Raw genomic sequence first — 72,089 nt, 5'->3', positions numbered from 1 at the left:
GCTTTGTCCAAGATTTCGTCCAGAACTGGCCCAAATACATAGTGACCCTGGAAAGGAATACTGCAAAGTTTAGACTTTGAGGTAATATCGCCTCCCCAGGATTTAAGCCACAAAGCCCTTCTAGCTGAATTAGTGAGAACCGCTGATTTAGCGGCGACTCGTACTAATTCTGCGGAGACGTCCGCAAGGAATCAAGTTGCCTTCTGGAGAAGAGGGAGAGAATTAAGAATCTCTTCTCTAGGTGTACCTTGTACCAGGTGATTCTCCAATGTATGCAGCCAGAGGAACAAGGATCTGGCTACACATGTTGAGGCCACGTTAGATCTCAGTAAATTAGTTGAAGTGTCCCAAGATTTCCTCAATAAGCTCTCAGTCTTGCGATCCATAGGATCTTTCAGCTGGGAGGAATCTTCAAAGGGTAGGGCCGTTTTTTTGGTCACCCTTGACACTTGAACATCAACCTTGGGCATTTCAAAAAGAGAACAGTCTCCCTCAAGGGGAAAACGGTTCTTGAACTCTGATGGGACGTTTAACCCTTTCTCTGGAAGACCCCACTCGTGGAGGATAAGGCTTTCAATATTTTCGTGTATGGGGAATCCCTTCACAGACTTAGGTTTTAAACCCCCGAACATGTCATCCTGTACTCCTGTACAGAATGGCCCTCCACCTCCTCTTCCACCCCCATGGTGCCCCTCACCATAGACACTAATTCCTCCAAATCCTCGTAGGAAAAGAGATATTTTTATTGTCTGATTTGGGAGCAGAAGTAGAGGCAGAACTCTCATTCTCCCAAATGTCCTCTGAATCTGAAGTATGTAATTCTCCCGAGTCAGAGTCAGAGACTACCGGGGCTGTCTTCCTTTTCTTAGGAGGGGGAGGCTGCGGTGTCGGAGGCTGGGAAAAGGCCGCCATGGAGGACTGAACCTCCTGCCTGATGAGAGTTCTGATGCGGTCCATAAGTGAGGGCTGTTCAGTACGCAGAACATCATCTGTGCATGGCTGGCAGAGCTTCTTTTTATATGCGGAGGGAAGCTTAGACGAACATGCAGCACACTTGCGGCTGGGCACCTTCCTAGGGGCAGAGACCTTGTCTCCCTAAAAAGAGAAAGTCGGACTAAGTCACTTAAATTCAAAAAATGGACAGCAAGGGACATCATCCCACTACTTACAGCAGGGGGGTGAGCACTGGGCTCTGCAGAAGCAGAGTGAAGGGCTTTGTCGCCATCCATATGGTCAGAGGTCCTGACTACAAAGGGTCACAGACAGGAGGTCTTACCTGGAGGCTTTGCTAGCCAGGAATAAATAGCATACCGAGGCTCCCAGCGAGATTGGTGGGGCTCCTCCTCCTCGTTAGGGTCCGTTTGGGGGGGTCAGAGACGCCCGTCCATGTTGCCGCTGGATGTCCTTGGTCAGGACGCTGATCGGCGTGCGCGGGAGCTGCGGTGTATGGCGCCGGGGAAAAACCGGAAGTTCCGGTGCGCGCGCCAGCACCAGCAGCAGAGTGGAGGAAGGAGGATGCCGGGGAGCTGCAGGAGGACCCCGGAGCACCGCACCGCCCTGCTTTGCCTCCCGAAAGAGGCGCGGGTAGGGCGGGTGAAGGTCTCAAGTCGCGTGGTGGTCGCGTGGTGGTCACGGAGATGGGAGCAGTCTGAAGGAGGAAGAGAGCGGAGCCCCCGACCTCGACTGCCTGGCTAGAAAGGTAACAGTGCTCCCGATCGCCGGCCATGGCAGCACTATCAAAGGAACCTCTTCATGCCCGTAGGGGACAGGAAAAACACTGGTGGTTGCAGGAAGGGGAGGGGTATTTAACCTCTTTGTTTCCTGTCCCCTATTAGGGCGGGGAGACATCCTCCGATACTGCTGTCGTGGAAGGTGACTGGAGAAATGATAGTTCTAATAGCTCTTTGTAATCTTCTCTTGGATGACTGCCATCTTGCAAGACATTGTTGAGGTAGTCCACTATTTTCACACGTTGTTCTAGAAAACCTTGAATGGGATTTTCTTCATCTAACATCGTGAAATAGGACTTCTTACCAACTTAATTCGACTGATTTTGGAACTTTCAGAAAATCTGGATTCCAGGACAACTTGATGGGATGTTACAACAGTTACCAAACACTCCTTTCAAGATTAATTCATGGGTGTGGTGGCGGCGGCAAGCCAACCACAACAATGGTCTCCCAAATTCAGTTTCAATTCTGATACATGCTCCTTGGATCATTCCTGTATTAGAAGCAGTTGTATCGAAAGATATACCAATGATAAGGTCACGTAGCGTGAATCGGTCCACCTCCTGAATAACAACTTCAGCCATTAGCTCACCAGTACCTTTCTGGGCAACAGGTACGCCAAGCAAATGCTCAAAATCTTTTCCAGTTTCAAGAACAGCAGCTCTATCTTCTAAAGTTTTGACACTCCCTCAGGCAACAATTCACTATCCCAATGTAAGATTAAATGAGGAGGATTTTCAAACAGTGACTTTTCCATGTTCTCAGCCATTTGTCTTCTGTTAATCGCCCGAGCTCGGAAAACGGTAGATGGAGATATGGAAATTCATGAAACATCGTGACCAAGGCATTTTGCAGTTGCAATAAATGAAGTACTTGCTTGTTGAATGGAGAGTTGTTCACACACTCATGGCTACATGGAATCGAGATCAAGAGGTTTTAATCTACGACCTGCACAAGATTTTTTCACTAGTGGTGCAGAAAATTTGTCCTCTTTGTGAATTGATGATGATGGAGATGAGATGGAGTGTTCCACTGTTCATTTTGGCTAGTTCTTTATAATGTTTCTCCTTGTATGCCTCCTTTTTTTGCATTTATTTTCTTCTTTTTAATTTGTGAGGCAAGAACCTTATCTACACCACTCATTGATAAACTCATATAATCCTCTCTTTGTGACATAAGGAATGCTTTATCGTCTTCTAGTATGCTATTCATGGAGATCACATTTTGCCTGGCAATATCAAATAGCTCAACAAGATCACCTTTCCAAATCTGCCACTTCATATTTACTTTGTCAATGTTTCTTGATTTCTCTTTACCCAGATGTTGATATTCCTTGTATAACTTCTGTATACGAGTTCGGATATTCTCCTCTGTCATGACAGGGATACTTGCTTTCTTCCACACTTCCTTTAGTTGAATACTTGTGGATTTAGCAGCACACAAGAGTGTTTCTTTCATTTCCTTGTGATGGTAAATAAAAACTAAAAGCACGTGTTCCTTGGAAGGGAGTTGAGCTCCCAAAAATTCACCACCAGGCACCTTTTCAAGTAACCAAATTCCCTTTCTAGTACTCTTTCAGTTAAACTACCCGCAAAACATAATACAAAACACAACATACACATTAGTGTGATGTCGATGATACATTTTCATGAATTTCGGTACTTTCAGATAAAAGTGATCAAAGTGTGCAACCTCTAAATATTAATTGATTTAGCTAAAAATTTTTACATGGATCTTTTAGATGACTTAGACCAAGGATTCAAGCAAAGTCATATGAAAATCATAACTTCGGAAAAATGAAACACCCTAATATATATGTATATATACAATGGTGTTCAAAAGTCCTGCATAGGCGTGAAGAAAACTATATGTTTCATACGTCTGCATCTCTACAGTGAAACTGGTGGAACATATATGTTTTTGTAATCCCTCATTGTATGCCATACTCATTTTTGAATGTCCCAAGTGTATAAATTGTTATGGTATGCGCATTTTTGATAATTTTTTTTACAGCAGTACCATACCTACACCAGTACAGTGTGTAGAATGGTGAACAGGTTTCTAAGTTCATTAACTTCCAATGCACGTTCACACAGACTTAAATTTTACTTTTTAAGATTTATTATTTTTTATTTAATTCAGAGTCCTGAAAAGGGCTTTTTTAGTGCATCTTTAGCTTCTAATACTTTATTGGCCAGCTTATGCTCTTGAGCACCAGCTTGCATCTCTGTGGCATTGAGTGGACAAGCTTCTGCAGATGTTCACGAGTGATGATATGGTTCCAGGCCTGTATCAGAGCCTCAATCAACTCACTCTTGGTCCTTGGCTGTTTTCTAGATATCTCTAATGATACCTTGTGCCACAAATTTTTTATTGGATTGAGGTCCGGAGACTGAGCTGGCCAGTCAATAGTAGCCACCTTGTTCTTTTTTTTCGATTCCGTTACTGTCTTAGCTCTGTGACAAGGAGCATTATTATCCTGGAAGATATAATCCCCTGAAAACAGGTGTTGAGCAGAAGGCAGCATTTTCTTATTAAGGATGTCTATGCATTTTTTTGCATTAACCATACCCTCCAAAATATGAAGCCTTCCAACACCATTGGCTGCCATACAGCCCCAGACCATTGCTTTCATAGGATGTTTCACAGAGAAGCTCAAACACTCTGGCTTGTACTCTTCATGTGTTAACCTTCTCACATAAGACTTGCCATCATTTCCTAAAATGCAAAAAGTGCTTTCATCACTAAATAGCACTTTTTCCCACTCCTCCTTTCTCCATTTTAAATATTTCAGTGCCCACGAGCCTCCACTGACAAAAATCTGAAGGCTCCCATCATAAAACTCTACAGTATGATTCACTAGATAGACCAACAGATAAAACAAACAAACAAAGCAGCAGATATGATGCAATGTAATGCAATGTGATTGGCTGCCATATCCAGGTTATGATTGGTCACAAGAACCTCATCTGTGATTGACTAATTTTGGATCTGAAGCTGTACAATATTTAGTTGTGCTTTCAATTCCCATATTTTTGCAATAATTTCAGGCAAAACTGCTTCAAAAGCTAAAAATATTACAGGGAGAGAATGCAAAATTGTATTCTGAACAAAACCATATATAATATGTCATATTAGCATCGAAGATATTCGACAGAAAACGTTTAAAACTTGAAAAATCAATTTATCCTATGCAGGACTTTTGAACACCACTGTATGTATATATATATATATATATATATATATATATATATATATACACACACACACACACACACACACAGTATGTGTGTGTGTGTGTGTGTGTGTGTATATATATGCACACACACACACACACACACACACACACAGTATATATATATATATATATATATATATATATATATATATATATATTTATTTATTTATATATATATATTTATTTATTTATTTATTTTTTCATCTTTTAAAAACTAGAAAAGGGAAAATGGTCAGATGGAAAAGTTTGGGCACCCATGGTTAGTACCTAGTAGCACCCCCTTTTTTGAAAGTGTCACAGCTTGTAAACACTTTTTGTAGCCAGCCAAGAATCTCACTTCTTGTTTCAGGAATTTTCATCCATTCTTCCTTGGAAAATTCTTCCAGTTCTGTGAGATTCCTGGGTTGTCTTAGATGAATGCTATTTTGATTATACAAAACAAAAAACACCTGGAGTGAGTAGTCCAAGAGAAAATGTACTTAAAAAGTATTTAGCGTTATTAAAATTACAAAAAGGCACAAAGTAGACAGAATTGTATCATGACTAATGTTTTTACAGAGAGGGATCAATGACAAAAAATGTGGGTCTTACAGAAAAATGATAATTTACCAGTAATTTGATTTTCCAGATCCATGGCAGCATCGTTACGTGAGAGATGGTTCCCACCCCCAGGAACAGGAAACCTGCAGCAGAGATAAAAGAAGGGGGCGGCACCTCTCTCCTCTGTTTTCAGAGTATACAAGGTAACCGCTTTATTAGTTCAGATATGTGTATATTATGTTCATTTTCCAAAAGGACATATTTACTGATTAACAAATTATATTATATGTATATATATATTTTTTTTTTGTGTGCATCACACAACCATCACCAAGATAGGGCGGGAATTAATGCGGTGCCATCATGGATCTGGAAAATTAAATTACCGGTAAATTATCATTTTTTCCCCTTCCCCATGACAGTACCATTACGTGAGAGGAAGAAATAGAAAAGACTCCTAGGGTGGGACAACAGCAGATAACACCTTTCTCCCAAAGGCAAGATTTGATAGCCCCAGATCTAGCCTATAGTGGCAGAAGAAAGTAGAAGGTGAAGACCATACTGCTGTATTGCAGATCTGTTCTACAGGTGCATTTGCCCTTTCCACCCAGGATGTGGCGATGGCCCTTGTAGCGTGGGCCGTTACACCCATTGGAGGAGCTTGCCCTGAAGTGGAGTAAGAAAGTGAGATAGTCATACGAAGCCACCGTGCGATAGTTGATTTTGATGCCTTTTTTCCCGTTTGGAAGGAGACAAAAAGGGCTGACGACTGTCACCATGGTTTTGATAGTTCTAGATATTAAAGTAGGCAACGTCTGACATCTAGATAATGGAAGGTTTCTTTTCCCTGGGATTTTGGATTGGTACAAAAAGAGGGCAGAATTATCTCCTGGTCCCTCTGAAATTTTGAATTGAACTTTGGTAGGGGGGTTTACAGAGATAGCTTATATTATTATTATTATAGCTTGTAGTTCACTAATACATCGAGCTGACGTAAGGGCAACTAGGAGAACTGTCTTTAGAATCAGAGACTTTACTGAGATGGAAGTAAGAGGCTCAAAAGGAGGAGAGGTTAGGGCATTCAATATTAAAGTTAGATCCCAGGGAGCTACATTTGGTCGAGATTTAAATGGTCTGGCCGTAAAGGAGGCTCGGATAAACCTATACACCCAGGGGTGATCAGCCAATTTTTGATCAAACAAGGCACCTAGCGCAGAAGCTTGCACCTTTAGGGTGCTGGTAGATAATCCTCTTTCTAATCCTTTTTGGAGAAATTCTAGAACCTTGGTTATTGGGACTTTTTGAATTGCATTAGACAGCAACTTTTTGATATTTATCCATTGTGATTTTCTTTCTGCTAGAGAGCAGAGTGGAAACTAATGGGTTTGAGAATCCTTTCGCTAGTAGGAGTCCCCTTTCAAGTTCCAGGCAGTGAGATGTAGTCTGTGCACCTGAGGATGTGTTACTGGACCCTGGTGTAGGAGATTCGGGATATCTGGAAGGATCCAAAGGTCCGAGATGGACATGTGTCTGAGCCAGGTGAACCATGCCCTCTTTGGCCAGAAGGGCACGACAAGAATTACTTGTGTCCCGTCCTCCCGAATTTTCTTCAGGACTATAGGGATTAGCGGGACCAGGGGAAACGAGTAAGCAAGTTGAAATTTCCATTGGTGCAACAGTGCATCCACTCCTTCTGGGTTCTCCCTTGGATTTAGGGAGTAGAACCTTTTTACTTTTCGATTTTGTTTTGTGGCAAACAGATCCACTTGTGGAGTACCCCAGATGGCAAAGATTTCTCCAAATAATTCCTGATTTAAGGACCACTCTCCCTGGTGTAACACGTGACGGCTTAAGAAATCCTCCACAAGGTTGTCCGCCCCTTTCAAGTGTGTGCTTGATAAGGACAATGATAATGATTTTCTGCCTATATGAACAGCCTCTTGGCTTCTTCCATTAGAGACCTTGACCTTGTTCCCCCTTGTCAGTTTATGAATGAGACTCTCGTGCTGTTGTCGGACAACACTACTAAATGTTTTCCTATGATGTCCTCTCCTGCTTGAAGAATTGCCTGTCTTACTGCAGTTAATTCTTTCAGGTTGGAGGATGCTGCTTCCATTGAGGGACCCCATAGGCCCTGTAGAACTTGGTCTGTTAGATACTCACCCCAGCCTAACGGACCCGCATCCGTGGTTAGTACCAATGGGTTTTGGACTGACCACGGTATGCCCATTTTTAGAGTTTTGGTTTTCAGCCACCACTTTAGAGAGTCCTGCACTTGAGGCAATTAAGATAATCTTTCAATTTAAATTGTAGGGTTCTTTTGCCTGTTCGGACAGGATCTGCCACTGAAATTCTCTCGTATCTATTTGTGCCCATTGAACCGCTGGGATTGTTGCCATTAGCATCCCCAGAAGGGACCGGGCCTCTCTCAACAAGATGAACTGACCAGCTTGCGTCTGTTTTATCTTTTGTTTTATGGCCCAGATTTTCCTGTCCGGAAGGACACAATTTTGTCTGACCGAATTTAACCACTTCATGACCTTGGGGTTTTTCGTTTTTCCGTGTTCGTTTTTTGCTCCCCTTCTTCCCATAGCCATAACTTTTTTATTTTTCCGTCAATATGGCCATGTGAGGGCTTATTTTTTTGCGGGACAAGTTGTACTTTTGAACAACATCATTGGTTTTAGCATGTCGTGTACTAGAAAACGGGAAAAAATTTCCAAGTGCGGTGAAATTGCAAAAAAAGTGCAATCACACACTTGTTTTTTGATTGGCTTTCTTATTAGGTTCACTAAATGCTAAAACTGACCTGCCATTATGATTCTCCAGGTCAGTACGAGTTCATAGACATCAAACATGTCTATGTTCTCTTTTATCTAAGTGGTGAAAAAAATTCCAAACTTTGCTAAAAAAAAAATAAAACAATTGTGCCATTTTCCGATACCGTAGCGTCTCCATTTTTTATGATCTGGGGTCGGGTGAAGGCTTATTTTTTGCACGCTGAGCTGGCGTTTTTAATGATAGCATTTTGGTGCAGATACATTCTTTTGATCGCCCGTTATTGCATTTTAATGCAATGTCGCGGCGACCAAAAAAACCGTAATTCTGGCGTTTCAAATTTTTTTCTCGCTACACCATTTAGCTTCAGGTTAATCCTTTTTTTTATTGATAGATTGGGCGATTCTTAATGCGGCGATACTAAATATGTGTAGGTTTGATTTTTTTTTATTGATTTATGTTGAATGGGGCGAAAGGGGGGTGATTTAAACTTATTTTTATTTTTTTCACTTTTTTTTACTTTTGCCATGCTTCAATAGCCTCCATGGGAGGCTAGAAGTTGGCACAACTCGATCGGCTCTGCTACATAGCAGCGATCATCAGATAGCTGCTATGCAGCAGAAATGCAGGTGTGCTATGAGCACCGACCACAGGGTGGCGCTCACAGCAGGCCGGCATCAGTAACCATAGAGGTCTCAAGGACCTCTATGGTTACTATACAGAAGCATCGCTGACCCCCGATCATGTGACGGGGTCAGCGATGCGCTCATTTTCGGCGCCCGGCCGGAAGCGCCGGTTAAATGCCGCTGTCAGCGTTTGACAGGGGCATTTAACTAGTTAATAGCGGCGGGTGAATCGCGATTTCACCCGCCGCTATTGCGGGCACGTGTCAGCTGTTCAAAACAGCTGACATGTCCCGGCTTTGATGCAGGCTCACCGCCGGAGCCCTGCATCAAAGAGGGGGATCAGACCTCGGATGTACTATCCCGTCCGAGGTCAGAAAGAGGTTAATTGGATCCCGAGAAACTCCTGTATCTGAACTGGGACCATTCTCGATTTTTTTAAATTTATTATCCAGCCCAGCCTGGTCAGCACTTCCCATCCTCTTGTGACTGCTCTTATGCAGTCTTCCTTGCTGTCTACTATAATGAGAAAGTTGTCTAAATAAGGTACGAGTAGAATATTTTCTTTCCTCACGAAGGATGCTATTTCAGAGATTATCTTCGTGAAGATTAGAGGGGCCACCGACACTATGTTTTGCTCTTTTACCGTGATTTTTACCTCATCCCTAATAATGGACTTTATGCTTTGGAGTAAAGATGGTGACTCCTCGGTCACAGTTTTGTCTATGCATGAGTGACAAATCCGTTTCTCATATGCTCTAGGGAGGGCTTTATTACACAGTGCACATACTTTATTTTTCTGTTTAGACTGTGGCTTTCTTTCCCTGAATAACATGACACAGAAAGACACTATTACCAACATGTTTTGCCTTACAAAGGCACTCACCCACCAGAGCTTTAGTACCATGGTAGCTTGTGGGTTGCCTTTCACTGGCATAGGCGATTCCACCATGGGGTCTGTCATATTGCTTTAGAGGCTGTTGCCGCCGCTGTCTTGCGCACTGCCCCTTTAAATATTATTAGGTGAGAGCGGTGTGTGCGCCTCTGAATCAACTTCCCCCGGAAGTGTCAGCACACCGCTCTCCCTCGGCATGTGACGTCCCTTCCGGAGTAACCTAGAAGTTGTCCCATTCGGCACCAGCATCGTGATGGACACGCCTCCTACCCTGGCTCAGCCTCCAGCCAGGTGCGGTCGCCGGGGAGTCCAGCGGCAGGATGAGGCGCGATATATGGCAGCCCCGAGACCGGAATGGCGTCACCGCACCCAGCTGCCCCACGCCACAGACCTTGGTCTCAGGACCAGAAATCAACAGAGGGGGATCCCTCCGGAGGTATAGCGATACCACAGGCTTTCACCTGCAGGAACAGGAAACCAAACTGAGGAGAGAGGTGCCGCCCCCTTCTTTTATCTCTGCTGCAGGTTTCCGGTTCCTGGGGGTGGGAGCCATCTCTCACGTAACGGTGCGGTCATGGGGAAGGGAAAAAAAATATATGTACTGAGGTGGGTACAGCATTCATTACAACATTACATACGTAAAAGTGCTAGTGCTGCAGTAAACAGGTACGCTATTTAACTGGCATGATTTAATAACAGTATGCAACTCCAGAATAAACAGGATGAAAAAAGTGCCACGTGCCAATATAGTGCCACACTGCTATCTATTTCATAAATATAATGATGCTCTTACACATTAGTCCCTCCTTAGGACATGCCACATGTAGCCCCAACGCGCATTTCGAGATGGCTTTTTCGGGGGTCGTCTTAGATGAATGCTATTTTGAGGTCTAGCCACAGATTTTCAATGATATTCAGATCAGGGGACTGTGAGGGTCATTGTAAAATCTTCATTTTGTGCCTTTTGAAGCAGTCTATTGTGGTTTTCTGACGTGTTTAGGATTAAAGATGAGTGAACCTTTCAAGGCTCGGTTAGGCAAGTGTCCCGATGTTTGCCGAGCATACCTGAACCCATTCAATTCAATGAGAAGCTAAACCAAACACACAGACACCACCTTACGGGGGGGGGGGCCAACAAGCTTCACAAACCGCTCAGATTAGGGGCAGACACCAGGAAAAGTATCATCAATTGACACAGGAGTACAAATAGCATAATTGCGCAACATAGATGCATGGGACATGGTTTGGACCAGCATTTCTAGCTGAAATATTGATCAGTAACAGGTGTAGAAGTGACTGGTGTAGGCCTGGTGCTCGGAGAGGCCTGCCAAATTCAGGCAACACAATGAAGGAGACCCAACTAGGAGTCCAAACATTTCACAAAATTAGGGGCAATTAACAGGAAAAGTGGCAGCAATTGACTCAAAGTAGAAATTTCATGACATCAGCAGGAGTCAGCCATGCACCATGCATGAGGAATCAGGGTCTGGGCCAGCATTTACAGCTTTGAATTTAAGTTTCAATTAAGATGAGGTGGATGAGGAACCGGTGTAAGCCTGCTTTGCTGGGAGCCCTAATACCTCATGCAACAGATCAAACAGCTTTTTTGCACAGTCACACTCAAGTGGCACAAATATCAGCTTCATAGACTACTATTGTTAGAAACATTTAAGCATCGTAACATAGGTAGTTGACTAAAAGTAAATGCAAGCCTGGCGGTATAGGAGTCCTACTGCTACAGGCAACATACATGAAGGAGACCCAACTTGGAGTCCAAACACTTTGAAAAGTTTGTGGCACACACCAGTAAAGTGGCATCTATTTCCCCAAAGTAGAAATAGTATATTGGGCCTCTCAGACCCCTTCCACTACATGCAACCCACCAGATGGAGACAAAACTTGGAGTCTCCACATTTCAAAACATTATTGTGACATCAGTTAAGTGGCATCAATTTCCTTAGAGTAGAAGTAGTATAATGGAGCTGACATCCCTTTCATTACAGGCAACCCACCAGATGGAGACCCAACTTGGAGTCTCCACATTTCAAAAAATGTGTTGGAACTTCAGTAGTTGTAGCAACAGCAGGCACAGAAGCCATGACAAACAAGTCACAGACTGCACTAACACGAGATCAATGCAGCACACTAAAAACTACACCATTGCCTAGTTGGCCCAGTCTGCGACTAGGGTGCAAAAGTCATTGGAGATCCATGACTTGTTCATTTTGACGAAATATAGGTGATCTACACTTTCAGGGGACAGCCGGATGCGCTTATCCGTCAGGACACCACCAGCAGTGTTGAAGACTTGTTCTGAGAGAACACTGGCTGCTGGGCATGACAAAACCTCCAAGGCAAGACAGGCAAGCTCAGGCCACTCTTCCATTTTTGAAAACCAAGATGGAAAAGGGTTCAAATAACTTCTCATAGCATTGATATGGAGTATGAGATACTCCTGCACCATCCTCTCCTGTCGTTCATGAGTCAGTCTTGTACTCTGGTCTGCTGATGCACGGGCTGGTGTAAAAAAATGTGTGAAATGACTCACAGAAATTTGTTCGCCTTTCCTGGGGTTGGAAGGCTATAACTGCTATGCACAGTCTGCCTCACTGCTGTCTGGAGTGGAACACCACTCTTAAGATTGTCTACAAGCATGTTTCGATAGTTCAGCATGTGTGTGTCCCTTTACTGGGGGAGGGGGGATGGTCATCTGGCAAAATTTACTCGTTAGGTGGATCTAACAGTGGCAACTCAGTAGTCAGCACTATTTCTAATCCTAACAATTCGAATATCATGTTGCAGATAGTGCAGCAAGAAGGCCATTTGTTGGGCACTTCCATGAAATTCAAGTCCTTGGTGTGTTGGTGGCGGGGAAACACTCAAGCTTGCTTTCTCCTTCCCCCCCGCCAGCGATGACCATCAGAAGGGGAATAATTATCATCTTCATTTAGTGACTGTTGCATGCCAATCACCTCTTCCATTTGTTCCTTGTCTCTTGCAACTTCCCTAACAGTTTGTTTGGTACAATGAGCCCTCTTGATAGCTGTAATCCACCCTCCTATGGCACTCGCCTGTGCGATGACAGTCCCGAACTGACCTCTACCTCTGGGACAAACTCCTCCTCCTGCAGACTATTCAAAGTGTGCTCCAGCATGTAGATGACCGGAATACTTATTTTAATGACGACATTGTCAGAGCTAACAATCTTAGTGGCCATTTCAAAACTGTGCAGAAGGGTGCAGAGGTCCTTCATCTCATATCCTCAAGTGTGATATGCACTACGATGGCCTAGGCTACGCAAAAGGACATATTGCACCAGGGTTCATTTCCGCTGCCACAGACTTTTAAACATATGAAGAGTGGAATTCCGCTGTGTCAGCACATTGCACATCAAATGGTTAATCGGTAGGCTGAAAGACCTCTGTAGCGATGCAAGTCAATGACCTTCAGGGTGCAAGGACACAGCAACCATTCTTTTTGCAGTAGCGCATCCAGGCCTGGATAGTGGTGGAGAAATTGCTGTACCAACAGGTTGAGGACGTAAGCCATGCAAGGCACGTATGTGAGGCTACCCCAACATAGGGACGCCACCAGGTTTGCATCATTATCACACACAGCCTTCTCTAGTTCCAGGTTCAGTGGAGACAGCCATTGCTCAAACTCTGCCTCTATAGCTGTCTACAACTCTTGAGCTGTGACTGCAATCTCCAAGGCAAATTAAATTTAAACACTGCCTGACTGCAGTGAGCTATGGCTGCACAGTATGGAGGTGGAGGGAATTCTCTCTGCATTGTTGCAACACGTCTCATTAAGGGAGAGGTTGACGGTGCAGGTGGAGGGCCTAAAGGAGGTGAGGAGGCAGAAGCAGTGGAGGAGGTGTTAGATACAGAGGTTTTGTCCTGCAAGCCTTGGGGATTCCAAGAATTGAGGAGCAGCCCCTTGCCCGATTGTCCTCACATACACCAGTCATCCAGTGCCCAGTCAGCAAGGATGTAACACCCCTGCCCATGTCGTCCAGGTGTCAATGCACTCTGGCAGATTTTTTTCAAGGAATGGGTGATGTTTTCTGCGGCATTCTGGTGTAAAGCAGGCACAGCTTTCATAGAAAAGAATTGGCGACTGAGTAACTGGCACTTGGGAACTGCAATGGTCATCAGCTTTCGGAAACCCTCTGAATCCACTAGGCGGAAAGGCAGCATTTCTGTGGCCAACAGATTCGAAATGGTGGTGTTCAAGCTCTGAGCTTTGGCATGTGTAGGAGAAAACATTATTTTACGTGACCACAACTGTGGGACCAAGGGCTGGCTACTGTGCTGAGAGAGGGTGGAGTAGGGTGAATACAACAAACTGATGGACTAAGTGCAGTGCAGGAAGAGATGTTATGGTTGATTGAGAAAGATGTGGTGTGCTTGGTGAAACTAAAACATCAGTCATCTCCACTTCTGTAACAGCTGAGAGGCCCTCACTCACCGTGACTGTAAGGGGTCAACAAGTGGAGGTTCAGGGACAGGAGGCCTGTGAGAGAACACTTGCCTTGGTGACAGAGGAGGAAGAAGCAGAAGTGTTTGATGGGACGGCCTCCGGTTGGCGAGGCCTGCCAGTCTGCATTTTTTGAGCAGTGATATTCCCAGACTAACGCATGTTGATCGAGCATGTGCTGGTTCATGCATGTAGTAGTCAAATTATTGCCTCTACCGAGTCATTTTGTTGCAAAGTTGACACAACGTGCGTTGGGTCATCCTTTGCAGTCTGAAAAAAGGAGCAGGCTAAGCAACCCTTGCCACCCCTGCAGGCTCGCCACCTTTGCTGTAACCAAAGATGTGGCTGAGGATGCAGTGTTTGTCGTTGTTGCAAGCCGCAAAGTAACCTACTCGTCTTCCTCCTCCACCTCCTCTGCTGAGCTACTCAGCTGCATGGCTCTGGGCTCACACTAAGTGGGATCAACAACTTCATAGTCATGCTCTATGTACTCCTGCTCCTTGACCTGAGAGTCACCCTCCTCCTCCTCTTACTGCCCTGACAGCACAGTCCATGTGCACCTCAGATACCTGAGTCTCATCAGGATCACCTACACCCCCGGGGTGTTAACGTCTGGTGACTAGGGTCGGAATTCTGCTCGGACCCTACTTTGTCCGGCCCCTGATCAACCCGGAAAAAATAAAATTAATAGGGAAATCAGTGCAGATGCTTTCCTCCTCTGAAGTCTGTGAAGCTAGGATGCATGGCGTGCTCGAGTACTATGTTCGATACACCGTGGCTGCAGGCAAACTGGAAATTCCTGCATGTGTTGCTGTTGTCGAATAGCCGTGATACATGCAGTCACAACTTGTCGAACATAGTAATCGAGCACACTGAAGATATCCTAGCATCTTCAAATGATAAGAGTAACACATTATCAGAGCACGCTTGCTCATCACTACTGCTCTCGTGTCAGACCACAAGAACACTCCTCTCTACCTGCAGATTTCCACAATTTTTAAAGATCTAGGTTTTCCACTAGTGGATAATTTTCCTCACTGTAGAATGATAAAACAATAAACTGTTTGGAAATAACCTTATAACAATTGCTCCCTTAAGATCATTGCTGATGTCTTTCTTCCTCCTCACACATGCCTAAACGTACAATACCAGCAAATTCCCAAAACTTCTGCTTCTATGGACATGGTCAATCTTTCTGATGAACAACTGATGAAGGGCATTAGATTGCCAACATCTGGAGGCTACACTTTACTCTCTTACTGCATCCATAGGAGTTCTTAATTTTTCCACACACTTCTGCATTTTGACCTAGTTAGTTGTTAAAAAAAAAAAATACATGGTCTAATTTGTCAAGTGTTGCAGTTCATCTGAGTTTGTATCTTTGGACTCTAAGTACCAAATGTATTTATTTTTATAAAATTATGTCTTGATACAAAAAAAAAAAAAAAAAAAAGATTTGAAAGAAGCGTGCGTAATTAATTTTTCTTATAACTGAATTTTTAAAACCCAATCTACCACTACTGCTATGAATAAAGGAAAAAAAGTTTTCTAAAATAATGTAAATCACACTGTTCTGCCATCTGGTTTCTATTTCTCTCCACCTGCCATGTAATTCGACATTCTAAGCATTAAAGAGAATTTCTGTGTTAATCTAACATTTCATTAACAAAGCAGACCCCACCCCAGATTGATGTCTTCCAGATGGAGAATTACGTGACAGACAGAAAAGAATGAGATTATAGGAGGATGTAACTGATTTTCTAAAGCACAGTAACCCATATTAATCTAAGCCTGATAGGCACGCAAAAAATTCTACAGTAGAACAAAGCTGGAAAAATGTCACATTTTATTCAACAAGGATTGGCCAAAAATGGAAACATTCACATACAAAATTGTACAATCTAGAAAGATCTTCACACAAAAACTGCACTTTATATATAGATGTATTCCAACTGAGGTACTGTATAGAGGCACCTTATTTAGAGTCACTTCTAAAGTGACAAATTAATCACAATTATTTTGAATACCAAAAAAATTATATGTAAATAAAACAAGGCATCTCCCAGGGAGCAATATTAAACCGAAAGAAGAAATAGAGCACAAACTAACCTTTTTAAATACTTAGGAAGCCTTTGCGGGTGTTTTTTTGTTTATTATTCTAATTTACTGAGATAATGACTTTGGGGTTTTCACTGGCTGTAAGCCATAATCATCAACATTAACAGAAATAAACGCTTGAAATAGACCACTCTGTTTGTAGTGTATAAAATAGGAGATTCACTTTTTGTATTGAAGAACTGAAATAAATTAACATTTGATGATATTCTAATTTACTGAGAAGCATATATATTAATTGTACTTCTGTATTTAATAAGGTATTATATATATTGACTCTTTACTTGGTCTCTCTCTATTTCTTTTGGCTTAATATTGCTCTCTTTGATATGCCCTGTTCCATTCATAGAGGAATTTTTTAATATTCAAATTTTGGAATTGTAATGTAACTATACCAATATCCATTGACAGACACCTACAGTGTGTGACCACATTCTCCATTATAATTCTTGCTTACATTCTGTACAGCAACTTCACAGACAAGTCATCACTGTCCCCATTGGGGTTCACAATCTGAATTTCCTATCATTATGTCTTCAGAGTGTGGGAGGAAACTGAAACACACCCAGGAGATTCATGTTAAATGCTTACTCTAAAAGTATAATCCAAAGTCCAAAACTTACAAATTGTTGGACCACTGCAACAAATACTGAATTTGATGTATTCCCAGCAGGTGAATCTGCATTCCATCGTTGGTACACAATTAGCATGGCCATCAGGGTATGACTATGATTAGCAAAAGAAAGGGGCAAGAGAAGCTGCTGCAGTGAAAGATATTCCATCAATCAAAAATCTCAGAAAACTTCTTCAAGTTTGTAACATACCTTTTAATTTGAGCCCTAAGAGTCGAATATGGAAAATCTTCAGTAGGAGGATATTTTTTGATTTTCAGTCCAAGCATATACGGATCATTATAAAATATAAATATTACACATTCTGCATTACTTTTACTATACTGGAGAAAGGCAGTTCCTATAACGTTTAATAAAATGTGCAGTTTTGGAGCATATAGCTCATAATCGAGATTTTCTACCACATCTGGACCAACAGCTTGTATCCACATCCTGTTAATTCCCATAGGTACTTTTCAAACCCAGTGAATAAATCAGTACTGGAGCACAGACATAACTGCTGCCACACATATATTTTCTCTAAATAACAGATTAAATTGACCTTTTTTTAGTATTTAATTTTAAATTAGTAGTCGGTGTATGTTAGTAATAGTGAAGCTTAAAGTTTGATTTTAAGCACAAATAAGGTTGGAGCTGGTTACTTTACTTTGGTGTTTTTTGAAAAAAAAATAAAATAAATAATTACACTCCAGGGAAAAGAACAATAGGTCATCCACCAAGATACGATCATAGAAATGATAAAAGAAAAAAAAAAAGTCAATATGCCATGAACAATGCTAGGAGATTCTTCATGCTTACAAGCACCCCTTATTGTCCGTGTAAACAATGAATGCAGCATTCTCCGCATCCAAAGAAGTGAAGATGGCAGATGTCAGGTACTACACCTATGTGACCCCATTTCCCAGCTGTCCACCAGCTCTGTTCACTTCTGCACAGGTGCCGAATACATTCAGAGCATGACCAGAGCAGGCCACAAAGTCTGCTGCATCTGATGTCGGAGTACAGACATGGAACTGATAATAGTGTTTCATTGTCCCCCGCCAAACTCAAGTGTAGGTATAGAGATGGTACAGTTTCATAGCATAAAACACAAGCATGTATAACATGCCAAACCCTTCAGCTGTCCCCCTTATAAAAAATTAAATTAGAAATACATTAGTGGAAGTTTGACTCTTCCAATCTCTACATTAAATCATTTTCCTATCAGTATACGTTATATATACTGAACATGCACAGCCTGCTTGCACTATACATTTCTATTATCTTGTGGCAGTTCTGTGCAAATCCCATGAGCCAAATATTCAATATATCTAGAAATTCTAAGGGTATGTTTCCACGTGGCGTATTCCCTCAGGATTTGCTGCGGATTGGACGCTGCGTACATCCGCAGCGTCCAGATGTTACAGCATAGTGGAGGGGATTTTATGAAGTCCCATCTCCACTATGTGCACACGGCCCTGCGTATCCGGACATGCGGCACGTCTTTATAGACCGCAGCAGCTCTATTTATCTTGCGGAGACGCTTAGTCTCCGCAAGATAAATACCAGACTCTATGGATAGGTTGCAGTGATTCTGCCTATGCTAAATGAACACAGGCGGAATCACCGTGCGTACAAAGGGGGGTGGCGCTTTGGGCGGAGTGGGGTATCCGCCGCGTCCAAAGCACTACGTTTCCTGACCGTGGAAACATAGCCCAATTCTTTTTTGAAAGCTTTGATTGACCAGCTGAACTTTTCTTTTAGTTTCCTGGCAGTAGACAGGCTACTAAAATCTAGAGTCTCGCTTAGTGTTACAGTATCTTATCTCATATTTCTTTTAGCCTGCATGTATTACCTTAATATTCTTAAATGTAAATATAATTTGGCCTGCACTCTAAATTTAGATCGGGGTGCTGGTGAGACAGACCGTAAGGTCTAGTATCAGTATTATTGAAATCCACCGCACTCCCTGTGTGGAATATCTTAGAAACAAAAGGATTTTTTGAAATTTGCTAATTTATTGAAGTGAAAAGCAGAAAATCAAATGTGACAGATCAAATAGTAGGCAGTATAAGCGACTGAGTGATTGACGTTTCGATCCTCCCGGGTCTTACTCTAAAGTCGCACTTAATCCAGGATTTATGAGTGGCTCTTATGGTAATGAGGATGTTATCCCTGTAGTGTCAAGGGGCAGGTACAGTCTTTTTGATACCAAGTATGGCCTGATAGTTGATTTCTCTCTGAGTATGACCTTGCTGAGGAATAGCAGCGGTGTATCAGCGTCTTGCTGCTGTTTGCATATGCGATTCAAATAGAAAGTTGGTATGTCACTGGAGACAACCTTTTTTGCAGGTGCCAATGTATCAGCCTTAAATTGCTGGTAAGTTGTATGTGGTTTAATGGATTTGCCAGTTCTGGATAAAGCCTTGTAGTGGGGTAACAGCGGCGCAACTGCGTCTTGCTGGTGGACATGTAGGCTTAATACCCTTAGTGGATGGGGGATAGCGCTCCTCCTGCGCAGGAGCGCTATCCCCCATCCACTAAGGGTATTAAGCCTACATGTCCACCAGCAAGACGCAGTTGCGCCGCTGTTACCCCACTACAAGGCTTTATCCAGAACTGGCAAATCCATTAAACCACATACAACTTACCAGCAATTTAAGGCTGATACATTGGCACCTGCAAAAAAGGTTGTCTCCAGTGACATACCAACTTTCTATTTGAATCGCATATGCAAACAGCAGCAAGACGCTGATACACCGCTGCTATTCCTCAGCAAGGTCATACTCAGAGAGAAATCAACTATCAGGCCATACTTGGTATCAAAAAGACTGTACCTGCCCCTTGACACTACAGGGATAACATCCTCATTACCATAAGAGCCACTCATAAATCCTGGATTAAGTGCGACTTTAGAGTAAGACCCGGGAGGGTCGAAACGTCAATCACTCAGTCGCTTATACTGCCTACTATTTGATCGGTCACATTTGATTTTCTGTTTTTCACTTGAATAAATTAGCAAATTTCAAAAAATCCTTTTGTTTCTAAGATATTCCACACAGGGAGTGCGGTGGATTTCAATAATACTTACCTTAATATTCTGTCCTATGTCAGGGCTGGATATTACAGCTGTAGGGTCTTACTGATAGTAGATCTGCCATATGGTTACTTGGAGAGCTGAAAAAACACACACTAGACAAATAGGTTAGGAGTCTGGTGCATTCATAAGGATACTGCTCCCCGTGCCCCTTAGGCTACGTGCACACGTTGCAGATTGTATGCGTTTTTGCCGCATTTTTTCGCAGTGAAAACGTATACACAACCCATTGAATTCAATGGGATTCCGCAATGTTGTGCTAATGCTGCGTATTTTTCGGCGGCGGCATCGCATTGCGGAAAAATACGCAGCATGCTCATTCTTTGTGCGGAATGCATTGATCCACTTACTTCCCACATGGGGCTATGCCCACCAAGCGCAACGTAAGCGGATCATGTGCGGACGGTACCCGGGTGTGGAGGAGAGGAGACTCTCCTCCAGGCCATGGGAATAAAATAAGTTATATACTCACCTTCTGGCGGCCCCCGGATCCAGCCCAGGCCTTAGCGATGCTCCCGGAAGCTCCCGTTCCCAGTGATGCCTTGCGACAATGACCTGTGATGACGCGCATTCTCACGTGATGCTACATCATCTGGGGTCATTGTCACAAGGCATCACTGGGAACGGAAGCTGCTGGGAGCATCGCGAGGATCGGGAAGGCTGCAGTGGCTGCCGGAAGGTGAGAATAGCACAATTTTTTTTAATCATTTTTAACATTATATCTTTTTCCTATTGATGCTGCGTAGGCAGCATCGATAGTAAAAAGTGGGTCACACTTGTCAAACACTATGCTTGAGAAATGTGACCAACCTGTCAATTATTTTTCCAAGCGATGCTACAGATCGCTTGGAAAACGCTAGCATTCTGCAAGCTAATTACGCTTGCAAAATGCTAGCGTTTATTGGGAATACGCATGCCAATTCCGCATGCGTTTTACCCGCGGCAGAGAGTTACGTAATTGCCACGGAAATTGCACATAGCCTTAGAGTGGTGGTTAGGTGTCTGGTGCATTCATAAGGATAGTGCTCTCCCTGCCCCTTAGGCTACTTTCACACATCAGGCTTTTTCTTTCAGGCACAATCCGGCAATTTTTGAAAAAAACTGATCCCTTTTTTTTTATGCCGGATCCCTTTTTTCCCCATAGAGTTGTATTAGCGCCGGATTGTGCCTGATGGCCAGACGTTTCATCCGTTTTTTTCCGGATCCGTCCAAATAGTCGTTTCCGGCGGACGGAGAAAACGTCCACTGCAAAGTTTTTTTGTCCGACGGAAAAAAACGCACAGTGACGGAATCGGCCAAAACAACATGAAACGGAGGTGTGAAACAATGAATCTGGAGCCTGGATCCAGTTTTCAAAGCATTTTCCATACAAATCATGCCGATTTACTGTTCTGGGGTCGGTCGGTCTGTCTTTTTTTTTATCCCAAACTTGGTACGTTTTTGTGTCTGAAAAAAATAAAAACAACGAAGCCCACAAATAGCTTCTTCTTCCATCAGTGATTCATAGACTTGCATGGCAAATTCTGATCTGCAAAAATGGATTAGAGAAGGACATGCTCTGATTTTTCTTTAAATGGACATAACATGAAAGAAAAGTGATGTGAATAAGGCCTGATTCAGACAGACCAGTTTTAACTTGTCAGCTGTAATCTCATAGTGCAAAATAGCAACATAGAAACCATTACCTAGAAGACTGCAACTTATTGCTACAAGAATTTGGTTAATTACAGAGAAATCATTGATTTGGATCCCAAAAGCTTTAGTAGAAATTTCCAGTAAGGGCTAAATAAGCCTTTTAATACAGACTTGAGACTGGGTGAAAATGTATAGAAATAGGGTTAAAGTAGACAGATGGCACAATCTGTTTTCTTCCAGTTTGTGGAAGATGCAACAAGTGACTGGCATTTCTACATACCATATACATTTAATAACCAAACGTTTACAAATGTAAACCAGATTTACAATGACACAAGCAATCCCAGAACCCTGCCTCTTGTGTTAAGTAATAAAGACCAAGACCGCACAGTCCTGGTCCTGATCTACCACAAGGAACCCATTTATTAAGGAAGCAATATCCATAAACAGCTACACAAGTTACAGTATTCACTTTTGACACGCAGACAATCATTTAGTTTACAAATGAATCCATGAATGTATTGAAGATGTCAGTTCACTGCAAGGAATACTCATGCAGATCTGCAATTGCTTTGTACTGGATAAGACCACGAGTAAATGGAATCCAATTAGAAGCGTCATCCATTTTGCAGTTAGACTTTAGAAAGGAGTCCTGACTCGGGAGCACTTGCTTTAATCAGATTTTGGATTTCTTTGAATTTAGGATGGTCCTTATCCGCCACCAACTGTAAAAGTACGGCCTCACTTGTGGTAATTATAATCCCGTTCCTTGCAAGACGCTGCAAAAGAAAAGTACAATCATGAAAGAAAATACTTACAATAATTAAACTATGATCTAATGTATCTATAAAAACAAAACAAAAAAAAAAAAACAACTCACAGCTCTTGGTCAGTGTGTATAACGTGTGTATTTTGTCATGGAAAAAAAGTCATACTAAGATAGATGAATTCCTAAATTTTTCCACCTAAAATTTAACCCATAATCTGTACAAATCCATTAAAAAGGGGGAAATTAAAATAACCAAACTAAAATAATGCAGTTGCACAATTGTGAACACCCGCTTACCGTATATACTCATGTATAAGCCGAGGCATCTAATTTTGCCACGGAAAACGGGGAAAACTTATTGATGGGAGTATAAGCCAGACATGCATGGCTCCCCGTCCTCCCATGCATGCCAATAAAAAAAAAAAAAATCCTACTCCCCTTCCCTGCGCACACTCGCTTCATCTCGTTCTGGTGTTAGCAGCTCTTCAGGCTGAGCGATCACGTGTCCCCGCTCATTAAGGTAATGAATATTCACTCCATGCCTATGGGAAGTGGAGAGAGGTGTATATTCATTCCCTTTATGAGCGGGCACCCTTGAGAGCCCGGCCACTGCTGAAAGCTGCAGCTGGAACTGCGACCGTTATAAGAGAAATTAATATTCACTGCCAGCGAGGTGAATATTCATTTTTAGCAGTGGGCACAGGCTTTAGCCGCAGCCGCCGGCTCCTGCGTCTGTGACCCGCTGCTCCCCTCCCCTGCCATCTTTCTGGGACAATGACTAATCTATAGGGGGAAGTTTTCAGCGCACACAAAAAAAAAAAAAAGGTGCTGAAAAACTTGGCTTATATACGGTATATATTTGGGGATGCAGTAGTGTTCAAAATTCGCCAGTCCCATTTAAGCTCATGTTAAATAGTAGTCAGGACAGAGCCACCATCATTTAGCGATTCTGAATAAAACAAAGTTTCTGTTCAAGTAGGATTTTCCTGACCTTTTCTTACTTGAATATCACAGCAAAAGCCACAGTCCGTAAAACAGATAACAATAAGATCCCTTTGCTGTGTTGTAGACAGTTATCAGTCAGGAGTAAAGTAAAAAAAAAATTCCAAGCATTAGATATACCAAGGGACACTGAAGACGGTCATCAAGAAATGGCTTAAATTTGGCACAAGAGTGCCGTTACCTAGAACGCAATGTTCCTCAAAAATTGTTGAAAAAGACAAGAAAATTGGTCTGGAAGGATGAAAAGAGGCCTACAACAACATTAAGGCCATGTTCACATGCATTTTACATCACTATGTGTAAGCCAAAACCAGGAGTGGAAGAAATCAGAGGGAAAGTATAATAGAAACATATGCACCACTTCTGCATTTATCACCCACTCCTGGTTTTGGCTTACAAATACTTAAAGAGTGAATGTGGCCATAAGGAGCTGCTTGAACTAGCTGTGTACTGCATGTGACGACAATCTCGCATATTCTTCAGATGTGTGGCTTGTGGGTTAGGGTAGAAACACGGAAGCTTTTTCTTACAAAGAAAAAACATCCAAGCCCCGCTGTGTTCTGCCAAACCCTACATCAACTCTGCTAAAAGCATGTGGGAAGAAGTTCAAAATTTCAAAATGGCCAATGCCCAGACCTGAATCCAATTGAAAACTGTGGGCTGGCCTGAAGAGGGCGCTGTACATAGGAGATGCCATTGCAATCTGACAGATTTGGAGCAGTACTGCAAGGAAGAGTGTGCAAAAAGATTCTAGATGTGCCATGCTGATAGTCTCCAATTTAAAAAGACTGAATGCTGACAAATTCAAACAGTACTTCAGCAAAGTAGATATTCTTCTTTTCCCAACCTAAAAGATTTCACTTAAATATTTCAATTTTTGCATGATTTTCTTTTACATAGCAATAAAACCTTGCCATGTTAGCAGGGGTGTGTAGACTTAACATCCACTGGACGTATAAAATTCCTTTGATTTGGCAATTACTATTATGGTCTGAATTAATGGACTGCCATACAAAAGCATGGAAAAGTGTTCTTGTTCCTACAGAAAGATAAAACAAATGTGTCCATCCCTGTTTTTGGATGAGAGGAGTCTTTCAGATGGTTAGACATAGAGTACTTCGAACAGAGCAGAAAAATAAGGCCACGTTCACACGTTCAGTATTTGCAATCCAAAACCAAGTGTAGAAAAATCAGAGGAAAAGCATAATAGAAACACGTCACCACTTCTGTATTTATCACCCACTCCTGGTTTTGGTTATAAATACTGATGTAAAATACTGACCAAATACTGAATGTGTGAACGTGGCCTGAACAAACAACATTTTATCACTGACAAATGCCACATTAAACGGAATATTGTTAAATATCCTCAACATATTTTGTTCACGTTGAGTAGATTACACTATACAGGGTTTACCTATACCAAGAAAAAGCTAATCTTATTTCTATTGTGTGAAATAAAAAAAAAAAAAAAAACCTGCTAGTAATATTTTGCCAATGGGAGTAACAGGAACAAAGATTAGAATGGAGTAATAGTCCACCCTCTGCAACTCCTGCCGATCGACAGAATGATTGGTTTGTAGCATTTCTTTGAAGAATGGGCCCATGTTGCAGCATTCGACACTGGCTTTTACAGAGGCACCATACAGGGAAGCAGAGGGGTAGTGCATGCAAAGCTCCCCAACCCCGTCACTGGTGGTTTCTGGCTTCTTAAACAATTACCCTTTGAGGGCCAATCCATAGTCTAGAGTGTACCATCAGTGTTATATTAGCGTAGAACCCCTTTAAGTCTCATTTATTGGAAAGCCAAAAATCCTGGCCAAGTTTCTCTGGATGGACTTGTAATATACATGTATTGCAAAATGTTAAAGCAGTAGTCCCCTACTATAAAGGTTAACCCTAAATCGGACCAAAGTGGATGTCATGGTTAGGACATGGTTAATGTCCTGTTCTCTCAGGGTTAATTTTGCTGGCCTCCCCCTTTGATCTGGGAGGGGTATTTATACTCACTCCACACTAGGATTCCCTGTCAGTTATACTTTCTGTTCTAGTCTGTGTGCCCGGTTTGCAATGGTTTTCCTTGCTCTCCATGCTACTCTGTTGGTTTGTTCTTCTGGATTTCTGACAATCCCCTGTCTCATCCCTTAGGTACCTCGTGATCTCCTGGTTCAGATCTTGGCTTGTTTGACTACTCTCCTGTGTTTGTCTCTTCTCTGCACCCCAGAGTCTGACTCCGCCCCGACCACCTCCTACTCTGTCACATGGTTCAGGTCCTGGTTGTTACCTGGTTAGTTGCTCAGCTCCCTTGTTGCTGTATGCAGCTCTCCCCGCAGCAGTCGTGACAGTGGAGTAAGAAATCAAGAAGAGATATTTCTTCCTGTTCAGATGGAATGTGAAGGCTGCAGAAGTCATGCAACATAACCCAAAGGATGTTGATGTCAGGAAACCGGTGAGGGTCGTTCTACCATTTTTTAAATTTCTTACTCCTCCCTTGATTCATTAGTTACCTTTAAAAGTAGTGGACGGCTAACCCTTTTAAAGGACAGAAAGTGGAGCTCTTGCAGAAAAAAAAATAATAATAAGGCACTACAAAAATAAATGTTTTGAAATCCAGAATTATGAGATGGAAATAAATTTGTGGTTCTCAAAAAGGTAAAAATTACTCAGCGGTGAGTGGGGGTTAAAAGTGAAATGAAAAACATTTTCTTTAAAAAAATCCTGTACCACATATAATATAAATTAGTCACTGTATTCTCTGAAAATAACTAGTGATTTTTTGAGGCTTTGTCTCTGCAGTGAACACAGCGGTGCTTACCTCTAACCCTCCGCTAGTTACAGGAGTATAATGATGCCATTTTGTGTAATGATTTCATAGGGCACAGCTATTGATGCATGGATTTTGCCTGCAGTGACTGCTGTTCAATGTTGTAAATGTCAGCACAGCGTGTTTATTCAGAGAACTCAATTCGCACTTATGCCACGACAATTTAGTGGCTTTTCAGAGACTAGCTGGGGGCACAGACGGCAAGGTCTTAACACAATTTAGCTGGGTTATCCGCTGCTCAATGTTTCCACCAACTTTCACCCTTTTTTGCTGGATGCATCGGCTAACAAACCTGATCAGCTCACAGCTGACTGACGTCTCAAGGAAAATGCAGAATTATTCGGAAATCTCTCTACAACATGACAGTTATACGCAGAAAGAAGCAAAAAGTACGACAAACCTTCAGCTCAATCAGGGCCATTTTAGTGACAGACCACCAGCTATAACCTACTTTTGATTTTAATAAAGCCCTATGGGACATGTGTGGAGAAAGCTATCTGGACGGATGACATGAGACTTATTCATGAAAAGAATGAAATTCATAAAAAAAAAAAAAAAAAAAAAAAAAAAAAAAAATGGAATAAAAACCCTGATGTTTAAAGGGAACCTGTCAGGTCCCCATGCCCTCCAATCTAGCAGCATTCAGCTATGTGTGATTAAACTCCCTCCCTAACCAGCCCTGTATAACATAATTGAGTTAAATAAATGCTTTAAAAAAACATTTATAAACTCCGCTTTTCCTAGGCTATTGAGGGTTTTGACTAGTCAATGGGGCATTAGTTGCCCCAGACTTGTCAGCCCTCTTTCCATGTCATCACTCCCAGATGGGCGTGATAACTTAATATGCACAAGCGGTGTCATCACCAGCCCATGCAAATCTGCATACGTGCGCCACTCACTCGGGCAGCATCACTGAAGCTGGATGTACGCTTCCCAGGTTCAGAGGCGCGCACTGTGCACGAATGGAAGCCATCTTATGAGCTTCTGGTCATGCGCAGTGCAGCTCTGGAGCCGGGAAGTATACACCTGGCTTCAGAGGCGCAGTTGTAAGGGGGTTACAGGGATGTTATTATTACTCATCCCGGTTCTCAATGTGTTACTCTGTCTATACTGTTTTTACTCATGTGCTGTTGAATGAATTCTGTTACTTAGGGAAAGTGCAGTACCTCAATTAGGACACTAGATGGGGTACCTTAGGATACATAGTTAAGATAGGAGGGCCCACTGTGGGTAACCTAGGAACATTTCCTGATTGTGAGCAGTAGGGCCAGGGAGCCCAAACAGTCCGGAAGGGCTTTAGAGCCCTGGGACAGCATAGTGACCCTGCAATGTTGTGAAGCTAGGAGCCCAGCTGTCCAGGGTCTATAGTGGCCAGAAGCTACAGGAGAAGGCTACAGCAGAAGTCACAGCAGAATAGAAACGCAGGTTGCTCCAAGTTGTGGCAGCTTTCTACGTGGGCAGATGCCCTTATGCCTGCTGTGAAAAGGACAGGGGAACTCTTAAACGATCTGGGAGCATGCCCGGAGACATGAGGAGCACAGGGAGAGTGAAGGATGTGTACTATGTGGAATCCCATGTCAAAGCTGTAACTGATCTGGACGTGCTGCGTATGGAATAAAGTAAAGTTGTTCATTTAAAGTTGGAACTGGGCTGTCTCTTTATGTACTAAAGTGAAGAAAGAAGTTTCTCTGCGACTCAGGGAGGACCCTGAGAACCAGCCAATTGAGACAGAGTAAGTGAGTGAGTGAGTGAGTGAGTGAGTGAGTGAGTGAGTGAGTGTGTATGTGTATATGGTGTGGGTGGCCAAGGCGCACTAAAGCAGACATCTGTGCGGGCCATGACTACGGTCCTGGCCGGCGCTCACACAGTGACACTGCCAGAGTGAGCGGCGCGCATGCACAGATCTGCATGAGTGGCGATGAGGCTAAAACTGTAAACAGTCTAAGACAATAAATATATAGGCCCCAGTTCATCAAAGAAATTATTCCAGAATTAGGTAAAGTCTCAAAATTCTGAAAAAATGTGTGACTTTTGGTGTTTTCAGGGCAGTTTCTCGCAGCTCTGCTAAAATGGGAGGATATGGGGATGGAAGAGGGCATGTACCTTACTCCAGAAATCTTACTCCAGTCTTTGACTGGAATAAAATTTGTGGTGAGGCAAATGCCACTTGTCAAACTCTCATGATTCATTAAGAAGCGTCCACCTCTAAATGAATCAGAAAGGTTTGATTCCAAAACACTCCCTCATTAAGACCGGCGTTGTTTTTATGAATTGGGGACGAGTATTTTCAATATATAGCACTTCATATTTTCAAGCTGTTCCACCACCCATATGTTCAAGCTCTCATAACTCACAGATAGCGAGAGCTGCAGGAGAACAAACAAACCGGCAGCACAGTGACGTTTTAGTTAAAGGGAACCTGTCACCCCCAAAATCGATGGTGAGGTAAGCTCACCGTCATCAGGGGCTTATCTACAGCATTCTGTAATGCTGTAGATAAGCCCCCGATGTTACCTGAAAGAGGAGAAAAACAGGTTAGATTATACTCACCCAGGGGCGGTCCCGCTGCGGTCCGGTCAAATGGGCGTCTCAGGTCCGCTCCGGCGCCTACTATCTTCATACCATGACGTCCTCTTCTGGTCTTCACGCTGCGGCTCCAGTGCAGGCGTACTTTGTCTGCCCTGTTGAGGGCAGAGCAAAGTACAGCAGTGCGCAGGCGCCGGGCCTCTGACCTTTCCGGCGCCTGCGCACTGCAGTACTTTGCTCTGCCTTCAACAGGGCAGACAAAGTACGCCTGCGCCAGAGCCGCGGCGTGAAGACAAGAAGAGGACGTCATGGAATGAAGATGGGAGACCCCGGACCGGACCTGAGACGCCCATCGGAGCGGGACCGCCCCTGGGTGAGTATAATCTAACGTCTTTTTCTCCTCTTTCAGGTAACATCGGCGGCTTATCTACAGCCTTACAGAATGCTGTAGATAAGCCCCTGATGACTGTGAGCTTACCTCACCATCGATTTTGGGGGTGACAGGTTCCCTTTAATAATCTAGTATTCAATTTAGAAAGTTCGATAATCAGCCATTTTTTTCTTCTAGAAAACTTTCTAGCTATACCTTTCTCAATGTGCATTGACTCTTATGGTAAATTACACTGAGAAACATCAGATACAAGAGATATAAAAATAATCCACAATCTCATGCGCAAAATGCTTCACAAAAATATAAGAGAAATCATTATCAAGTCTGCTCCAACCCCAAAATAAAATTTCCTTCTAAGGATTAACAACCAGAACATCAAGTAGAACTAAGAACTGAGCGAATGCAAAGAACACTGAGCACAGAGCTTTATTACCTCTAAGGCAAACATTCGATCCATCATGCTTCTTGACGAAGAAGCATCTGCCACGATGTGAACTTCCACTCCTCGGCCAATTAAGTCCAGCGCAGTTTGCTGAATGCAGACATGAGTCTGAAAAACACAAAGCTTTTACATTAACAAATTATGCAATTTGTGTTATTAAAATTCATTACTTTTCTTTAACTACAGGTTTAAAAAAAACAAACAAAAAAAACCCACGACTTGTTCATGGGCTAATTATGATACAATCCAATTAAAGTGATGGGCATCTCTAACATACCACATAACATGAGATGCTTATTAGCATATGAGGTCCATTCTGCTGGCTTTCAACACTTCACTTATTTCATTACTAATATACTAAGAATAATAATATACGTACATGTAGCCATGTGGGAGGAGAGTCTCCTAGCCTGTTGTGCAGAAGGCCCCAATGTATGATCAAACTAAGACTTTGACAATGCAGTAGATCCAGGAGAATAAAAGCCACTGCACTTATGTTCCCTTTAATACAGAACTACCAGAATGTCAGCAGAATCCCATTGGCCCAACTATGACAGTGTGAAATAGATAGTAGATTTCTTATGAATTACATCTTGAACTGAAATGCTGCGGGTGACTTCCCTCCAGATTGGTTTGATTGACAAGTCTCTCCCTAATTCTGTATACAGAGACCTGTCAATCATGCTTAGCAAGGAGAAGCCAGAGGGGACCAGCACTTTTGAAAAAAAATTACTTTTTCTGAAACACAGCAGCAACGCAAAACCTGGTTCAGGAAACCCGTGACTATTTCATGGGGCCCATTTTTAGGATGAATCTAGTAACAGGTTGACTTGATCTTTCATTTCAGTGCATTAGTACAGTCGGCTGTTAGAGTCGGGGCGTGCCTACTGCCGGGGGGGGGGGTAGTGTTTACAGCCGGGGGGGGGGGGGGGGGGGAGGGGGGGGGGCATGCTTTGGTCTGATGAGTCCAAATTTGAGATCTTTGGTTCCAGCCACCGTGTCTTTGTGAGACGCAGAAAAGGTGAACGGATGGACTCTACATGCCTGGTTCCCACCGTGAAGCATGGAGGAGGAGGTGTGATGGTGTGGGGGTGCTTTGCTGGTGACACTGTTGGGGATTTATTCAATATTAAAGGCATACTGAACCAGCATGGCTACCACAGCATCTTGCAGCAGCATGCTATTCCATCCGGTTTGCGTTTAGCTGGACCATCATTTATTTTTCAACAGGACAATGACCCCAAACACACCTCCAGGCTGTGTAAGGGCTATTTGACCAAGAAGGAGAGTGATGGGGTGCTACGCCAGATGACCTGGCCTCTACAGTCACCAGACCTGAACCCAATCGAGATGGTTTGGGGTGAGCTGGACCGCAGAGTGAAGGCAAAAGGGCCAAGAAGTGCTAAGCATCTCTGGGAACTACTTCAAGATTGTTGGAAGACCATTCCCGGTGACTACCTCTTGAAGCTCATCAAGAGAATGCCAAGAGTGTGCAAAGCAGTCATCAAAGCAAAAGGTGGCTTCTTTGAAGAACCTAAAATATAAAGGCATAATTTCAGTTGTTTCACACTCTTTTGTTAAGTATATAATTCCACATCTGTTAATTCATAGTTTTGATGCCTCCAGTGTGAATGTACAATTTTCATAGTCATGAAAATACAGAAAAATCTTTAAATGAGAAGGTGAGTCCAAACTTTTGGTCTGTACTAAATATATATAGATATCAAGAAGAATCAACACCACAATTGTGAAGCTGAAAGAAATTTATTGGTTATTTTAAATTTTTGTGGAAATTCAAAAACTGAAAAGTGAGGCGTGCAAGATTATTTGGCCCCTTTAACCTAATACTTTTTTGCGCCACCTTTTGCTGCGATTACAGCTGCAAGACGCTTGGGGTATGTCTATATCAGTTTTGTACATCGAGAGACTGAAATTTTTCCCCATTCTTCCGTGGCAAACAGCTCGAGCTCAGTGAGGTTTGATGGAGATCGTTTGTGAACAGCAGTTTTCAGCTCTTTCCACAGATTCTCGATTGGATTGAGGTCTGGACTTTGACTTGGCCATTCTAACACCTGGATACTTTTATTTGTGAACCATTCCATTGTAGATTTTGCTTTATGTTTGGGATCATTGTCTTGTTGGAAGACAAATCTCCGTCCCAGTCTCAAGTCTTTTGCAGACTCCAACAGGTTTTCTTCAAGAATGGTCCTGTATTTGGCTCCATCCATCTTCCCATCAATGTTAACCATCTTCCCTGTCCCTGCTGAAGAAAAGCAGGCCCAAACCATGATGCTGCCACCACCACGTTTGACAGTGGGGATGGTGTGTTCAGGGTATTGAACTGTGTTGCTTTACGCCAAACATATCGTTTGGCATTGTTGACAAAAAATTAGATTTTAGTTTCATCTGACCAGAGCACCTTCTTCCACATGTTTGGTGTGTCTCCCAGGTGGCTTGTTTGCAAACTTTAAACTACACTTTTTATGGATATCTTTGAGAAATGGCTTTCTTCTTGCAACTCTTCCATAAAGGCCAGATTTGTGCAGTGTACGACTGATTGTTGTCCTATGGACAGACTGTCCCACCTCAACTGTAGGTCTCTGCAGTTCATCCAGAGTGATAATGGGCCTCTTGGCTGCATCTCTGATCAGTCTTCTCCTTGCTTGTGATGAAAGTTTAGAGGGATGGCCGGGTCTTGGTAGATTTGCAGTGTATGATACTCCTTCACTCCTTCCATTTCAATATAATCGCTTGCACAGTGCTCCTTGGCATGTTTAAAGTTTTGGAAATCATTTTGTATCCAAATCTGGATTTAACCTTCTCCACAACAGTATCACGGACCTGCCTATTGTGTTCCTTGGTCTTCATGATGCGCTCTGTGCTTCAAACAGAACCCTGAGACTATCACAGAGCAGGTGCATTTATACGGAGACTTGATTACCCACAGGTGGATTATATTTATCATCATTAGGCATTTAGGACAAAATTGGATAATTCAGAGATACACAATGAACTTCTGGAGTGAGTTTGCTGCACTGAAAGTAAAAGGGGCAGAATAATATTGCACGCCCCACTTTTCAGTTTTTGAATTTCCACAAAAAATTAAAATAAGCAATAAATTTCGTTCAACTTCACAATTGTGTTCCACTTGTTGATTCTTCACCAAAAATTTACATTTGGTATCTTTATGTTTAAAGCATGATATGTGGCAAAAGGTTGAAAAGTTCCAGGGGGGCGAATACTTTCGCAAGGCACATTATATTATGTTACTGTTCCTTGTGACTTGTGGATGGAGGGAAGCTCTCGTATGCACAGGCACCTTCTTAGTTTCTGGTCCGTCTCCATGCATGACATGACATGGTTTCCATGGCAGAACAATGACAAAGGCTAAAGGTGTGCAGCTAGCTATTAACCCCTAGCTCGTCCCCTCCCATATTCGCCACCACCCCTCTGGGCTGGAGTGAACTCTCCTCCTTTGATCTCCTAGCTGAAGTAATTCCCAATATCTAGGATGGGTCATAACTTCCTAACGAGAGGTCCAACTTGGATGACTGATGTCTTAACGGGTTCGTTGGGGCTGGAGCAATACAGAGAGTCCAAACTTGGGTCAGCTAAGTGGTTCTGGAGAGACATAGCTTGCTATCCGGGACAGCTGGAGAAATATGAGACACTGGGGTGTGTGAGGAAGGCTCCCAGGGTTCTGGTGGTATATTGGACTTAACCCTGAGATGCACGGTACTCTAATAATTCATCTCTAGATGTTGGTGCCCAAGTGTCTAGAGCTTTCCCTTGATGAGGGCCGCCTTGCACAAAAAACAGCAGGGGGTCCCAGCTTTGCTCCTCCTTGCCTTCATTATCACGTGGCCTCCAATTCTCTCGCCATTTGGCAAAAGTTCTGTTTTTTGGGGAATTGTGTGCTTATCCCAAAGGTGGGGGCCACTTCAGGAGTGGGAAGTGAGATCTCTGGATAATCTATTGGGCCTCAATTAATAAATCCAAAATGGAGTCTCCCTCGTCCTTCACACCTACTAACAGAGCACAGCAGAAAAATCATAAAGCCATTTCCAGAACATTTTTCCATAAAAAATGTTTCATTTAGCAAAAATAAAAAAAGTTAGAGCCCTTGTAATGCAGTGGGCCCAAAACAGGCCAGTGCTTAAAGGAGTTGTTCCAAGTTATAACGCCATCACCTATCCATAGGGTTTTGTTCGAGAACGATTGAAATTGATATTTCATATAATATACTCAAACATTTTAGGCTACGTCCCAACGGTCAGTATCAGGCAGCGCTTGGGACGCAGCACATGTCCGCTACCTCCAAAGCGCTGCTGGCTATTGAACGCAGGTGATTCCGCATGTGTACATTGAACCGTGTGGAATCACCGCACCCCAATACATTGGATGGGTAAAATGTATTTTGCGTAGACTCGGTCTGGAAAGACGTGCCGCCACCTCACAGACAACTGTTAGCCACCCAGATATTTCCCTCTTCTCTTAAGAAGCTCTACCGATGCTGCATGTCAGCTGCTGTGAAAAGAAATACAGGTGACTCACGAAACAATTTGTAGGGTCCTGTGAAATCGTTCACTAGAGCCGTGAGCCCTGTCCGTATGTTTCAGTGAGAAGTCAGGATCAAGACGAGACCTTCTAACACTCGTCTTCTCCAAATATTACATGAGGAGAGACTGGTAAATGCAGCTAAAACCACAACAGACAAAGCCATACTAACCTCAACGCCAAATAGTACAACGCTACGAACGCCAGGAATTTCTGCTAACGCTGCCTCTACTTCTGGTAAAACCATAGAAAATTTTGTCTTTGGGACCACAAGCTTCACTCCTGTCAGGTCAAGTTCTTGCACGGTGCTTCCAAGTCCTTTAGGATATTGTTCTGTGACGATCACTGGTATTCCTAGGATCCGTGCACCTTGTAGCTAGGAATTCGAAACATAAAGATCTATGAAATACATACTGTTATTTCTCATTATGAGTGCATTCAATTAATCGCTCTGATGAGTTTATGGCAATCCTTAGATTTGTAAAAGCCTGATAACATACAAAAATTATTAAAGAAGCACTCCCACATATATGTAATAGTAAGGTACGCACTACCACTGCTCTCTACGGGATCCAGCGCTGCTCTATGTCACTTCTGAGTGATGTCACTACATTTGTGGCTCTCCAACTCACCCTATGCTCGATGTTTGAGCCAAAAGTCTTTTACAATGAAAGTCTATGAAACCTCGTTTTGATGCTCTATAGACTTGCACTGTAAAAGCCACTTCCAGGTCACGCAGAGCGCGGGGTGAAAAAGAGTCTGCAGAGTGGTGACGTCTAAGAAAGGGAGAATGGCGCTGCACACCGGAGAGAGAGATGGTAGGTGAGCATAATAATCACAGTACATATGTAATAAAAAAAATAAATAATGGAGGCGTGCTTCTTTAATTTTTGTGGCCCATTAAAATAACTGTTGCAGCAGTAATACAATGTTACTATGTGCACAAAACAAACTTCTATAGGCATTGCACTGATGCCCTGCTGAGTCGGCTGTCTAAGTGCCAGGTGTGCTCACAATATAGTGAGTGATGGCTGTAGCCACGCTGGCACATCTGCATGACTGAAAGCCGTCGACTCCTAGGAGGAATAGAGAGTAGTGATGAGCGAATACTTGTTACTCGAGATTTCCCGAGCATGCTCGGGGGTCCTCCGAGTATTTTTTAGTGCTCGGAGATTTAGTTTTTCTTGCCGCAGCTGAATGATTTACATCTGATAGCCAGCATAAGTACATGTGGGGATTCCCTAGCAACCAGGCAACCCCCACATGTACTTATGCTATCTAACAGATGTAAATCATTCAGCTGCGGCAAGAAAAACTAAATCTCCGAGCACTAAAAAATACTCAAGAGGACACCAGAGCATGCTTGGGAAATCTCGAGTAACGAGTATACTTGATCACTAATAGAGAGTATATTTTCTACCGGGTGCCACACCTTCATAATGCTACTAACCTGGATATTAACCTCCATATCTACAAATTAATAGCATTAACAATTATGTCAGGTGTCCTTTAAAGGGATCCTGTCACCCCTCCCCCCAGTCGTTTCAAACTAAAAGAGCCACTTGTGCAGCAGTAATGCTGCATTCTGACAAGATGGCTCTTTAGTTCTGGGGGCTGTAACTAGAGAAATAATCCGTTTTTTAATTTGTCAGAAATACCTTGTCTTCAGTCAAGGAGGCCAGCATTTCCCCCCTGTTTCAGACGCCACACAGCCGTCACTCACATCTTCTTGGCGCCGCCTCCTCACCGCTGTTTTGAAAATAGCTGGAGCCTGAACTCTTTTTTCCTGTCTGGTGCAGGCGCAGTGAGCGCTGCCTGTCTTTCCTCATATGTAGTCTCGGTGACTGCGCCTGCGCGGTCGCCCTGCTTGTGATTCCCAGCCCCGCAGTGACTTATGATTTACTCACATTGTGGGGCTGGGATTCACAAGCAGGGCGGCCGCGCAGGCGCAGTCAGCTGGGCTGCATATGAGGAAAGATGGGCAGCGCTCACTGCACCTGCACCAGGCAGGAAAAAAAAAAAGAGCGCAGGCGCCGGCTATTTTCAAAACAGCGGTGAGGAGGAGGCGGCGCCCGGCGCCAAGAAGATGTGGGTGTCGGCTGTGTGTGCCACTCTTCTGCCTCCAAGCTTCCTGGCTGCAAGGGTGGTATTGTGCTCCTAAAAATTGACAATTGGTCCGAACCGTGCGCCCTCCCACACTGCTACCAGAAGCAGCTTTGCCTCTGCAGCAAGGGAGAAGCGCAGGGGGAGTAAAGTTATTTGGATCCAAACATCCAGCTTCTGAGCTAAGCGAACAGGCTCAAAGGCCTCTTAGACGTCAGTGAGTCCGGGACGTGTGGTGAAAATTCAAGTGAATGGGTCAGTGCATGTCAGTGTTTATTTATTTTTTTTAAATCGGCAGCACAGGCCGCAAAACGTCCCTCACACGTGCAGACTGATGACATCCTTGTGTCATCAGTACCACACGTACTGGCACCAGGGAAGCAGCGATATTGCTAGCGCTGTTCCCCAGTGTCAGGTGCTTAAGTCCGCTCGAATCATTCTCAGTGCGAGCAGGGAAGAATGATGAGAGTTATATTCAACTGATATGAGAGCAGGCGGCGGCTAATGGGATACATCAGCCGCCGCCTGCGCTATAAATAAATGAGAAAAATGTCGTGGGTTCCCCTGTATGTTTGATAACCGGCCACGTTAAGTAGGAGAGCAATTTAAAATTATTTTTATTTCAATTTCCCCTGAAACTGGGGCTGGTAAATTAGTCCCAGTAACAGGGAGAATTCCACCCCCGGCCTGCATAGCAGAGCTGACTGTCTCCCAGGGCACAGCAACTATTCTTCTCTCCCTACAAGCAGTCAATGAGTCTGTGGAAGCACAGTCAGTGCTTGGTATGCTGTATACGGAGCGTTTGTTTAGAACTGTGTATACAGCGATGGGGAAGGCGGATATGGTAATAAACCCTCCCCACACCCAACAGCTACACTATCTCATGCAGGAAGTTTGTTCTTCCTATTCTCATCCACTATAAAAAAATTTAAACTTGTGGTGCTGAAAAAATGTAGATTTCACAGCAGAACACTACATTTCCCCTCCATAGTTCTGGGTGCTCCTGCAGGACTTTCATTCTTACAGCTATATCAACAACAATAATAGTGTTTAAGGATCAGCATAGACTTATAATACTATTTTAACATTGAAATAGGCAAAAAGAAGAGGCCCCTAACTAAAGACCCTAGTAAAATGTAACTTTTAATTGATATTATAACAGAAATAGGCTCTACACATTAAAACACATATTGCCATGATAGGGAACAAGATATTACATCCAACACGTCAGGTATATCATGTTTTCAGATAGTTGCTTGAAGCACTTAGCATGCTAACCTAAGTGGTTTACATATAGTCTATTCTGCAATTCTACTGCAGTAAACCTATCCCCTTATTATTGCTCTCTTCCCTACCTAGCATATGCTATCTAAAGGAAGTCAGCTAACAGCCTGACCAACATGTTTCACCACATAGGCGTCATCAGGGGATTTATAGCCTTATTCCCCTGATGACGCCTATGCGGTGAAACATGTTGGTCAGGCTGTTAGCTGACTTCTTTTAGATAGCTGTATGCTAGGTAGGGAAGAAAGCAATAATAAGAGGATAGGTTTACTGCAGTAGAATTGCAGGATAGACTGTATGTAAACATTTGAAAGCTGGAAGCACTTTAACCCATCTGAAAACATGGTATACGGTGCCTGATATATTGGAAGGAATCACTTGTTAACCTTCATGGCCAGGGGCGGACACAGACAGCTTGGGGCCCCTGTGCAGGAAATGTGTCTGGGCCCCCCTCCTTTTAAGGCGACAAAGATCTATAATATAACGCTGGGAGCGTCACTCTGTCCCACCACTTTATAGACTGCGCAAGCACCTGTGCAGACGCTCCCAGCATTACATTATAGCCACAGTGTCCGTTAAAGAAAAATGGAGCCGGAAAGCACCTACTGCTCTGGTACCGATTTCGGCGTCACGATAATACCCCGATTCCGCCGCATGGATGTCCACCTGCTCCCGGAATCGGCACCTGCGCAGTCCGCGCTTTCCGCAGCCATTTTCTTGAAGAGACACTGCAGTGTGTCTTCAAGAAAATGGCAACGGAAAGCGCAGACGCCGATTTCTGAGTCACGATCCCGCTCATGACTTTGCGGCAATCGGCTGCGCCGTCCGCGCTTACCGGTGACGCAGCCCAGGGGATCGCGGTATGCGTAAGCACTGAACACATACCGCGATCTCCGACGGAGAACCAAGGGCGTGCCAGGAGGGTGAGTATGCTATATTCCCCATTCCACCGCTGCGCGCCGCTCTGTCTTCCGCGTCCTCTGGCTGTGACGTTAAGGTCAGAGGGTTTAATGACGTGAATAGTGCGCGCCGCCCTCTGCCTGAACAGTCACAGTCAGAGGACCCGGAAGATGGAGCGGCGAGCACCGGTGGAATGGGGAAAGGTGAATATAGCAAGTGCCGGCGGCCTGAGCCAGCGGCGACTGGCACCTGACCCCCCATAGCGCGCCGATGTCCCCACCTGCTCAGGCCCCCGGCACTCAACGCCCAGCGACAAGAAGCGAGTATGCCATTTTTTAATCGCATCAGCATACGGGGCATATTTTACTATAGAGCATCTTATGGGGCCATCAACCTTTATGGAGCAGCGTAGAGGGCATATGGATGGGAGCAGCACATGACAGAACGGGACGCAGGATGGGAGCAGCACATGACAGGATGTGGGCGCAGGATGGGAGCAGCACATGACAGGATGGCGCACAAAACAGGATGGGGGCGCAAGATGGAGACTATATACCAATATAAATGTGGGTTCAATAGATATAGATAGATAGATAGATAGATAGATAGACACATATATATATATATATATACACACACACACATACATATTACATAGTCTCCTTTATTATGTATATTGCTGTCCCTTACATATTGGATTTTATAGAGCCCTGTTTTTTATTACATACCGTCCCTGCCTTGTTAGCTAAATAATGCAATGATGGCTGATGGAGCATGGGAAAGCTTCTTTTCTAAAGGAGGAGCTGATGGACTGGTCGTCTGGCCACCAGCTTCTCCATCAGTAGTCATTTTATATCTAACAAGAGAGGGGACTATGTAATAAAAGAGGGTGCTGTGAACAACAAAAATAAGAATACACTATGCAAGAGACAGCACTGTACATAACAGCAGAGGAAACTATATAATAAGGGACAGCACCATATATAACTAGAGGATGGTATGTAATAAGGGACGGTGTTATACATAACAAAAGAGGAAACTATGTAACTAAGGATGGTGTTATACATAATAAGTGAGTACACTATACACTAAAGGGACTGTGCTATACATAATAAGTGAGTACACTTTATACTAATGGACCGTGTTACACATAATCGATAATAACGTCTTCCTCCACCTCCCCCTGTTCCTAAATCCATTATAAATCCCCCTTCCTCCCATCTCAATCCCCCATTATAAATCCCCCTTCCTCCCATCCCAATCCCCCACACCCCTCATTGTCCTCCTCCCCCCTCATCCCATTATTGCCCTCGCCCCCACCACCATTATTGCCCTCTTGCCCACCTCCATCATTGCTTTCTCCCCACCAACCCATTATTACTCATTCCACCACCTCCATCATTTCCTCCTCCCCCATCATTGTCCTTTCCACTGCCATAATCGTCTTCTCACCCATAATTACCAATTCCATGACCTCCATCATTTCCTCCTCCCCCACCATCCCCATCATTGCCGTTTCCACCACCATCATCGTCTTTTCCCCCCCCACCACCCCATCATTGCCCATTTCACCACCTTCATCATTTCCTCCTCCCCACCACCCCCATTATCATTGTCTTCTGCCCCATCATTGCCCTCTCCTCCACCTACACACACACACACACAGCACCATTCACCTGTCTGCACACACACAGCACCATTCACCTGTCTGCACACACACAGCACCATTCACCTGTCTGCACACACACACAGCACCATTCACCTGTCTGCACACACACACAGCACCATTCACCTGTCTGCACACACACACAGCACCATTCACCTGTCTGCACACACACACACACACAGCACCATTCACCTGTCTGCACACACACACACACACAGCACCATTCACCTGTCTGCACACACACACACACACACAGCACCATTCACCTGTCTGCACACACACACAGCACCATTCACCTGTCTGCACACACACACAGCACCATTCACCTGTCTGCACACACACAGCACCATTCACCTGTCTGCACACACACAGCACCATTCACCTGTCTGCACACACACAGCACCATTCACCTGTCTGCACACACACAGCACCATTCACCTCTCTACATATACACACACACAGCACCATTCACCCGTCTGCACACACACAGCACCATTCACCTGTCTGCACACACACAGCACCATTCACCTCTCTACATATACACACACACAGCACCATTCACCCGTCTGCACACACACAGCACCATTCACCTCTCTACATATACACACACACAGCACCATTCACCTCTACATACACAGCACCATTCACCTCTCTGCATACACACACAGCACCATTCACCTCTCTGCATACACACACAGCACCATTCACCTCTCTGCATACACACACAGCACCATTCACCTCTCTGCATACACACACAGCACCATTCACCTCTCTGCATACACACACAGCACCATTCACCTCTCTGCATACACACACAGCACCATTCACCTCTCTGCATACACACACAGCACCATTCACCTCTCTGCATACACACACAGCACCATTCACCTCTCTACATACACACACAGCACCATTCACCTCTCTACATACATACACACACACACACAGCACCATTCACCTCTGTACACACACAGCACCATTCACCTCTACATATACACACACACACACACACACACACACACACACAGCACCATTCACCTGTCTGCACACACACAGCACCATTCACCTCTCTACATATACACACACACAGCACCATTCACCTCTGTACACACAGCACCATTCACCTCTCTACATATACACACACAGCACCATTCACCCGTCTGCACACACACAGCACCATTCACCTCTCTGCATACACACACACACACACACAGCACCATTCACCCATCTGCACACACACAGCACCATTCACCTCTCTGCATACACACACAGCACCATTCACCTCTCTGCATACACACACACACAGCACCATTCACCTCTGTACACACACAGCACCATTCACCTCTCTACATACACACACACACACACACACACACACACACACACACACACACACACAGCACCATTCACCTGTCTGCACACACACAGCACCATTCACCTGTCTGCACACACACAGCACCATTCACCTCTCTACATATACACACACACAGCACCATTCACCTCTGTACACACAGCACCATTCACCTCTCTACATATACACACACACACACACACACACACACACACACAGCACCATTCACCTCTCTGCACGTACACACACGGTACCCTGAAGCCGCACCATCGCCGGCAGCTTCCTGTCTCGCACAGCAGCGGCGCTGAATGAGGATGTCATTCAGCCGCTGCTGTGTGAGACAGGAAGCGCGTGTAGGAAGCAGGACAGATCCATTCCTTGCCTGCAAGAGAAGATGGCAGTGGAGCTGCAGGGATTGCTCGCCGCACATGAGGGCAATCTGGCCAGGGGATCCCGGAGACGGAAAAACTGGCTAGATTGCCCTCATTAATAGCAGCGCTGCAGGGGCCCCTGAAGCAGCCGCATCGGCTGAACCGGCGGCATGTCCGCCCATGTTCATGGCAATATGTGTTTTAATGTGTAGAGTCTGTTATAGCTGTAAATCGTAAATTTAATTCTTATTATTAGATCATTCACAATTTTTTTTTTTTTTTTTTTTAAACTTCTATAGCATGGAAACACAAAACTTACCAATCTCTGCCCTACACTTATAATGTCTCCAAAGTACTTGATTGCTGGTCTGAACCGCTCTTGCATGTCACAACAGAAAAACACCGTACTGGCAGGAGTAAGGTTCCCAAGAGTTGTCAGCTGCAAGAGGAAGGAAAACAAAATAAAAAAAAAAAATCTAAATATACAACAATTGTATTTACACAATATGGTTTATCTTCTAGTACAAATTAGAGATCTACAAAATAGTTCATTTGATTAAATGGGTTATCTGTTTTCTTTTCCTTATCAGGTTAAGAACTTACCGGCAGGTACAGGTGCATCTTACAAAATTGGAATATCATCAAAACATTAATTTATTTCAGATCTTCAATACAAAAAGTGAAACTCATATAGAGTCATTACAAACAGAGTGATCTATTTCAAGTGTTTATTTCTGTTAATGTTGATATTATGGCTTACAGCCAATGAAAACCCAAAAGTCATTATCTCAGTAAATTATAATACTTTATAACACCAGTTTGAAAAAATGATTTAAAAAAAAAATAAATACAAATTTTGGCCTACTGAAATGTATGTTCAGTAAATGCACTCATTAATTGGTCGGGGCTCCTTTTGCATCAATTACTGCATCAATGCAGCGTGGCATGGAGGCGATCAACCTGTGGCAATGCTGAGGTGTCATGGAAGCCCAGGTTGCTTTGATAGCAGCCTTCAGCTTGTTTGCATTGTTGGGTCTGGTGTCTCATCTTCCTCTTGACAATACCCCATAGATTCTCTAGGTTAAGTTTAGGCGAGTTTGCTGGCCAATCAAGCGCAGTGATACTGTTGTTTTTAAACCAGACTGGTACTTTTGGCAGTGTGGACAGGTGCCAAGTCCTGCTGGAGAATGAAATTTCCATCTCCAAAAAGCTTGTTGGCAGAGGGAAGCGTGAAGTGCTCTAAAATTTACTGGTAGATGACTTAGCTGACTTTGGTCTTGATAAAACACAGTGGACCTACACCAGCAGATGACATGTCTCCTGAAACCATCATGGATTGTGGAAACTATAGGCTGGAATTGGGCAGGTTAATCTTTGCGAAGGACATATGAATCAAGCCACATACAAGGTTGTCCTGGAAAGACAGTTGATTCCTTCTGCTCAGGCAATATGCCCAAACTCTGAGGACTGGTTTTTCCAGCAGGACAATGCTCTGGGAAAACTTAATGACTCGAGTATAAGGCTAGGGTGGGAAATGCAGCAGCTACCGGTTAATGTCAAAAATAAAAATAGATACCAATAAAAGTAAAATTAATTGAGACATCATTAAATAATGAGACCCATATAATGCTGCACAAATGTTGATTATGGCTACATAAGATGCTCCATACAGACATTTGCCCCATACAATGTTCCACAAATGCTGAGTATGGCCACATAAGATGCTCCATAGACACATTTGCCCCATATAATGCCGCACAAATGCTGATTATGGCCCCATAAGATGCTCCATAGACACATTTGCCCCATATGCTGTTGCTGCGATAACAAAAAAAAATAAAAAAAAATTACATACTAACCTCTCGTCGCTCAGGCCCCGGAACTTGCTATATTCACCTGTCCGCGTTCCACCGCTGGGTGCAGCTGTGTCTTCCGCGTTCTCTGCACTGAAGTTCAGGCAGAGGGCGGTGCGCACACTAATCGCGTCATCGCGCCCTCTGACCTGAGAGTCACTGCAGAGGATGCGGAAGACACAGCTGCACCCAGTGGTGGAACGTAGACAGGTGAATATAGCGCAATGCCCCGTTATACTCACCTGCTCCCGATGCGGTTCCTGGTTCTCCGGCAGCTTCTTCCTGTATTGAGCAGTCACATGGTACCGCTCATGACTAATGAATATGCGGCTTCACCCCTATGGGAGTGGAGTCCATATATTTATTACTGTAATGAGCGGTACCATGTGACCGCTTAATACAGGAAGAAGCTGCCGGTGCCCGAAGAACCAGGGACGTCCAGGGACTGCGCCAGGAGCAGGTGAGTATGATTAGACAGCTGCCGCTCCCCCTCCCCTGCCGACCCCTGGGAATGACTCGAGTATAAGACGAGAGGGGCTATTTCAGCCTAAAAAAATGGGCTGAAATTCTCTGCTTATACTCGAGCATATACGGTAAGGCTATGTGCACACGTTCAGGATTTCTTGCAGAAAATTTCTGAGAAAATCCTGAGATTTTCTGCAAGAAATCCGCAAGAAATCTGCATGCGTTTATTGCACGTTTTACCACGTTTTTGGTACTTTTTTTGCTGATTTTTCCGGACATTTCCCAAGGCATTATATAGTGGGAAATCCACGAAAAATCCGCAAAATTAATGAACATGCTGCGTTTTTACCGCGATGCGTTTTTTTCACGGGAAAAAAACGCATCATGTGTACAAAAATTGCGGAATTCATTAAAAATGATGGGGATGCATAATGTATGCAGATGTTTTTGCAGTTTTATAGAGTTTTTAATCGGGAAAAAACGCGAAAAAAACGCGAAAAATCTGCAACGTGTGCACACAGCCTAAGAGGAAGATGGATAATCACAAGCCATCAAACAAAGAACTGCTTACATTTTTGTACCAGGAGTGGCATAAGGTCACCCAAAAGTAGCGTGAAAGACTGGTGGGAGGCATGCCAAGACGCATGAAAGCTGTGATTAAAAATCATGGTTATTCCACAAAATATTGATTCCTGCACTCTTCCTGAGTCAAAACATTAGTATTGTTGTTCCTAAATGATTATGAACTTTTTTTGCCATATTGTATGCTCCATAATTTGAGAAAAAAATGTTTTTCTTTTATGTGATTATTTCTCCAAAATTATGGAGCATACAATATACAGCTCTGGCAAAAATTGAGTAAAATGTGAAATTGTTCTTTTAATCTATAAACTTCACACAACATGTCTTTGAATTTCCAAGCAAATTTTGTAGATTTTTCTTTTCTCTGACAAAGAAAATTGGTCAAAAAAAAAAAAAAAAAAAAAAAAAGTGCTTTCAGACCTCAAATAATGCAAAGAAAACAAGTTCATAATCATTAGGAAACAACAATACTAAGGTTTTAACTCAGAAAGTTCAGAAGTCAATATTTTGTGGAATAACCATGATTTTTAATCACAGCTTTCATGCGTCTTGGCATGCTTTCCACCAGTCTTCCACACTGCTTCTGGTGCAAAAATTTAAGCAGTTCTTCTGTGTTTGATGGCTTGTGACTATCCATCATCCTCCTGATTACATTCCAGAGGTTTTCAATGGGGTTCAGGTCTGGAGACTGGGCTGCCCATGACAGGGTTTTGATTTGATGGTCTCTTAATTTTTGCCAGAGCTGTAGTACAACGCATCCCCCACAGGAGTATAATGTAGTCCCCATAGGAGTATAATGCAGACCTAATAAGAATATGATGCAGCCCCTACAGGAGTATAAGACACATCTTATAGTTCTCCATACAGTATAATACACTCCATAGTCCCCCATATAGTACAATGCAGCCCCGACAGGAGTATAATGTATCCCTATAGGAGAATAATGCAGCTCCATAGGAGTATAAGGCTGCGTGTCCACGTTCAGGATGGCCGGCGGTATCGCCGCTCGGCGCTAAGCCCCGCCCCCTTTCTGGGACGCGATCATGCCGGATGTGTACAGTACACATCCGGGATCATCGCACCCCTCGCCATAGGGCCCTGTGATATTACCTGCGGCGACGCAGCGTCGCCGCAGGTAGCACGGACATGCTGCAATCTGAAAAGACGCGCAGCATGTCCGGAGTCGCAGGCCCGCCGCGTGCGGGTTTCCACGCATAGTGGACACGGGATTTTAAAAAATCCCCTCCACTATGCTGGAACATCTGGACGCTGCGTGTTTGACGCTGCAGCGTCAAACAAGCAGCGTTTACTTACCGTGGACACACGGCCTAAGGGTATGTGCACACGCTGCGGATTACTTTGCAGATTTTTCCGGACTAATTTTGGCAAATCCGAACTGCGGATTTCCTGCGGATTTCACCTGCGGTTTTACACCTGCGGATTCCTATAATGGAGCAGGTGTAAACCGCTGCAGAATCTGCACAGATAATTTACATGCTGCGGAATAAACAACGCGACGTTTCCGAGCGTTTTTTTCCGCAGCATATGCACTGCGGATTTTGTTTTACATAGGTTTACATGGTACTGTACACTCAGGGAAAACTGCTGCGAATCCGATTTCCAGCACAGCGTTGTGGAGTGCTGAGAGGGCACAGCGAGGCACATATAGGACACTGCTGGCCATCCACTGCACCCTGACCTATCTGCAGTTGTCTTGCCTAGTTCTTGCCACTGGGGCTCGATAGGTACGGGCGAGAGAGTGAGGTTGAAGACTGCGCAACTCTTCCTCACTTTAATCCAAGTCAAGCGCAAGTCATGACTTCAACCACTGCGTATCAAAAGTCCTGTGGCGATGGGAGAGGGGCAAAGCAGCAGGTGTAGAGTCACTGGAAGCTGTAGTCACGAACCTGCACGCAGGCGGCCCAGGCCATATGGTCGCTCTTCACTGGACCAAAGCAGCAGTGGAGTTCGGCAGCCTCCTGGGTGTCTGAGCAGTCCTGTTTAGGATCACTCTGCTCACCTCAAATCGAGGACGGGGCTAGAAAAGGTGCCTCAAACAGTCTGCTTCATTTCACCTGGCCAGCCTACCGCAGCTGGCGGGTTTCCCATACAGCGGTCGACACACAATAAAGAAAAAGAAAATGATGGTACTCAACCTTGGCACATGGAATGTTAGAACTCTGCTGGATAATACCAAGGCAGACAGACCAGAGAGAAGAACGGTATTGGTTGCTCGGGAGCTAGCTCGTTACAAGGTTGATATAGCAGCTCTCAGCGAAACACGCCTGGCAGACAAGGGTCAATTGACAGAGCATAGTGGTGGATATGGGTATATGGAGTATCTAGATAGAGGTAGCACCTCTGGTGGAGTGCTTGCCGTGTCCTTTTTGGACAGCTCTTCCATCTTTGGTCCTCGTCTGATGCTCAACTCTCACCTGTACCTCCAAATAGCTGCTAGCATGTGGCAGCGGGTACACCCCGGAACACCACCTCGGCAGGCAGGCCAAACCAGGTGAGGGTAGCTGTTGGGTTTCTTTGAGACCTACAGTGATTTTCAAGGGTTTGCCTACCCTTGCATGTGAAGACTGGATATGGCAGACTGTGCGGAAGAAACCAAGATTCAACGGACAGACAAGATATATAGCTAGATATAGATAGATAGATAGATAGATAGACAGACAGTTGTGGCCAAAAGTATTGACACCCCTGCAATTCTGTCAGATAATACTAAGTTTCTTCCTGAAAATGAATGCAAACACAAATTCTTTGGTATTATCTTCATTTAATTTGTCTTAAATGAAAAAAAACACAAAAAGAATTGTCCTAAAGCCAAATTGGATATAATTCCACACCAAACATAAAAAAGGGGCTGGACAAAAGTATTGGCACTGTTCGAAAAACCATGTGATGCTTTTATAATTTGTGTAATTAACAGCACCTGTAACTTACTGTGGCACCTAACAGGTGTTGGCAATAACTAAATCACACTTGCAGCCAGTTGACATGGATTAAAGTTGACTCTACCTCTGTCCTTGTGTGTACCACATTCAGCATGGAGAAAAGAAAGAAGACCAAAGAACTGTCTGAGGACTTGAGAAACCAAATTGTGAGAAAGCATGAGCAACCTCAAGGCTACAAGTCCATCTCCAAAGACCTGAATGTTCCTGTGTCTACCGTGCACAGTGTCATCAAGAAGTTTAAAGCCCATGGCACTGTGGCTAACCTCCCTAGATGTGGACGGAAAATAAAAATTGACAAGAGATTTCAACGCAAGATTGTGCGATGTTGGATAAAGAACCTCGACTAACATCCAAACAAGTTCAAGCTGCCCTGCAGTCCGAGGGTACAACAGTGTCATCCCGTACTATCCGTCGGCGTCTGAATGAAAAGTGACTGTATGGTAGGAGACCCAGGAAGACCCCATTTCTTACCCCGAGACATAAAAAAGCCAGGCTGGAGTTTGCCAAAACTTACCTGAAAAAGGCCAAAACGTTTTGGAAGAATGTTCTCTGGTCAGATGAGACAAAAGCAGAGCTTTTTGGGCAAAGGCATCAACATAGAATATACAGGAGAAAAAAAGAGGCATTCAAAGAAAAGAACACAGTCCCTACAGTCAAACATGGCGGAGGTTCCCTGATGTTTTGGGGTTGCTTTGCTGCCTCTGGACTGCTTGACCGTGTGCATGGCATTATGAAGTAAGACTACCAACAAATTTTGCAGCAAAATGTAGGGCCCAGTGTGAGAAAGCTGGGTCTCCCTCAGAGGTCATGGGTCTTCCAGCAGGACAATGATCCAAAACACACTTCAAAAAGCACTAGAAAATGGTTTGTGAGAGAGCACTGGAGACTTCTAAGGTGGCCAGCAATGAGTCCAGACCTGAATCCCATAGAACACCTGTGGAGAGATCTAAAAATGGCAGTTTGGAGAAGGCACCCTTCAAATATCAAGGACCTGGAGCAGTTTGCCAAAGAAGAATGGTCTAAAATTACAGCAGAGCATTGTAAGAAACTCATTGATGGTTACCGCAAGCGGTTGGTCGCAATTTATTTGGCTAAAGGTTGTGCAACCAAGTATTAGGCTGAGGGTGCCAATACTTTTGTCTGGCCCATTTTTGAAGTTTTGTGTGAAATGATCAATGTTTTGCTTTTCACTTCATTCTCTTTTGTGTTTTTTAATTTAAGACAAATTAAATGAAGATAATACCAAAGAATTTGTGATTGCAATCATTTTCAGGAAGAAACTGAGTATTATCGGACAGAATTGCAGGGGTGTCAATACTTCAGCCCACAACTGTGTATATATGTATATGTATCAGAGTTCAGTCCCTGCTAGTGTTGAGCGATACCGTCCGATACTTGAAAGTATCGGTATCGGAAAGTATCGGCCGATACCGGCAAAGTATCGGATCCAATCCGATACCGATACCCGATACCAATACAAGTCAATGGGACTCAAGTATCGGACGGTATCCCTGATGGTTCCCAGGGTCTGAAGGAGAGGAAACTCTCCTTCAGGCCCTGGGATCCATATTAATGTGTAAAAGAAAGAATTAAAATAAAAAATATTGCTATACTCACCTCTCCGACGCAGCCTGGACCTCAGCGAGGGAACCGGCAGCGTTGTTTGCTTAAAATTCGCGCGTTTACTTCCTTACGTGAAGTCCCGGCTTGTGATTAGTCGCGTCGCCCATGTGACCGCGACGCGACCAATCACAAGCCAGAACGTAATTTTAAAATCCTGAAGGACCTAAAATTACGTCACGGCTTGCTGTGATTGGTCGCGTCGCAGCCACATGGGCGGCACGCGACCAATCACAAGCCGGGACTTCATGTAAGGAAGTAAACGCGCGAATTTTAAGCAAACAACGCTGCCGGTTCCCTCGCTGAGGTCCAGGCTGCGTAGGAGAGGTGAGTATAGCAATATTTATTTTAATTCTTAATTTTACACATTATTACATTAATGTTGTTTCGATACCGATACCCGATACCACAAAAGTATCGGATCTCGGTATGGGAATTCCGATACCCGCAAGTATCGGCCGATACCCGATACTTGCGGTATCGGAATGCTCAACACTAGTCCCTGCATATATAGTGGCCAACAGCCACAATTTCTCTGGGCGCAGCAGTCAAAGCATTCTTGTCATTTTTTAACCCCATCACTGCTGCACTGTCTGGCCCCCATACATTAGGAAGCTGTTGGCTGAATGATGGCTCCTGTACAGCCGTGTCCCCAGGTAACCCTATACACTGCAATACTCAACCAAGCACTTTGCCTGTGTTCTCTATGTGAGAGATGCAGTAGGGCATTGGCTTGTGCCCTGGAAAACAAAAGCCATTGGAAAACCATTTACCAGATCCTTCTCACGTCAGACATGGTTTATCAGAGGGAGTTAGGAGACCCCAATACATAGTAGACTGTTGGCCAATATCGGAGGGTTCGGAAAACTATAGGCCAACATTTCCCCTTGGGGCAAGTTCACATGCGGTGTTATGCAGCAAATCCTGAGGTCTTTGCAGGAAAGAAGCTGCAGAAATAAGGGTATGTGCACACGTTGCAAATTCTCTGCTGATCCGCAGCGTTTTTTGCAGTGCAGAAACGCTGTCCGCAATTGATTTACAGTACAATGTAAATCATTAAAAAAAAAAAAAATGCTGTGCACACTTTGCGGAAAGTCCGCTGCGGAAACGCTGCGGTTTAAAAGAAGTAGCATGTCACTTCTTTTTTGTGAATCTGCAGCGTTTTTGTACCCACTCCATTATAGAAAACCGCAGGGGTAAAAAACGCAGCAAATCCGCAAGTAAAATGCAGCAAAAAACGCTGCGGAACCGCACAAAAAAAAACGCAGGTGCGTTTTCTATCAGGAGAAACAGAATCCGCACCAGAAATTCCTAAGCCGAATCCGCAACGTGTGCACATAGCCTTAGGCATGTTTTCTTGTGCTTTTTGTTGCGTTTTTGGCATGCTAGATTTGTCTCTTGTGCATGTTAAAGTTTAGTGGAAAAAAAACAAAAAAAAAAAACAATACGTGTGCATGAGATTGTTGAAATCTCAGACTTTGCTGGTACTGTAAGACACTGCTGAAAATTAGCATTAAAAAATCTGCAAAAAAACACCTAGTGTGAACTTAGCCTTAAACTTTTGTTAACTGTTAAGGCCTCATTCAGATGTCCATTCTTTACACACATGTTCTATCTACATTTTTTATGTACACACAAATGACAAATCGGTCATTTTCATATACGAATACAATTTAAAAAAAATGGACATCTGAATGAGGTTTAAGAGTATGTACACACGTTGCGGATTCTCTGCGGATCCGCAGCTTTTTTTGCGGTGCAGAAACGCTGCAGATCAGCAATTGATTTACAGTAAAATGTAAATCAATAAGAAAAAAAAAAAAAAAAAAACTGTGCTGATGTTACGGAAAATCCGGTGCGGAAACGCTGCGGATTGAAAGAAGTAGCATGTCACTTTTTTTTTGCGGATCTGCAGCGTTTTTGTACCCATTCCATTATAGAAACCCGCAGGGGTAAAAAAAAACGCAGTAAATCCGCACAAAAACCTCAGCAAAAACGCACAAAAAACGCGACAAGTCAGCACCTGCGTTTTCTGCCAGGAGAGGCAGAATCCGCACCAGAAATTCCTAAGGCTAATCCGCAACGTGTGCACATAGCCTAATTACTCCTATTCATTGTGTGCAGCACTGTCTATATACTGTAGGAGATTTACACTGCGTTCCAAATTATTATGCAAATTGGATTTAAGTGTGAAAGATTTAATGGTTTTGTTTTTCAAATAAACTCGTGGATGGTATTGTGTCTCAGGGCTCAATGGATCACTGAAATTAATCTTAAACACATGGGATAATTAGTTTTCCAGGTGATTCTAATTAAAGGAAAAGTACTTAAAAATGATGTTCCACATTATTAACCCCTTAATCCCATATGACGTACTATCCCGTCAAGGTGACCTGGGACTTAATTCCCAGTGACGGGATAGTACGTCATAGCCGATCAGCCGCGCTCACGGGGGGAGCGCGGCCGATCGCGGCCGAGTGTCAGCTGCCTATCGCAGCTGACATCCGGCACTATGTGCCAGGAGCGGTCACGGACCGCCCCCGGCACATTAACCCCCGGCACACCGCGATCAAACATGATCGCGGTGTACCGGAGGTACAGGGAAGCATCGCGCAGGGAGGGGGCTCCCTGCGGGCTTCCCTGAGACGATCGGTACAAGGGAATGTACTCACCTTGTACCGAGCGTCTCCTCCCTGCAGGCCCCGGATCCAAAATGGCCGCGGGGCTGCATCCGGGTACTGCAAGGGAGTACTTCCGGGTCCAGAGCAGGCTGCAGATGAAAGCTGCAGCCTGCAGCGATGTGAGTGAGAGCGCCGATCTGATAGAGTGCTATGCAAACTATCAGATCGGCGATCTGTGATGTCCCCCCCAGGACAAAGTAAAAAAGTTAAAAAAAATTCCACATGTGTAAAAAAAAAAAAAAAAAAAAAAAATCCTAAATAAAGAAGAAAAAAAATATATATATTATTCCCATAAATACATTTATCTAAAAAACAAACAATAAAAGTACACATATTTAGTATCGCCGCGTCCGTAACGACCCAACCTATAAAACTGTCCTACTAGTTAACCCCTTCAGTGAACACCGTAAGAAAATAAAAAAAAAAAAACCGAGCCAAAAAACATCGCTTTATTATCATACCGCCGAACAAAAAGTGAAATAACACGCGATCAAAAAGACGGATATAAATAATCATGGTACCGCTGAAAATGTCATCTTGTCCCGCAAAAAACGAGCTGCCATATAGCATCATAACCAAAAAAATAAAAAAAAGTTATAGTCCTCAGAATAAAGCGATGCCAAAATAATTATTTTTTCTATAAGATAGCTTTTATCGTATAAAAGCGCCAAAACGCTTTATCAATTTTACCAAACGTGGAACGGTATAAACGCCTCCCCCAAAAGAAATTCATGAATAGCTGGTTTTTGGTCATTCTGCCTCACAAAAATCGGAATAAAAAGTGATCAAAAACTGTCACATGTCCGAAAATGTTACCAATAAAAACGTCAACTCGTCCCGCAAAAAACAAGACCTCACATGACTCTGTGGACCAAAATACGGAAAAATTATAGGTCTCAAAATGTGGAGACGCAAAAACTTTTTTGCTATAAAAAGCGTCTTTTAGTGTGTGATGGCTGCCTATCATAAAAATCCGATATAAAAAAACGCTATAAAAGTAAGTCAAACCCCCCTTCATCACCCCCTTAGTTAGGGAAAAATAATAAAATAAAAAAAAAAGGATTTATTTCCATTTTCCCATTAGGGTTAGGGCTAGGGCTGGGGCTAAAGTTAGGGCTGGGGCTAAAGTTAGGGCTGGGGCTAAAGTTAGGGCTGGGGCTAAAGTTAGGGCTGGGGCTAAAGTTAGGGCTGGGGCTAAAGTTAGGGTTTGGATTACATTTACGGTTGGGATTAGAATTAGGGGTGTGTCAGGGTTAGGGGTGTGGTTAGGGTTACAGTTGGGATTAGGGTTAGGGGTGTGTTTGGATTAGTTTCAGGTAGAATTGGGGAGTTTCCACTGTTCAGGCACATCAGGGGCTCTCCAAACGCGACATGGCGTCCGATCTCAATTCCAGCCAATTCTGCATTGAAAAAGTAAAACAGTGCTCCTTCCCTTCCGAGCTCTCCCGTGCGCCCAAACAGGGGTTTACCCCAACATATGGGGCATCAGCGTACTCGGGACAAATTGGACAACAACTTTTGGGGTCCAAGTTCTCTTGTTATCTCTGGGAAAATAAAAATTTGGGGGGCTAAAAATCATTTTTGTGGGAAAAAAAGGATTTTTTATTTTCACGGCACTGCGTTGTAAACTGTAGTGAAACACTTGGGGGTTCAAAGTTCTCACAACACATCTAGATAAGTTCCTTGGGAGGTCTAGTTTCCAATATGGGGTCACTTATGGGGGGGTTTATACTGTTTGGGTACATCAGGGGCTCTGCAAATGCAACATGACGCCTGCAGACCAATCCATCTAAGTCTGCATTCCAAATGGCGCTCCTTCCCTTCCGAGCTCTTCCATGCGCCCAAACAGTGGTTCCCCCCCACATATGGGGTATCAGCGTACTCAGGACAAATTGGACAACAACTTCTGGGGTCCAATTTATCCTGTTACCCTTGTGAAAATATAAAACTGGGGGCTAAAAAAATCATTTTTCTGAAAACAATTTTTTTTTTATTTTCACGGCTCTGCGGTATAAACTGTAGTGAAACACTTGGGGGTTCAAAGCTCTCAAAACACATCAAGATAAGTTCCTTAGGGGGTCTACTTTCCAAAATGGTGTCACTTGTGGGGGGGTTTTAATGTTTAGGCACATCAGGGGCTCTCCAAACGCGACATGGTGTCCCATCTCAATTCCAGTAAATTTTGCATTGAAAAGTCAAATGGCGCTCCTTCCCTTCCGAGCTCTGCTATGCGCCCAAACAGTGGTTTACCCCCACATATGGGGTATCGTTGTACTCAGGACAAATTGAACAACAACTTTTGTGGTCTAATTTCTTCTCTTACCCTTGGGAAAATAAAAAAATGGGGGCGAAAAAATATGATTTTTTTATTTTTACGGCTCTGCATTATAAACTTCTGTGAAGCACTTGGTGGGTCAAAGTGCTCACCACACATCTAGATAAGTTCCTTAAGGGGTCTACTTTCCAAAATGGTGTCACTTGTGGGGGGTTTCAATGTTTAGGCATATCAGGGGCTCTCCAAACGCAACATGGCATCCCATCTCAATTCCAGTCAATTTTGCATTGAAAAGTCAAATCGCGCTCCTTCGCTTCCGAGCTCTGTCATGTGCCCAAAAAGTGGTTTACCCCCACATATGGGGTATCGGCGTACTCAGGACAAATTGTACAACATCTTTTGGGGTTCATTTTCTCCTGTTACCCTTGGTAAAATAAAACAAATTGGAGCTGAAATAAATTTTGTGTGAAAAAAAAAAGTTAAATGTTCATTTTTATTTAAACATTCCAAAAATTCCTGTGAAACACCTGAAGGGTTAATAAACTTCTTCAATGTGGTTTTGAGCACCTTGAGGGGTGCAGTTTTTAGAATGGTGTCACACTTGGTTATTTTCTATCATATAGACCCCTCAAAATGACTTCAAATGAGATGTGGTCCCTTAAAAAAAAAATGGTGGTGTAAAAATGAGAAATTGCTGGTCAACTTTTAACCCTTATAACTCCCTAACAAAAAAAAATTTTGGTTCCAAAATTGTGCTGATGTAAAGTAGACATGTGGGAAATGTTACTTATTAAGTATTTTGCGTGACGTATCTCTGTGATTTAAGGGCATAAAAATTCAAAGTTGGAAAATTGTGAAATTTTTAAAATTTTTGCCAAATTTCCATTTTTTTCACAAATAAACACAAGTTATATCGAATTAATTTTACCACTAACATGAAGTACAATATCTCACGAGAAAACAATGTCAGAATCGCCAAGATCCGTTGAAGCGTTCCAGAGTTATAACCTCATAAAGGGACAGTGGTCAGAATTGTAAAAATTGGCCCGGTCATTAACGTGCAAACCACCCTCGGGGCTTAAGGGGTTAAGCAGGTCACAGTTTTCAAGTAAGGCCTGTTTCACACGTCAGTGGCTCCGGTACGTATGGTGACAGTTTTCTCACATACCGGAGACACTGACTCACGTAGACACAATAAATCTGCACATATCAGCGTGTTTTCACGGACCATGTGTCTATGTGCAAAACACGGAGACATGTCAGCATTCGTGGGAGCGCACGGATCACACAGACCCAGTAAAGTCAATGGATCCGTGTAAAACACGTACCACACACGGATGCTGTCCGTGTGCCGTGCAGGAGACTGCGCTACAGTAAGCGCTGTCCCCCCAGCTTGTGGTGCTGAAGCCGCCATTCATTTCTTGTCTCCAGCAGCGTTCACTGGAGAGAGGGAATGAAAAATCATTGTTTTATTTTTTTTGTGTTTAAAATAAAGATCCTTGCCACCACCCCCCTCCCACCCCCTATGCGCCCGCCCGCTGAAAATAAAATACTCACCCGGCTCCCTCGATGCTTCCTCTCAGCGCCGCAGCTTGTCCTGTATGAGCAGTCATGTGGTGCCGCTCATTACAGTGATGAATATGCGGCTCCACCTCCCATAGGGGTGGAGCTGCATATTCATCACTGTAATGAGCGGTACCACGTGACCGCTCATACAGGAAGAAGCTGCGATGCTGAGAGGAAGCATTGAGGGAGCCGGGTGAGTATTTTATTTCCAGTGGGCGAGCGCACAGGGGGTGGGAGGGGGTGGTGGCAAGGATCTTTATTTTAAACACAAAAAAAATTAAAACAATGATTTTTCATTCCTTCTCTCCAGCGAACGCTGCTGGCAAGAAGGAATGAATTCCGGCTTCAGCACCAGATGCAGGGGACAGCGCTTATCTCTAGCGCTGTCTCCTGCACGGTCCGTGTGGTACCCAGTCGGCTGCTGCACGTGTGCCACACTGATGTGCCACATGAGCTCACGGACATGGATAACTCCGGTACAGATTTTTTTCGGTACCGGAATTATCTGGACGTGTGGGACAGGCCTAACATGGGAAAGAAAAAGGATCTCTCTGCTGCTGAAAAGCATCAAATAGTGCAATGCCTTGGTGAAGGGATGAAAACATTAGAAATTTCCCGAAAACGTAAGCGTGATCATCGTACTGTTAAGAGATTTGTGGCTGTATCTGGGCACAGATGTGTTTGTGCTGATAAAGGCATAATGAGGAAGATTTCTGCCAGGCAAGCTCATCGGATTAAGAGAGCAGCTGCTAAAAAGCCATTACAAAGCAGCAAACAGATATTTGAAGCTGCTGGTGCCTCTGGAGTCCCTCGAACCTCAAGGTGTAGGCTCCTTCAAAGGCTTGCTGTGGTGCATAAACCCTTCGGCCACCCTTAAACAGTGTTCACAAGCAGAAATGGTTGCATTGGGCCCACACATACAAGACGACTAATTTCCAAACATTCTTGTTTACTGATAAGTGTTGAGCAACCCTGGATGGTCCAGATGGTTGGAGTAGTGGATGGTTGGTGTATGGCCACCATGTCCCAACAAAGCTGCAACAACAGCAAGGAGGTGGAGGAGTCATGTTTTGGGCCGGAATCATGGAGAAACAGCTGGTAGGGCCCTTTAAGGTTCCTGAAGGTGTGAAAATGACCTCTGCAAAGTATATAGAGTTTCTGACTGACAACTTTCCTCCATGGTATAAAAAGCAGAAATGTGCCTTCAGGAGCAAAATCATCTTCATGCATGACAATGCACCATCTCATGCTGCAAAGAATACCTCTGAGTCATTGGCTGCTATCGGCATAAAGGGAGATAAACTCATGGTGTGGCCACCATCTTCCCCTGACCTCAACCCTATAGAGAACCTTTGGAGTCTCATCAAGCAAAAGATCTATGAGGGTGGGAGGCAGTTCACATCCAAACAGCAGCTCTGGGAGGCTATTCTGACTTCATGCAAAGAAATACAAGCAGAAACTCTCCAAAAACTCACAAGATCAATGGATGCAAGAATTGTGAAGGTGACATCAAAGAAGGGGTCCTATGTTAACATGTAACTTGGCCTGTTAGAATGTTTTGGAGTTAAATAGCTTTTTTGTTCAATGAATGTGACCTCCTAATGCTGCAAATTCCACAAATGTGCATTTTCAGTTCTTTAAAACATATCAAATGTTTAGAAATTCTACTGTGCCTAATTTGGAATAGTGCATTTCAAGTTTTTATTCATTTTGGAGATTATACTGTTATCATTGGGAGGTTTATTCAATAAAATTCGATGTGTACTCTACAGGGTGATGACTTATTAGACTGACTCATTTGCACCAACCATTTAGGAAAATCTGAGAAAAATGTCATTTGCATAATAATTTGGAACATGGTGTAATGGAATTTCATGCCAAGTGGTCACTGCATATATCAGCCGGTATATTGGCTTTCAAAGACAACCTGTCACAAGGTTTTTGTTATGTTATCTAAGTGAAGCATACTCTAGGGACAGAGACCCTGATTCCAGTGACGTAGTTTAGTTTACTCGGTGCAGCAGCTGTGATTTATAACTGTTTTTTTCTGCTGCAGATTTGGCAGAGCTCTGTATAATCCTGCCCACAATACAGATTGGCAGCTTTTGTGTACACTGCATATAGACAGAAAGCTGCTAATCAGGGGTGGGGTGAAGTTGGACTAAGAGGCATGAGACAAGTAGTCCTCTAGTGATGATCAGCTCACTGATAATGCAATGATTTTATTGAAAGATCAACGTACAGGCTAGCAAGTGAAACATCACTGGAATCAGGGTCTCTGCCCATAAACGATGCTGCTCTCAAAATTACATAGTAAAATCATGCTGACAGATTCCCTTTAAAAAGGGGAGATAGGGGGGTATTCAAGTGTTATGTTATTGGATATGGCTAGGTTATACCATATTATTTCTCATTATGGGGGTTTGATCATTTGTCAATTTAAGGTTGGCACATTGAGCATTTTTTTTCCCTGCAGAGTAGAAGTCCTGCCCACCCCTGGACACAAGTGTTAGACTACTCAAAATTTCAGCTAGTTCAGCACATGGTTTGCAGAAATCTGGCCTGAACATTTAACCCCACATAGTACATGTCCATTAGTTGGTTTGGATGTTTGATATTTTTTTTTTATCCACTCACTACCTACAATAGAAGTATGGCACCAGTGCAGGACAATTGCTCCTCTACTTTGTCTCGTTTGAGATCATCGAGGCTTGATAAAATCATGAAATATTTAATAGCGCACACAATATAAGATATCTGCCCTGACAGCAGGTGGTGGCTGGTCGTCTGCCACGCTGGGGTTCACATAGATGCCGTGCGTCTAGATCTTCATGGTGGGATTACTTAGTAGCGTATCTAATGACCCTGCCAAGCTACACAGACTAAAATGTAATCGGATTTCTGGCACGGAAACACATAATGGCGTGGTATTGTATTGCTTTTTGTGGCTTTATGCCAAGCGCAGGTTGCCATTATTACATCATGGCTAATAAACTGCACAGGTGGCAATCATTACTGGGGGCTTTTCATCCCCTGACGCTGTGCTACCTGTAGTTCGCTCCGGCTCGGTCTAAGCTACAATGATAGAGTCATCAGTAATGGGCAGCTAGGAGAGCATCATCATTGGCGCCTCGGCCACAGGCTGGTTCATTCACAGGGTATTGTGTATATGCTCAGCCTTCTGTGATACAAGTAATAAAGACTCATTGTCAGGTCAGAAATATTTACCAGTAACAAACCAGACTCCGGGAGGCTTCTTCATGAATATCATCGGACCCCCGAACACAGCTATGGTCGGGCTCTAGTGATGAAGCCCCCAGTGCCAGTCACCTGTCCTCAGATCTATCTAGAAATGTATCATGTATGTACAAATGATGTCTGGAAATGTTAAATATTTGACAAATTTACATAAAGACACGTGTATCATGCAGTGTGAACCATCTGAATATCCATACGTTTAGCAGACATGGTGCCAAATACAGAAATGATCGCTACGTCGGCCTGTGATATATATCAATAGGATCGATTCAGCATTTACAGCAAGTCATTGGTTTTTTCTTACACGGTAGGATTAAATCTTCAAAACGATTAAACAATGTTTGATGAAAATTCCAGGAGCAAAAGCAATTTTCTTTGTCCCTTTTGATTCTGTATGCCTTTATACAGTAAAAAGTTACACATTATTCTTCGAATGATCTCCCCTCCTGAAAAAAAATACTGAAATTTTGTTCTCCACCAGGGTATAGTACAGTTGAGCAAAAAATGTTTGAGACATCTGTAACAGTTGCAAATCATGACTTAGGGGGTTATGCAGATTCCATGATCTCCCAACCCGAGTGTGACAGCCTCATAGACCTGAAGCCGTCGCACTCGTCCAGTCCGTGCATCGTGGTCCATGATGGGACCGAGAGCAATGGACGTCTGCATCAGCTCTTAGCATTACACTTCGAGCTAACAAAAGCCATGCCAGTAAACCAAGGACCATGTGGATATTTCTACCATCCTTCGGGGGCCGTACAAAGTACATCCTCACTCTGGCACGGGTGTCAGGGCGTAATCTTTCATTGCATGCCTTTCAGTAGTGAACACTGCGTGTGTGTGTGCTAACAGAGCAAGAAGAAATTAATGAGATAGCGGTAATCAAAATATAGCTCCCTGCCCAAGAATGCGGCCCCTGAGAATCTGCCCGGGGGCCTGATAAAAGGTCATCTAGGGCCAAAAATGGCCCAGGGGCCTGAGGTTCCCCACCCCTGCAGTAAAGGAATAAAAAAAGAAAAAAATAAATAAATAAATAAATAAATAAAGACAAAACCAAGTAAAGTAAATTTAAAGGGGTTGTGCAGTGAACAACAAGTTATCAACTATCCCACTGCTGGGATCGCAGGTCAGGGAAGTTTTATCTCAGTTACAAGATGGCGCGGGAAGTTGGACGCCCGACTGCTGATCCCTTCATGGTCTATGGGGCTGCTGGAGAGAAACTATCGCAGCGCTCAGCAGCCCATAGTGAATGAATGGAGCAGATCTCGCACATACAGCTGCTGCACTCTACCGTGGATAAAAAGTTCCCAATTCTGGTGAGAACGTGGAAACATGACAACTTGTTTTCATCGGACAACTTTAATTAAAAAAAAAAAAAAAAAAAAAAAGACAAATAGTTACTATTTCGAGGGTTTTTCAATCCCGAAACAAGGCACCAAAGCAATGACGAATGGGCCCAAGTTTCTGGAGCGGAGCAGGCGTGGACACTAGCAGGGTTACAATAGTCTTTATGGGTCAGTAGTGTCCCCGACTACAGCCAGGAAATGTGCCAGTTTAGCCTTTGGGCCTGTGGGTGGTTGGAGACTCCCGTTCTTTCCAGGCCTGGGGTAGGGACAGCGATTTAGAAGTCCCTGATGATGGTGGTCAGAAGGTGCAAGGACAGGTGCAGGGTGGGAGGCATCTGTGTCAGTGTGGACGGGGGTTTGGGAAGCATCTAGCACAGGGGAAAAGGCAGTGGGGTCACTCGATGGCACCAATCATGGACCCAGGCGTTCGGCCCACTGAGTCCGATGCTTAAATGACATGTGCCACCCACCCACAATCACAGATAACAGAGGTCACATAAAATCTGAGTCAGTGTTTGTCATTGGCACAAGTTTCCCTTATGTGTGCATCTTAATAGTCTGACACTTTAGTAGGTGAAAACGTCAGAAAATGTCTTATGTATCATGGCTATATTGGATAGCAGACACACTGCCAGCCCTGTACATGCAGCTGACACCAGAGAGTAATAGCAGACACTACCAGCCCTGTACATGACAGCTGACACAAGAGAGTAATAGCAGACACACTGCCAGCCCTGTACATGACAGCTGACACCAGAGAGTAATAGACACACTGCCAGCCCTGTACATGACAGCTGACACCAGAGAGTAATAGCAGACATACTGCCAGCCCTGTACATGACAGCTGACACCAGAGAGTAATAGCAGACATACTGCCAGCCCTATAGATGACACCAGCGAGTAATAGCAGACACACTGCCAGCCCTATAGGTGACACCAGAGAGTAATAGCAGACATACTGCCAGCCCTATAGATGACACCAGCGAGTAATAGCAGACACACTGCCGGCCCTATAGGTGACACCAGGGAGTAATAAAAGAAATCATATAGAGAAGAATGCGTATACAGAACATACCATATAACAAACTTTATTAGAAACAAGAGATAAAACAATTATTACAAGTCTAAAAATGGTAGCCACAAGTGTACTCAATATATGAGCCAAGCAGATGTTATGTGGCACCACTACTGAGCGGGTAATATAATAGAAAAAAAATACTAATACAAAATATATACCATACTATATTGCCATCATTGTGTTAGTACAAGTGTAAGATTAGGGGCGCACTGTTGTTATATCTTATTACCGATAGTTATATAGCGCCATCATGGCGTGCACCAATAGCCGCTGCCTACACTATATAGGCCAATTTGATAGCAATACATCAAGCACTTTGTATTTGAATACAAATAGTACAAAAGTCTTACCCGTCCTCAGAGAGTGGTGCCACAGCCCACTATTTGATTACCAGCGAGTAATAGCAGACACACTGCCAGCCCTATAGGCGACACCAGAGAGTAGTAGCGGACACACTGCCAGCCCTATAGGTGACACCAGAGAGTAATAGCAGACACACTGCCAGCCCTATAGGTGACACCAGAGAGTAATAGCAGACACACTGCCAGCCCTATAGGTGACACCAGAGAGTAATAGCAGACACACTGCCAGCCCTATAGGTGACACCAGAGAGTAGTAGCGGACACACTGCCAGCCCTATAGGTGACACCAGAGAGTAATAGCAGACACACTGCCAGCCCTATAGGTGACACCAGAGAGTAATAGCAGACACACTGCCAGCCCTATAGGTGACACCAGAGAGTAATAGCAGACACACTGCCAGCCCTATAGGTGACACCAGAGAGTAGTAGCGGACACACTGCCAGCCCTATAGGTGACACCAGAGAGTAATAGCAGACACACTGCCAGCCCTATAGGTGACACCAGAGAGTAATAGCAGACACACTGCCAGCCCTATAGGTGACACCAGAGAGTAATAGCAGACACACTGCCAGCCCTATAGGTGACACCAGAGAGTAATAGCAGACACACTGCCAGCCCTATAGGTGACACCAGAGAGTAATAGCAGACACACTGCCAGCCCTATAGGTGACACCAGAGAGTAATAGCAGACACACTGCCAGCCCTATAGGTGACACCAGAGAGTAATAGCAGACACACTGCCAGCCCTATAGGTGACACCAGAGAGTAATAGCAGACACACTGCCAGCCCTATAGGTGACACCAGAGAGTAATAGCAGACACACTGCCAGCCCTATAGGTGACACCAGAGAGTAATAGCAGACACACTGCCAGCCCTATAGATGACAGCTGACACCAGAGAGTAATAGCAGACAGTGCCAGCCCCATAGAGGACAGCTGACACCAGAGAGTAATAGCAGACAGTGCCAGCCCCATAGAGGACAGCTGACACCAGAGAGTAATAGCAGACAGTGCCAGCCCCATAGAGGACAGCTGACACCAGAGAGTAATAGCAGACAGTGCCAGCCCCATAGAGGACAGCTGACACCAGAGAGTAATAGCAGACACACTGCCAGCCCTATAGATGACAGCTGACACCAGAGAGTAATAGCAGACACACTGCCAGCCCCATAGAGGACAGCTGACACCAGAGAGTAATAGCAGACACAGTGTCAGCCCCATAGATGACAGCTGACACCAGAGAGTAATAGCAGACAAACTGCCGGCCCTATAGATGACAGCTGACACCAGAGAGTAATAGCAGACACACTGCCAGCCCACTATTTGATTACCAGCGAGTAATAGCAGACACACTGCCAGTCCTATAGGTGACACCAGAGAGTAGTAGCGGACACACTGCCAGCCCTATAGGTGACACCAGAGAGTAATAGCAGACACACTGCCAGCCCTATAGGTGACACCAGAGAGTAATAGCAGACACACTGCCAGCCCTATAGGTGACACCAGAGAGTAATAGCAGACACACTGCCAGCCCTATAGGTGACACCAGAGAGTAATAGCAGACACTGCCAGCCCTATAGGTGACACCAGAGAGTAATAGCAGACACACTGCCAGCCCTATAGGTGACACCAGAGAGTAATAGCAGACACACTGCCAGCCCTATAGGTGACACCAGAGAGTAATAGCAGACACACTGCCAGCCCTATAGATGACAGCTGACACCAGAGTGTAATAGCAGACAGTGCCAGCCCCATAGAGGACAGCTGACACCAGAGAGTAATAGCAGACAGTGCCAGCCCCATAGAGGACAGCTGACACCAGAGAGTAATAGCAGACAGTGCCAGCCCCATAGAGGACAGCTGACACCAGAGAGTAATAGCAGACAGTGCCAGCCCCATAGAGGACAGCTGACACCAGAGAGTAATAGCAGACACACTGCCAGCCCTATAGATGACAGCTGACACCAGAGAGTAATAGCAGACACACTGCCAGCCCCATAGAGGACAGCTGACACCAGAGAGTAATAGCAGACACAGTGTCAGCCCCATAGATGACAGCTGACACCAGAGAGTAATAGCAGACAAACTGCCGGCCCTATAGATGACAGCTGACACCAGAGAGTAATAGCAGACACACTGCCAGCCCCATAGATGACAGCTGACACCAGAGAGTAATAGCAGACACACTGCCGCCCGGTAGGTGACAGCTGACAGCAGAGAGTAATAGCAGACACACTGCCGGCCCTGTAGGTGACACCAGAGAGTAATAGCAGACACACTGCCGGCCCTGTAGATGACACCAGAGAGTAATAGCAGACACACTGCCGGCCCTGTAGGTGACAGCTGACATCAGAGAGTAATAGCAGACACACTGCCGGCCCTATAGATGACACCAGAGAGTAATAGCAGACACTGCCAGCCCTGTAGGTGACACCAGAGAGTAATAGCAGACACACTGCCGGCCCTATAGATGACAGCTGACACCAGAGAGTAATAGCGGACACACTGCCGGCCCCATAGGTGACAGGTGACACCAGAGAGTAATAGCAGACACACTACCGGCCCCATAGGTGACAGCTGACACCAGAGAGTAATAGCAGACACGCTGCCAGCCCCATAGATGACAGCTGACACCAGAGAGTAATAGCAGACACACTGCCGGCCCTCTAGGTGACAGCTGACACCAGAGAGTAATAGCAGACACACTGCCAGCCCTGTAGGTGACAGCTGACACCAGAGAGTAATAGCGGACACACTGCCGGCCCCATAGATGACAGCTGACACCAGAGAGTAATAGCGGACACACTGCCAGCCCTAAAGGTGACAGCTGACACCAGAGAGTAATAGACACACTGCCAGCCCTGTAGGTGACAGCTGACACCAGAGAGTAATAGCAGACACACTGCCAGCCCTATAGATGACACCAGAGAGTAATAGCAGACACACTGCCGGCCCTGTAGGTGACAGCTGACACCAGAGAGTAATAGCAGACACACTGCCGGCCCTCTAGGTGACAGCTGACACCAGAGAGTAATAGCAGACACACTGCCAGCCCTGTAGGTGACAGCTGACACCAGAGAGTAATAGCGGACACACTGCCGGCCCCATAGATGACAGCTGACACCAGAGAGTAATAGCAGACACACTGCCAGCCCTGTGTGACAGCTGACACCAGAGAGTAATAGCAGACACACTGCCAGCCCTATAGATGACACCAGAGAGTAATAGCAGACACACTGCCGGCCCTATAGATGACACCAGAGAGTAATAGCAGACACACTGCCGGCCCTGTAGGTGACAGCTGACACCAGAGAGTAATAGCACACACACTGCCGGCCCTATAGATGACACCAGAGAGTAATAGCAGACACACTGCCAGCCCTATAGATGACACCAGAGAGTAATAGCAGACACACTGCCAGCCCTATAGATGACACCAGAGAGTAATAGCAGACACACTGCCGGCCCTGTAGGTGACAGCTGACACCAGAGAGTAATAGCACACACACTGCCAGCCCTGTAGGTGACCGCCATGCCGGCACTCACCTGGATTTGCAGGGGCACCAGGCGCACCTTGCACCGGTCGCTGACCACGAAGCCCTTGGGCAGGTCGATGTACTGGCCCCACTCCTCCGCGAACAGCTGCACGACGAACTTGCGGTGCATGTCTATCTGGTCCCCGTACAGACCGAGGAACTTCTGGATCAGGAGCTCATAGCCGGAGCCGTGCGGCACAGAACAGGGCCGGGCAAACACGGAGAAGCAGAAGAGGACCGGCACCCCGGCCCCGCCGCCACTGCAGAGGCTGCTCCCTTGTGCCGCACACACCGCCGCCGGCTGCTCTGCCATGTTCAGGGATGTGGACAAGACCACGATAATGGGGGGAGTTATCTGTATAGCTATCGCCTCCCCCTGGAGAAAGTGTCACTGTCACCCCCGCCGGAGGAGGAGAGGCGCAGCCCGGTAACAGCGCCTCCCCCGGCGGTACATCAGCACTGCGGCTGTGGTGCTACAAGTCCCAGGACACACCGCTCTGCTGCTCACTGGGACGTCTAGTGCTCCAGCGCCACTTTACGACTGCTGCGCAGCCCACCGCCATTTGTAGTACTCACTCAGCGGTGTTGTCGGAGGCTACGATAAAACGTGGTGACGTCAGGCAAGCAGCTACGTCAGCGCTGGTGGGTGACGTGACTCCAGGATATACATGCATCTATCTGCATCTATTCTTTCAACCCCTTCATGCCCAGGCGATTTTTCATTTTTTGGTTTTCTCTTCCCATTGTTCCCAGAGCCATAACTTTATTATTTTTCGTCATTATGGTCATGTGAGGGCTTGTTTTTTGCGGGACGAGTTGTACTTTTAAATGACAATATTAATTTTACCACATAGTGTACTGGAAACCGGGAAAAAAAATCCAAGTGTGGTGAAATTGTAAAAAAGTGCAATCCCACAGATGTGTTTTGGGTTTTCTATGTACCATGTTCATTCTATGGTAAAACTGAGCGTCCGTTGTGCTTCTCCAGGTCGGTACGAGTGCGCAGATACCAAACCTGTCGTTTATTCATTAAGTGGTGAGAACATTTTCAGAAATGAAAAAACTTTTTGTGCTTGTTGCCATATTCCGAGACCCTCAGCGTCTCCACTTTTCGGCATCTGGAGCTATGTGAGGGCTTATTTTTTGCGCGGTGAGCAGATGTTTTATTTTGAAATGGGGATGATTTGAACTTTTGTGGGTTTTTTCATTTTTTTATATTTTCTAAAACTTTTTGTTTTCACTTTTTACTTAATTCAATAGTCACATTATGAGACTTGAAGATGTGATAGTGTAATCGCCTGTGCTGCACAGAGCAGTGTTCACAGGAGTATCATGAAGACACATTTCCTTTGTATTTTAGGCAAAATAAAATATATATATTTTCATCTTACATCTTAGTAGCACCCCCTTTTGCATGTGTCTTATTGACACCTCTCCATTACTAAGCTGGCTTGATGTCACCTTACAATGCAAAGGTGACATTAACCCCCTATTACCCCATACGCCACCACTACAGGGCAGTGGGAAGAGAGAGGCTAAGTGCCGGAATTGGCGCATCTTTCAGATCCGCCATTTCTGGGGTGGCTGGGGGCTGGAATTTGTAACCGGGGGGTGCAATATCCATGACCCTCTTTAGGCTATGAATATCAGCCCGCAGCTGTCTGCATAGCCTTTCTGGGGCGGCTGTAGCTTGTAGCTGGGGGGGTAATTTCCATGGTCCCTTCCAAGGCTATGAATATCAGCCCGCAGCTGTCTGCATAGCCTTTTCTGGCTATTAATTACAGGGGGACCCCACATAGTTTTTTTGGGGGGTCCCCCTAATTTAATAGCCAGTAAAAGCTAAATATACGGCTGCGGGCTGATATTCATAGCTTGGTAAGATCCATGTGTATTACCCCCTTCCCAGGCTATAAATGTCTGCACCCAGTCGCTGGCTTTCCCTCTCTGGTGCAGAAAATTACGCCGGAGCCCACACCATTTTTTTTTTTATATATATTTTTTTTTTAATTAAACATTGCATTTAATGCCGCGGTCACACTTGCGAGAAACTCGCATGAGTCTCGCACCTCAATATCCGGCACTGCCATCGGCACTTGGGGCCGGAGTGTGCGGCTGCATGTATTTTAATGCAGCTGAACGCTCCAGTCTGAGTGCCGGCGGCAGTGTCGGGTATTGAGGTGCGAGACTCATACGAGTTTCTCGCAAGTGTGACCCCGGCCTAACGCAGATTGTGTGTGTCTTTAACTCTCTATATACCATTTTATTATGTTTATCACTAAACATTGGGCTTGGTATTATCTATCTATCTATCTATAGATATATCCATCTATCTATAGATATATCTATTTATCTATAGATATATCTATCTGTCTATAGATAGATGATAGATGTATAGACAGATAATAGATCTATAGATAGATCTATCTATAGATCTATATATTATCTACTATCTACTGTGCAGATCTATCTATCTATAGATCTATTTATTATCTATCTGTTTGTGTAAACATTATTCTTCAATGAAGTATGTAAATGAAGAGGTTGGACAAGAAATGACATCACAATTCTTTTTTTTTTGTTAAATAATTTATCTTTATTTAGCTTACAAAAACGCATACAAATCCACATAAAAAAATGCATGAAAATGTGCATCAAAAACATATCAATTCCGTGCAGATTTTTACCAGCGTTTTCTGCCAACAGATGCAGAATCTGCGCAGAAAATTCCACAGGCATATCTGCAACTTGTCCACATACCCTAAGGGTATGTGCACACGTTGCGGATTTTGATGCCGATCCGCAGCGTTTTTGGGAGCGTGGAATTGCATAAAATCCGCAGCGTAGTGCACTACCAATGTTGTTCTATGTGAAATGAAGAATTGTTGTGCACATGCTGCGGAAAAATCCACGCAGATTTGCGTTTTATTTTCGCAGCATGTCAATTCTTTTTGTTGATCTGCAGCGTTTCTGCACCCATTGACTTCCATTGAGTCAGGCACATCAGCAGCAAACCGCAGGATGTGGATTTGCTGCCGATGTGGGTGCGAGAAACGCAGATCGGGAGGAGGGAAGTGTGTGGGCGGAGACTGTCTGTGTGCGGGGGTCTGCGTGTATGTGTGGGTCTGTGTGTATATCTGTGTGTTTGCGTATAAGCAGCCATTGTCTGATGGGACTACTGCTCCCATCCGGCTATGAATGCACACAGTGACAGCATTGCCGATGATGGCAAGGTAATCCCATCAGACAATGCATGTGTTCAGTAGTAAAAAAAAAAACATACAGAACATACCGCAAACATACATTACAGACAGTACATACAACATATAACATGCAGTACATACTCAACAATCACCTAGTCCCCGAAGCCCTCGATCTAATAAAAATAACATAATAGACTAACCTATACTTACCTTTCTGCCGTAGTCCAGTTAATAACGAGTGTCCCACTACGATCTCCCGTGTAGAACAGTGACATAGGGCGATGTCAGTGCTCTACAGGGCCTCCACGATGAACTGACAGGTGGAGGTAATCCTCTGCGATGTATTCCTCTGCCGCTGCCGGCAGCGAGGTCACCCGAGTTCATTCTCTCACCAGCAGCGCTGTGTGAGAAAATTCCCACGCCGCATTACCGGAAAGTGTGCCTGAACTCAGGTAACCTCTTCAGCGATGTACTGCAGGAGCCCTATAGAGCAGTGACATCACCCGATGTCATTGTTCTATAGGGGAGATCTTTGTGGGACACTTGTTATTAATTGCACTGCGTCGGAACAGGAAGTATACTGTTGGTTATTATTTTTTATTTTTTTGTAGGTGATCGATGGCTTCAGGAAATTAGGTATGGTTGTAAGTATGGTGAAATTAAGAATATTAAAGGGAACCTGTCACCCCCAAAATCGATGGTGAGGTAAGCTCACCGTCATCAGGGGCTTATCTACAGCATTCTGTAATGCTGTAGATAAGCCTCCGATGTTACCTGAAAGAGGAGAAAAACAGGTTAGATTATACTCACCCAGGGGCGGTCCCGCTGCCGTCCGGTCAAATGGGTGTCTCAGGTACGCTCCGGCGCCTCCTATCTTCATTCCATGACTTCCTCTTCTGGTCTTCACGCCGCGGCTCCAGCGCAGGCGTACTTTGTCTGCCCAAAGTACTGCAGTGCGAAGACGCCGGGCCTCTCTGACCTTTCCGGCGCCTGACACACTGCAGTACTTTGCTCTGACCTCAACAGGGCAGACAAAGTACTCCTGCGACGGAGCCGCAGCGTGAAGACCAGAGGAGGACGTCATGGAATGAAGATGGAAGGTGCTGTACCGGACATAAGACTCCCATCGGAGCGGGACCGCCCCTGGGTGAGTATAATCTAACGTCTTTTTCTCCTCTTTCAGGTAACATCGGCGGCTTATCTACAGCATTACAGAATGCTGTAGATAAGCCCCTGATGACGGGGAGCTTACCTCACCATCGATTTTGGGGGTGACAGGTTCCCTTTAAAATACTTTTTTTCTGGCTGTGTCTTTACTCAATTCTTTCACTACTATAGGATTAGTAATGGATAGGTATCTTATTGACACCTTTCCATTACTAACCGGGCTTAATATCACCTTACAATCAAAGGAGACATTATCCCCTTATTACCCCATATGCCACCGCTACAGGGCAGTGGGGAAGAGAGAGGCTAAGTGCCGGAATTGGCGCATCTTTCAGATGCTCCATTTCTGATGTGGCTGGAGGCTGGTGTTTGTAGCTGGGGGGGGGGGGCAATATCCATGGCCCCTCTCTAGGCTATGAATATCAGCTCGCAGCTGTCTGCAGAGCCTTTCTGGCTATAAATTATAGGGGGACCCCACGTCACTTTTTTTGGGGGGTCCACTATTTTAATAGCCAGTAAAGGCTGTGGGCTGAGATTCATAGCCTGGGAAGCTTCATGGGTATTAACCCCTTCCCAGGCTAGAAACATCGCCCCCAGCTATCAGCTTTCCCTCTCTGGCGCAGAAAATTGCACGGGAGCCCAAGCCATTTAAAAAAATATATATATTTTTATTTTTCGGGACCGGAGCGTGCGTCTGCATGTATTTCTATGTAGCTGACTGCTCTGGTCCCGAGTGCTGGCGGCAGTGCTGGGTATTGATGCAAGAGACTAGTGAGAGTTTCTTGCAAGTGCGGCCCCGGCCTAACGCAGATTTTGTGTGTTTGTCTTTAACTCTTTATGTACCATTATATTATGTTTATTACTAAACATCGGCCTTGGTATTATCTATCTATCTATAGATATATCTATAGATAGATATATCTTTAGGTAGATATAGATATAGCGATAGATAACAGATAGATAATAGATAGATCTATAGATCTATCTATCAATAGATCTATTACCTATCTATCTATCTATCTATCTATCTATCTATCTATCTATCTATCTATCTATCTATCTATCTATCAATCTATTATCTATATATCTATCTATTATCTATCTATAGATCTATCTATCGATATTTCTGTGTGTGTAAACATTATTCTTCACTGGAGTATGTCAGTGAAGAGGTTGGACAAGAAATGACATCACAATTCTTTTTTTTCCGTTCAATAATAGATCTTTATTTAGCTTTCAAAAACGCATACAAATCTGCATGAAAAAAACGCATGAAAATCGTCATCAAATCCGCACAGATTTTTCCGTGCGTTTTCTGGCAAGAGATACAGATTATGTGCAGAAAATTCTGCAGGCAAATCTGCAACGTGTGCACATACCCTAAGGGTTCTGGCTCTTACAGTCCAGTTAGACGCTCCTAATCAACTCATTACCTGCATTAAAGACAGCTGTCTTACATACTCACCTTTATAAAAGACTCCTGTCCACAGATTCAATCAGTCAGACTCTTACCTCTACACCATGGGCAAGACCAAAGAGCTTTATAAGGATTTCTGGGGCAAGATCATAGACCTGCACAAAGCTGGAATGGGCTACAAAACCATAAGTAAGACGTTGGGTGAGAAGGAGACAACTGTTCGTGCAATAGGAAGAAAATGGAAGAAATACAATATGACCAACAAGAAAACCATTGGTAACACATTATGCCATAAAGGTTTAAAATCCTGCAGTGCCCGCAAGGTCCCTTTGCTCAAGAAGGCACATGTGCAGGCCCCTCTGAAGTTTGCCATTGAACACTTAGATGATTCTGTGAGTGATTGAGAGAAGGTGCTGTGGTCAGATGAGACAAAAATTGAAGTCTTTGGCATTAACTCAACTCACCGTGTTTAAAGGAAGAGAAATGCTGCCTAAGACTCAAAGAACACCGTCCCCACTGTCAAGCATGGAGGTGGAAACATTTTGTTTTGGGGGTGTTTCTCTGCTAAGGGCACAGGACTACTCACCGCATCAATGGGAGAATGGATGGAGCCATGTACCGTAAAATCCTGAGTGACAATCTCCTTCCCTCCCCCAGGACATTAAAAATGGATTGTGGCTGGCCAAGAGAACTAATGAGTGGCTCAACATAGAAGCACATTATGCTCATGGTGTGGCCTAGCCAGTCTCCAGACCTTAATCCCATAGAAAACTTATGGAACGAGTTGAAGCTCCA

General features: G+C 44.3%; 1 protein-coding gene across 2 annotated transcripts; it reads right to left on the bottom strand.

Moving 5' to 3' along the window:
• Positions 1–17,693: 17,693 nt before the first annotated feature.
• Positions 17,694–66,079, bottom strand: ISOC1 (isochorismatase domain containing 1). 2 transcript variants are annotated; one of them, XM_077291538.1, is made up of 7 exons: positions 65,521–66,079; positions 42,247–42,366; positions 34,425–34,628; positions 29,687–29,803; positions 20,101–22,520; positions 18,135–18,864; positions 17,694–17,908 (listed from the first exon to the last, which is right to left on the bottom strand). In XM_077291538.1, the coding sequence occupies exons 1-5, from the start codon at positions 65,821–65,823 to the stop codon at positions 22,374–22,376; spliced, it is 891 nt and encodes a 296-aa protein (XP_077147653.1). In that variant the 5' UTR covers positions 65,824–66,079; the 3' UTR covers positions 17,694–17,908; positions 18,135–18,864; positions 20,101–22,373. The 2 variants fall into 2 exon arrangements, with proteins under 2 accessions (XP_077147653.1, XP_077147645.1); XM_077291530.1 differs by having other exon boundaries at positions 17,694–18,864.
• Between the last annotated feature and the right edge of the window lie 6,010 nt (positions 66,080–72,089).

This window comes from Ranitomeya variabilis, chromosome 1 (genome assembly GCF_051348905.1).
Source record: "Ranitomeya variabilis isolate aRanVar5 chromosome 1, aRanVar5.hap1, whole genome shotgun sequence".
NCBI lineage: Eukaryota > Metazoa > Chordata > Amphibia > Anura > Dendrobatidae > Ranitomeya > Ranitomeya variabilis.
This window is presented reverse-complemented; position numbering and strand designations above follow the sequence as displayed.

Coding starts and splice junctions, on each gene's coding strand:
- ISOC1 (XM_077291530.1), bottom strand. CDS start 65,823: ATGGCAGAGCAGCCGGCGGCGGTGTGTGCGGCACAAGGGAGCAGCCTC. Junction 29,804..34,424: donor TTGTACTATTTGGCGTTGAG/GTTAGTATGGCT, acceptor TGTGTTTTTCAG/ACTCATGTCTGCATTCAGCA. Junction 22,521..29,686: donor ATCGAATGTTTGCCTTAGAG/GTAATAAAGCTC, acceptor TTTCTTTTGCAG/CGTCTTGCAAGGAACGGGAT.